The sequence below is a fragment of the Arachis stenosperma genome, chromosome 5 (genome assembly GCF_014773155.1).
Source record: "Arachis stenosperma cultivar V10309 chromosome 5, arast.V10309.gnm1.PFL2, whole genome shotgun sequence".
Taxonomy (NCBI): Eukaryota; Viridiplantae; Streptophyta; class Magnoliopsida; order Fabales; family Fabaceae; genus Arachis; species Arachis stenosperma.
In genome coordinates, this window is record NC_080381.1 from 133,112,947 (window position 1) to 133,185,035 (window position 72,089).

Sequence of the window (72,089 nt, forward strand, 5' to 3'; positions counted from 1 at the left end):
TAACTTTCTTGTCCCCTTATTTGCAAACCTCCCTTGGATATCATAACTAATAATGTGCATACCTCACTGCAATTCCTTTGAGAAACGACCCTAGATCTAATACTCTCGGTATTTTTATTGGTTTGCACTTGTGACAAACAAAATTAAACTTTGACTTGAGGATCGATTGTCGGTTTGGGCTATGCTCACAACGAAATTATTTTGTTAAATTCTAAACCGGTATAAATCATCATTTCAAGTTTTTGGTGTAACACCCTAACTATCAAAAGTCACACTTCCGGCTGCGTCACTATGATAGCTCTGATATTACGATGACTCTTATACTATTTAATACTAATTATATGAGTCTGTTTAAAACTTTAAACCGCAATACTGCTCCAAAAATACTTTTGTTAGGTAACGTACATCCATACATACCATACAACTTACAAAACTCACATAAGAGTGCATATATATATAATACTTTTACAAGCATTAACTAATACAATGCTTATCCCTCTTACAGAAAGTATAAAGATAAAGGCGAGGGAACAATAAATAATAACTAAAGCAATACAAAACATCACAACAACAACTAGATAAACTCTTCATGACTTCTGCGCCCATATCCTAAAAAGAGAAATTTGTAGGGAGGTGAGAACATCATCCTCGAAAGGGTTCTTAGTAGAGGGTTTTTGGAAATTACTATAATAGGATACGTGAAGGTAGAACCGTTACAGTGATTAATAACCGCCTGATGCACTACTAATTCGTGGTACATCTTGTGCTTAATTGAGTGAATTTTATCCACTATTCTCACACTTATTCATGTAAATTGTATGTTTTACATTTTCCTTCCTGATTTTGTGCTATGATTGAAAACATGTTTCTTTGGTCTTAATTTAGCTAATTTTAATCCTCTCTCATTATCATTCGATGCCTTGATATGTGTGTTACGTATTTTCAGAGATCACAGGGCAGGAATGGCTTAGAGGATGGAAAGGAAGCATGCAAAAGTGGAAGGAATACAAGAAGCTGAAGGAACTGCATAGCTGTCAACCTGACCTCTTCGCACTCAATCGACCATAACTTGAGCTGCAGAGGTTTAAATGAGACGGTTCTAGTTGCGTTGGAAAGCTAACATCTGGGGCTTCGCAACGATATACAATTTGCCATAGTGGCCATGCAGCTAGGCGACGCGCACGTGCACTTGACACGCACGCACACATTGGCGAAAAGTCCATCGGCGCGCACGCGCACCTGGCGCGTACGCGCGACATGCGCGACGTACTGCAAATGCAAAAATCGATGGGAGCAATTTCTGGGCTGTTTTTTTACCCAATTCTCGGCACAAAAAACACAGATTAGAGGCTACATCAGATCTCATAATTCACAATTTAGGTTTTAGATGTAGTTTTTTCTAGAGAGAGATGCTCTCTCCTCTCTCTAGATTTTAGGATTTCTAGTTTTATGCTTTTGAGTTGGATATTACAAGAGTTACTACCTCTATTGAAGTCTTTATCATTCTAGTTTGTTTCCTATTTCTTTACTCTTTTGATTACTTATTAACCCTGTTCAGATAAGGATGTTGCATTTTGGGATTTATTAATGCGAAGAATCACTTTTACCTTTAATTAATTTTCCTTTCCTATTTTATTTAATTTATCATGTCTTCTTCTTATATGTTTGTGAGCGTTACATTCATGTCAATGGAGTAGGCTCTAACTTTGCTTTGAAGTTGATTAATATTTGGAGACCCTTGAGTTGAAAGACTCAAGAGTTAAATTGTAATTGGGTTTATTGTTGGCTAGCTCTCTAGTCACTAACGCTAATCCTTCCCAAGGGAGAGGATTAGGACTTGTGAATAGAAGTTGGCTCTCAACTTATTTGACTTCCCTTCATTCGTTGGGAGTCAACTAAGTAGAAACAACAACCTATTACTATTAATCTTGGAAAATCCAACAAGGACAGAACTTTCGATTAATCTTCTCCTTGCCAAGAGCTTTTATAGTCATTCAATTTTCATTACCATTTACTATTCTTGCTTTTTATCTTAAAAACCCCAAAAAAATATACTTTTCCGTAACCAATTATAAGCACACTTCCCTGCAATTTCTTTGAGAGACGTCGCGAGGTTTAAATACTTCGGTTATCAATTTTATTAGGGGTTTGTTACTTGTGACAACTAAAACTTTTGCACGAAAGGATTCTTTGTTGGTTTAGAAGTTATACTTTCAATGAGAATATAATTGTGAATTTTTTACCACACAAGGAATCCGTTCGTCATCGACCTTATAGAAGGAAGCGGCCGATTTTGATAAAAAGTGTCTACCCCGCTAAATGCATGCCAATTTTCATGTGGCGCTACCAGAAGAGCTCATCAATGTCACCTCACCATGGTCTTTTGTAAAATGGGATTTGGACCTGCTCGAACCGTTTTCTCGAGAACCCAGATAGGTCAAATATCTTATAGTTGGGATTGATTATTTCACTAAGTGGATTGAGGCAGAACCTTTGGCAACCATTATAGCCCAAAGATGTCGGAGATTCCCCTACAAAAACACTGTTACCCGATTTAGGGTCCCATACTCCATTACTACGGACAATAATACTCAGTTTATCGACTTGACTTTTAGAAACTTGGTGGCAAGCCTCAAGATTAAGCACCAATTCACAACAGTAGAGCACCCTCAAGCCAATGAACAAGTAGAAGCTGCGAATAAAGTCATGTTGGATAGGCTCAAAAGAGGAGTACAACATGCAAAATGAGCATGGGCTGAAGAGCTCGCCCAAATTTTATGGGCGCATCGAACAACTCCCCACTCTACAATGGGAGAATCTCCGATCCGAATTGCTTATGGCATAGAAGTCATGATCTCTATTGAAGTAACTGGAGAAAGCCCAAGGGTAAGGTTCTATAATGAAATAGAAAATATCCAAACTCAAAAAGAAAAACTTGACTTCCTCCCAGAAGTCCGAGAACAAGCTCGGATAAGAGAGGAAGTGTTGAAATAAAGGATGTTCAGAACGTACAACAAGAAAGTCATAAAAAAAACTTCGCCATGAATGACCTCATACTGATCAGGTGACATTAGAGTACAGAAGTCGGGCGAAAGAAAGTTGGCTGCGAATTTGAAAGGACCTTACGAGATCATTGAAGTCTTGGAAAAAGGTTACTACAAAGTGTCTGACCTACAAAGAAATGAGCTCCCTAGATCGTGGAATGCATGCAATATGAAGAGATACTACAGCTAGAAAAATGCACGTCTCTCCCTGATGTACTCTTTTTTTCCGACTTCATAGTTTTTTTTTCTAAAAAAGAGTTTTCCTGAAAGGGGGTTTTAACGAGGCATCATAGCAAGGGTTAGGAGTTAAAAATAGAAAAACTCTTAGTAACAAAATAGCATTTGTAAATCATTATTCATCAATGTTAATTTATTATCTCATTTTCTACCAATTAATTGTTTTTCTGATCTATACGCACCAATTTAAGCTCAACAAAGTGCAAAAATCATTGCTCAACCTAAATGGTTGGAAAGATAAAGCGACGATGTCAAAATCGGTGTAAGAAGTTATATAAGCAGATCGTGACCCGACGTTATAAAACTACTTGTACAAGAACAAGTTAGCAAAAGAGACAAGACTAAAACAAATCGCAAAAGTAACTTGATAAAAACAACACCGACTTATTAAGGTTGGATCTAGTTCTTGGCATCATGAAAGTGAAATATTACCCGACTTTATAATATTTCGTTCAAATAGGGTATCCAACGTGATAAAACAACTTAACCAATTGAGTTGTAAAAGAAAGTCCTCACCAACTCTTAAAAAAGCTAGCATTCTCATATGATAAAAAGTTTGTTAAGTGATATTTAAATAATCACAAAAAGGCAAACAAAAGCACAAACATGCAAGTCAATTAATTCTACAAAAAACACTTTTCCAGCTCAAAATAAATGTGATATGCAACAGCTAAAGTACTTCAAAAAGCCCCTAAAAGGGCAAAACTCTATAACCAGGAATATTCTTCAAACATTCAATCTAACCTATTACAATGAAAAGTGTTAAAAAAGACCCACAGATCAAGCCATCGAATATAAAAGAGTTTTGAAATAAAAACTAAAAAAGTGGAGGATCTTGCTCATCAGTAACCATAGGGCCTACCCCATCTGCTTGAATATAAGGAGGAGTCTCAGAAGTCGGGATGAAAGAATCTACAGGTGTCTCCTCAGCTCAGATGCCTTCGGAGGTCTTCGGGTCCTCGGCAGGAGTGGACTCGACCTTAGGGTAAATAATCCTTCCATCAATCACGACTTTGTCAGGGTCAATGGGAGAAAGGTCGACCTCAGGAGCTAAAACTTGGAATTGAGCCTTTAGGTTCTCTATCAACTCGTCCATTTCCACAGTCACTGACTCCTCCAGAACAACATACTGCTCTCTCACCTTAGCCATTTCCTCCTTCATATCCAGCTTCTCTCCAAAGACACTTTCAGCAATCCCTCGGCTAAGCCACAAGCAGCCTCGGATTGCTTCACCTTCTCACGGAGTCTCTTGATTCTCAGCCTCCAACTCTGAATTGATCTTCCAAAGGGAAGTAACCTCAGCTTGGAGATCGGTCACTTCCCTCTTAATAGAGCTAAGTGGAGTTGCCTCCAATTGTTTTAGGAGGGCGGAGCACACCCCTGCAGTCTGGATACCTCCTCGGGCAAGCACCTCTAAATATTTTTTAAGAGAAACATCTCAATACTTATATGATTATAAGAAAAGATGTGCTCCCCACAAAAAGCAACGATTTTAAAGTCTTTGTTGTGGACACTGCTGAGATCGGAAGAAGGAGATTTTCACTTCTGAAAACCCTGATCGAAAAAGAAAGGCACGTGCAGAACTGTTCGGGGTAGGGGTGTCAAAATTTCTCGAAGCGCGGGGATCCCTGCGGGGACTGTCCCGAATAGGGACCCGAAGACGGGAAATTTTCCCCGTGGAGATGGGAATGAGGACTAAAATCCCCCCGAGACAGGCACGGGGACCCGAGCGAGGATCCTCGCCCCGTCCGCGATAATTCCCTGAATTCTTGAGTTTATTTAAATACCCTGAATTTATTTCTAATACAAGGACTTTTTAGTAATTTCACCTATTGAAAACCCTAACCCTACCTTATTGAATGTCTTCCATTCTCTCTTACTACTCCACTTAGCGCCGTTTCGAAGATCTAAAACTCCAGAAAAGTTTAAAACTTCCAATCTCCCATAGTTGTGTCCACAGGCACAGCCATAGCAGCATACCCCCTCCCCAGTCATTGTCGGCCACTCTTCCTGCTCAGTGCTTACCCCCTTATAGACTATAATTTGTTATGTTGTATTTCTAGACTTATAATCTTGGATAAGATATGTTTGTAATAATATTTTGTAGTTTTTTTCACTATAATTTTCATATAAATATTTAATATAGGGAGATGGGGAATGTGGCCCACAGAGAATACAGGAAATGCGGGAATGGGGATGGGGACGATTATCCCCCATGGCGGGAATCGGAGCGGCGATGGAGATCAATTCTAGGGGCGGGGACGGGGAGTAGGAAGGCATCCCCCGCCCCCGCCCACCCCTGCCCGCCCCATTGACATCGCTAGTTCGGGGAAAAGATTCCGCATTCAAATGTAGAGGAGACGAAAGGACAAATCTTACTAATTGAGAAGCGGTGGAATCTAACTTAGAAGGAGAAGAGGTATCACCCAACTTGCCGGCTCCTTCAGCTGGATGGCCTGAGCAGCAACGTTCTTCTTGGCCTGCTAAACTCTTTGTAAGGCTTCTCAACCACTTGTCGTTTTTCTACAAAAGGCAAAACCAGAAAGATCCAGGTTAGATAATCCAATAACACATAAAGGAAGTATCTACAAAAAGAATAGCTAACTACCTAATTCGATACGGATATAGCTCAGCTTATCTATCAAGAACTTCTTTGTGTCAAGGTTCGGAGCTTGACCCTAACACTCCTGGAAAAAAAGCCATTATAGCCTCCTTTATCTCATCCAAATCCTCGATATTATATTTAGTAACGGTGGAGGTCTCTTCCCAGTACAACCTAAAGGCGGGTTTGTCCTTATCATTAAGAAACAAAGGACGGACATCCTCAACAGCCCTAACCTTAAATTAGTAGTTCTTAAAGTCAAGAAAAGATTCATCAAAGACAAAAAAACTTTCCGACCTTGAATAGTCCGAAAAGAGAGCCATTATTGTTTTTTTCAAGCTAAAAGGCTTGGTGAGTTGAAACAAATAAAAGAAAATTTTTGAAGACAAAGAAAAGTCAAGCTCCTGACTTATGAGTTGGTAAACTTCATAAAACCCCATGAGTTAGGGTGGAGTTGAAAGGGAGCTACTTTACATATATCAAAGCTCTTGGTCTCAAAATCAGAAAAAGAAAGTGTAACCCCTAGCCTAGTAAACAGGCAGTCGTACATGAAAAAAAATGACTTTTCAAGTTACTAAGTCGGGGAAAGCAAATCCTATCTTCTGGGTCGGGGTAATTCATACTTTCTCTCATCCTCTAAGGTCTTACAAAGTCTATGCTGTCTATGGAATATTTCTACATATTCATTATCAACCACAGGGACAACAGAAAGGATGAAAATATCTATCCAATTTAAACCTGGAGAAACCTTAGACGATATACTGAGAATAACCGAATGAAACATAAAGGATTATACTTACAAAAGCGAAATAGAGCTTTGTCACTATCAGTAAACTACAAGCCGGATATCATATCACAACCAAACGACATACAAAAGAGGTCAGACCATTCCTAACTTTGGGACCTTCAACTTGCTCCATTAGAACGGAAAATGGTGCCATCACTCTAAACAAAAATGGCACCATTTGGGGACAAGATAAAATCCCTAGAAAATTTAGCATCAAAGTCACAAATTTATATTGAAACAAATTCTACAAATTTCTTTCTACCAAATTTCACAAAATTCTTGCAAACAGTAATAAAGGTTCACGAAGAAGGGTTCAGGATAAAAGCAGAAAGGAAAAAGGATAGGAATTCCTATGAACAAGCCACGAAAACCCATATTCGCAAGAAAACAATCTTTTACAAGCTAAGAATACTAAAGAAAGCTACATCAACCAAGTAAAAAGCAATAAAGAAGAAGAAAAAATCAACCTTGTTAAAGAGAAGGAGGAAGTCACTGCGACAGTGGTGATGAACAATCTCCAGACATTTGTTCGAACAAAAACTTAAAGTTAGAGAAAACTTGGAAGAGGATCAAACAAAAATATAATCACAGTGAAGAAGATCAAAAATTGAGAAAGAGGAAGCAGAAGAATGAATACGAAGCAAAAAAGGAAGAAAGAGAAAATGACAATGTTTATATATATTCACTAAGGACAAACGGTATATTTACCCTCATTTAATGACATGCACGGTTACCAATGTGACTGAAAAGATGCGCAAACGGTTACGAAAAGACGTAATATTTAGATTGTTCGAACTCAATTTATTAAAAAATCTGCTTAAACCCTTGCTAATTTAAGCATTGGAATTTTTTGGAGACTTGTCCCTACCTTTAATTTGCTCACAAACAATTCAGACAGATTCATCTTCATTGGAGAAAACGTCGAACAAATCATTCGACGGTATTTAAATCTCACGTTCAAGTTCAAAACAATTCAATTTTAAGTAACCCACGAAACAAAACTCAAAATCTTTTTGTTTGAATTTAGATTATTTAATCTCTAAACTAACCTATCTTATACAGAAGTAATGACATTTATCAAAAATGTCATTAAGTACTCCAAATAATTAATAGATATATCATATTTATAAATTATTTAAAGATTATATTTTTGAAAGATGTGAATCTGTAATAACCATATCATTTCTTTTGTTCTAATTTTGCTAATGAGTTCTAACGACAATTATTAAATTTGTAAGTAACGTGTGTATTGAATATAATTTTTTTATTATCAAAAAATCATTTTTATCCTTTATTTAAAGTTATAACGCATAGTAATATTGTCCATTATAATATTATTACATTTGCATATAAGTTTCCTCTTTCTTCCTTTTATCAGAACTAATTAACAAAATAAATTAGAGCAAAGAAAAATGATATGATTATTACAAATCTTAGATGTTTCAAGAATATAATCTCTAAATAATTTATAAGAGTAATACATCTTTCATTTTTGAGTTATCTATTTGAATAAACTAGTTCGTTGCCTTCAATTTCGAGAAAAATGATTGAGACAAAGGAAATTGACGGTTTAGAATATGATAAAAAGTGAAGAAGCTAAGAGAGTTAAAAAAAGCAATAGTAGGTCTCAATAGTCAATTTCTAAATCTGGGCCTGCATGCATGGTAGTATATATCCATCTACAATGGTGATCGAGAATTGAACTCAACCGAGTGATGTGTACTCTACACCGAAAGAAAGAAGCCACATTGATTTTGCTGAAATGAAGGGTCGTTTTCGTCTTGAATTTCGTTTAAACACACGGACATGTTTCCATTGGTCGGTTTGGATCTGCCCCTCTTGTCCCGTTCTTTTTTCTTATGCATTTGGGTGCATGCAATTCTATTTCTTCTTTTGTCTTCTCTTTTAGACCATGCTTCATATCCTCCCATCACTCACTTTGAGCACTTACAAATTCAATAAATAACTTCGATACTCATATATATCTACCTCTACCCATCATTCAATACAAAAGATGCTCTACATAAGACATCACAATTGTTAACATTTAATGATATATTTTATATCATTTAAAGTGTTTCAACAATATATATGGGAGCCACTCAAATAATAAAATGTTTTTTTTTAAATATTTTTTAATAATTAAAATTTAATATATATAATTGATTAAATTATGTTATTTTTGTTAAAATTAGATCAAACAAATTAATTTGACAAAAAAATGATGAATCAAATTTTGAACTGGTCTAAATGAATATTATTTTTTTAAAAAAATGATAACAATATCTTTATTACAAATAATGACTAATATACTCCTATTATATATATTAATTTTCAGAATTTATATATATATATATATATATATATATATATATATATATAATAAGAGTATTTTAGTCATTTTCTATAATAAGAATATTGTAGAAAATAACACGATTTTGACAAATTTATATATATATCACTGTTTGGAACCTTCAATCACAATGAATAAGTTGGGCCAACTCCTTTTTCGGCCATATCACACTAACAAGCCTAGAATGAAATGATGAGCTCATTAATTCGTTGGTCAATGGAGTTCCGACTCGCGATGGATTAATCTTTTGTCTATCGGATTGAAAGATACTGTGGGTAACAAAAAAAAAAAGAAGGAAGATGTTAATTAAGTTGGGTTGATTTAGTGGTTAGCTCATTAGTCTGTTTAAACAAGTATTAAGTATTCAAATCTCGCCTTATGCATGTAACAACATATTGACATACGACAAACTCTTAATAAAACTCCAATATCAGACAAGTTAGTCATTGACTTGTCGGGTTCAAGGATATCGTAAGAAAAAAGAAGATACTTTGATATATATATATATATATATATATATATATATATATTTGTGGATTTTTTTTTCTATTTTTTTCTTTTTTTTTTAAATAATACCACAAAAAAATCTATGTATCATATGGACATGTATGTGAGCACCCATCTATTAAAAATGGATTTGATAAAGTTTATATTTTTTTAATTTGTTTATCTTTTTTTTATAAAGATAGTTTTTTAAATATTGTAATAATAAACTGCAAGGCTTACTCTAGCGGTATCTATGTATACTTAACTTAAGAAGTGTACCAAATTTAAATCTTACATATGACTAGAAAATAGTTATACAGAACTCATAGACAGATAGAGGAGGGGAGGGAAGGAGAGAGGTGTATGTGTATATTAAGGTGTAACTTGACAAAAAAAATTATTCTTAATAGTTATATTCGGTACAATAAAATAAAATAGTTTATATTAAGTAAAAGTTACAAAAGAGGAGATTTTCCAAGGCCTTCAACAGATGCATCCTATAAAAGCACTGGGCCCGGATGGCTTACCGGCAATTTTCTATCAAAGAATGTGAAAAACGGTGGGAGATCAAGTGGCAAATGCAGTGCTTAAGATTTTGAATGAAGGAGCAGATCCGACACCTTTTAACCAAACCCACATCTGTATGATTCCAAAAGTTGAGAAGCCGAAGCATACAAGGGAATATAGACCAATATCCCTGTGTAACGTCATCTTTAAATTAGCAACTAAAACTTTGGCAAACAGGCTGAAGTCAATCCTTTCACAAATAGTTGGAGAAAATCAAAGTGCTTTTGTCTCGGGTAGACTCATAACAGATAATGGTCTGATTGCGTTTGAAGCTTTCCATTACATGAAGAAAAGTTCAAAAGGAAGAAGAGGCTTTGTGGGAATGAAACTCGATATGGAGAAAGCATATGATCGAGTGGAATGGAGCTTTCTAAGAGAGGTCCTGATCTCAATGGGATTTCCAAATAAGTGGGTGCAAATAGTGTGAAATTGCATTAGCACTACGTCCTTTTCAATACTACTAAATGGTACCCTTTCCAAAAGCTTCAAACCATCAAGAGGATTGAGGCAAGGGGACCCCCTATCCCCTTATCTCTTTATCCTCTGTGCCGAAGCCCTATCGGGAACCCTCATTAAGGCACAAAACAGCAGGCTGATCCACGGAATTAGAATCTCAAGGAAGGGACCTGAAATAAACCATCTATTCTTTGCCGACGATAGTATACTCTTCACTAGAGCCACTGACCAAGACATTCAAACCACCAAGGAAGCCCTGATTGCATACCAGAGGGCCTCGGGACAGCGAATAAACTTAGAAAAATCGGAGTTGTCTTTTAGCCGAAACGTACCAACTAACAGACAGAAGCTTATCCAAGAATGTTTGGAGATAAAGGCTGTACAAAGACATTCCAAGTACCTAGGGCTTCCTACTTTTGTTGGGAGATCTAAGAAACAGGTTTTTGAGCATGTCAAAGATAGAGTGTGGAAGAAGTTGAAGGGGTGGAAGGAGAAGTGTCTATCGAGGGTGGGAAAAGAGGTGCTTATCAAGTCCGTCGCGCAATCAATCCCAACATACATAATGGGATGCTTCAAACTCCCAAGCGGCCTATGCCAGCACATTGTGTCTATGACCAACAGATTCTATTGGGGCTCAAAAAAGGGAGAAAGGAAGATTCATGGGATAAAATGGGACAAGATGTGCCTACCAAAACAGTACGGAGGACTGGGATTCAGAGATATCGAAGCTTTCAATATGGCTCTTCTTGCAAAACAAGGATGAAGATTGATCAGGAACCCAGATCATTAGTAGCCAAAATCATAGGATGCAAGCACTTTAATAGAAAGAGTTTTCTAAGCTCGAAGATTGGTTTCACACCAAGCTATACTTGGAGGAGCATTTGGCATGTTGGAAAGGGGAGATTGTTGGAAAGTTGGAAATGGAAACAACATCAAGATATGGAAGGACCCCTGGTTGCCAAAACAAAATGGATCAAAAATCTGGTCCCCTCCAAAGATTCTTGAAGCAGATGCAACAATTGCAGAGATGATGACAACAGATGACAAAGAATGGAATAGAAGGCTAATAAACCAGATTTTCCTAAATTTTGAAGTAAAGCAGATTATCGAAATTCCTATTCCCAGATCAGATCAACCAGACAGGTTTATTTGGAAGAAAGCTAGAGATGGAAATTTCAGAGTCAAACTGGCCTATCATGAAATAAAAATCCAAAACAGGAACCAACCATACAATTCAAGCATAGACCAAGAGGAAGAAAATACCTGGAAGCAACTATGGAAAATTAAAGCTCACCCAAGAATACTGAACTTCATGTGGAGACTCTTACACTACTCCTTGCCAACAAAGAAGAGTCTGAATAGAAGAGGAATTAATTGTTCACCGATCTGCTCCAGATGTTGGAATGAGGAAGAGACTGAGGAGCACATCTTCAGGGATTGCGAATTTACGAAAAGATTCTGGTTTGCCTCCCCGTTCACCCTTAGAACTGAAGCTGGAAGGGACACAAACATGAAAAAATGAATAATGAGTACAATAGAGATTCTCCAGAAAAAAGAAAAGGGAATGTTTTGTACCATGCTGAATCAATTGTGGAAGGTGAGAAATTCCATGGTGTTTGAGGAAAGGGTGCTGCAGATCGAAGAAGAATTGGAAAAAGCCAGATCCCTCTTTGAGGAATTTTGGCAAACCCAGATCAGAGAGGAAACGAGGACACGAGCAAATGAACAACAGTGTTCATCAATGCAAACTTGGGAATGCCTACCAAACTCTGTCTTGAAAGTTAATGTTGACGCTGCAATCTTCAGAAATTTTAATGGTGGTGTGGGAGTGGTAGTTAGAGACAATTGGGGCTAAATAATGGCAACAGCTTCATGGGTCATACCATACCCACTTGAACCACGAGAGGCAGAGGCTTATGCAGCCTTTATTGGTATAAAATTAGCAATGGAGTGTTGTTTTACTGATATTATACTAGAGAGTGACAATATAGAGGTAGTGAATGCTCTAAAAAAAGGGAAAAATTTGGACTCTTATTTTGGAACGTTCATTATTGATACCCTAAATTTAGTAAGTAATTTTAGATCAGTTAGTTTCAATCATGTAAAGAGAGGGAAAAACAAAATTGCTCATGAATTAGCACAATTAGCACCTACCAATCTAAATTCTGTGTGGATGGAGGATGCTCCTGTTCATGTACTCAATTTGGCGTTGTTGGACCTTTTGGTTCCCGTTGAATGAACTTCCTCCCTTTCCGGTCAAAAAAAAAATGGGAGAAGGAGAAGGTAGCAAGAAAGCTGTTTTGATATGTGTTGTAGTGTGGATATTTGAATTTGATAATTACGGCGTGATTTGATGCGGCGAATTACTTAACTAGTAGTAAAGCTAAGCGGAAGAAGCAGTGTGAATGAATGGAGACAGAAAAGACAAGAATGAGAGAGAAGAAAAGAAGGAACAGAGAGATATCCTTTGAGTAGTTGCATGAGAATTGACTTCGCCTTTGAGGGGGGAGGGGGAGGGACACACACAAACACAAGAACTAAGCTTCAGTGAAATGCAGATGCAATGGAAGCGGTAGGGCCATGCATCCGACAGGCAGTGAAACTCCGTGATATTAGGATCAATAGCATTGCCTGTGGGGGCTTAGCTTCTATCGGATACCCTTTTTTTCTGTTTAAGGTAACTTGGACAACATGGTCCACCCTTCTATCTGCATGCATATGCCATTGCAACTAACTCTTATTATATATGGGCTATTGAGTTACAAAATGAACATCTCTTATACTATTTAAAATAACTATTCGAATACTAGAGATAATAAACATCTTCCCAAAAGTTTAAATTAATTTTGGGTTCACCAAAAATCGAACTCTTGACTTTTCGGATCTCGCGCTCTAATACCATGTCATGATACCACTCATCCCAAAAGTTTTAACTGATAGAAAAAGATAACACTAATGATTATATCTCTAATACTCCATAAACCTCCATTCTTCCATTGGCTCATCCTACTTTTCCTATATATAATTATTGTTGCTGCTGCTGCTCAATGCCCAGAGAGGGAAAGTGATGGCTACTCACTCATCACTCACTCATCTATCTTCACCTTCACGTTCCAACCGGCCGGCCCAACCTTTCAACCCTGCCGCGTGTCTCTCTCAATTATTTCCATCACCTTTTCCTTCCCTTTCCTTAATTGTCTTCCATTAACTACTCTTCACCCGTTAATATGCAACAAACTCTATTCAACTTCATTGGGTTTAAGTAAAACTACAAAATTAAGTATAATATTTTCTGAAACAACATTATATATTTTATCTACTGTGTGCTCATGTATTCTTTCAATGGATTCATCAATATACATCAGCAAGAGCTGTTTCATATACTATGCACACTGATAGTTCTGTTTGAAGGAGGTTGATGAAATTGTTGCATGAATTGAAAAGATGACTGACGTAACTTAGAGTCTTTGGTACCAACAACTTATAGTGCATGCTGCACTTACACCCACATTATTTCTTAAAAAAACCGAAAAAAAAAATCCTAAAGTCTTCACCACCTAGCTACTACACCTTAGACAGTTCCTGTATATATATCAGTAGATGTTTTTTCTTTTTCTTTTTTTTTTTAAAAAAAAAACCTTCTCACATAATTAACGAAAACTAAATTAAACATTATATTATATGCATGGTTAAAGTATAAAAATTTAATCTTTAATTAATTCATAATTTTTTAAAATTATTTTTTTAACTTTTACTTTTTACAAAGTATAAAATTTAGAGTTAGAATTTATAATTTAAAATTTAAAATAAAAAATTTGGCTCTCTATAGTTGAATTTTTGTTTAATATTAAAAAGATATTAAATATTTTTGTATTTGGTAAAAATGCAAAAACATAATGAAAAACGGTTTAATTAATACGTGTCTTTAAATTCTTTTAATAAATACATTAAAACTTTAAATTTTTATATAAATTGTCTAATTAATAACTTTAATATATGTGTTTATTAGAACAAGTGTATATTAAAAACATATAATATAGAACAAGGACATGACACGCGATCCTAATAATTCATACTGAATAGTGTAAGTATTATTTGTTAATGCATATTGAATGATCTTAAATGTGAGCATACCACCATTACTAACTCTGGTGCAGTCAGCTGTCTCTTTTTAAGGCACCCAAACTTCAAATGCAGGTTATATTCTAAAATTTATAAGACAAATGATGAGATAGTGACGAAGGATTTTAGGTTTCTTTACAGATTCGGGTGAATATGTTTCCTCTTCATTTCTCCTATTGCATAATGTTCATCGTGGACAACACACTGACGGAACCTGAAAGCTCTCTCTCTCTTTCTCTCTAATATTGCATGTCTATTATCCTCACTTTCAACATCTACATCACTTCTGCATGTAGCTACTAATGACTTTATTAATTAATTAATACACTTCTCGAATGAAATCAGTTTTCTGCTTCAATTAGGTGACTAATATTTTTTTAATTAATACTAAAAAATAATAATCTCCTAACTTGCATTTCCTTTATTAGTGTACAAAATTTTAATTGTGTGCCATCTCATTTTAAAAAAAAAAAATATAATCACCTATTATAGTTTTTTTAACCTATGCGACAAAAATATAATTGGTGTTATTAGTATAAATTAAATTTTTTAATGTAACAACCAATGAATTATAGTTCAAATAACATAGTCTTTTCATATTTATTTAAAAAATTATGGGTTCCAATTTTTTTATTTTCGGTAAAAGAAAAAATTAATACAAGAATAATCCATGTATTATAAATAAGTCAAGCTTTTATTTATATTTCTACTAACTATATATATATATATATATATATATATATAAAAGATTCTTTTTTACAATATTTATATAAAAACATCTATCTATCTATCTATTAGATTTAGAACTTCACTTATTATTTTGTTTATAAATAATTTACAATGGTAAAAAAAAAAAGAAACTAGAAATAGGCTACAGTAACCGGGGATTTAATAAGTTTAGGACATTATGAATTCAAAATTGATTGGCAGCGATAATTAATTAATGTTAAAAGCAAATTATAGTGAGACGAGTTGTGGCATATTGAAGAAAAGCAAGACACATTATTGTTTGTTTGAAAGGGCAGAGAGTAGAGAGATATAAACGAAAGAAATAATAATTGTGACACAGCAGCAAGACAAAGCACGGCGTAAGTGACGGAGAAAATTACTGTGAAAGCTGCAAGAAAGAGAGGATAAGCTAGCATCTCATGATTTCTTCTACCTTTTTTCTTTTTAATTCACGAGTTCTTGAACGATGGAAACAACTAAAAAAAGAGTATAGCAGGCTGCCCTTTCTTTTTAAAGAAGGGTTGATAGATTGAAGAAGATGAAAGATTAATTAAAGTAGCACTTAATTTGCACAGATAGATCTCATCACTCACCACTTTAAACATTCTCTCATTCATTTATTTATGTCATGTACGGTTTCATAATTATTATTAACAGTCAGTGACATCCAAAACTACTGCTTCTGTCTCTTCATCAACTTTTATAATGTCAAACCTCTTCTAAATTCTTTTATTCAAATTATTATTCTTTGCCTCTTATTATTATGCACACTAACAATGCTAAACAAAACTTTTTTTTACATTTAATTAGGGGTATTTTAATATATTAAAAAATCAAAACCTTTTTCTCAAATTTTTTCCGCTTTACTGCATTTAAGATTAAGATATAACTAAGGCCCTGCATTGCTCTCTTTCTCAAGCTGTTTCAGTTTTGTGGCCCTATATTATACTCATCAATCACCAAGATCCAACAGCATCTCAAAGCCCTTTCTCTCTCTCTCATCCCGAGAGGCATTAAAGTCTGAAGAGTACATTAGACTGACTAGGATGATTACATGCATTAAAGTGTGTAGTGAATTGCAACCATAAAAATTTCGTAACGGAGACAAATATGTATCCATATGTACATAGCAAGATTAATTATTGTGTTGAAGCAAGCTAGGTGGTGAAATAAAAAATATAAAATAGTGGTAACGATGAAGAAACGATGTTTGGATTCTCTGTTGAAAAAGGAATGTGAGGTATAACGAAGGTAGTTTTACTGGGGATCAGTGTTTCAGGAATCAGGATCAAAGAAAAATTTGATCTCATATGTACTGTCTTTTTTATCAGTGTTGTGAATATCTTCTGTCAAAGACTATAGATTATGCGTTTGCAATTTGATAATGTCTTTTGATCAGTGTACGTTTGTTTGTGCAAATACAAAAGTACTGAAATGAAAAAGTAGGGGACCCGGAGAGACTCAGTGACTTGTGAGCCAAAGCCTGTATCCTCTGTACCATTTCCCATTTTTCCTTTTCCATTTTTGTCTGTGTTTTTTGTGGGGCTTAATGCTCTTTAAAGCTCCAATGCCTTCTTTTATAAACTGCTTTTAGCATTAAATAAGTGAACTTTCAATCTTGTCTCTTTATCAAATATATATATGGTAAAAAAATATACAGTAAAACCATAATATATATATATATATATATATATATATATGGAAAAAAAATGAGAATTTTTAATTATTACAAGAATTATCAATTTTCACTAATATTTATCGAACAAGTTAATAATTATTATTTAATTTTAAAAATAGACAATGGATTTATTAACATTTAAAGTTTACATTTTCTTATCACCAAAAATATTTGTGATCATAAAAAAGATCCGCGGGTTATTTTCTTTCAGTGAAAATTTGTATTTTACTTGAACATTTTAAAAAATAAATATGTTAAATCAGTTCTCAACGAATTTTTAGTTGAACAATTTAACTCTAGAAATTTTAATTACTAAATCAATTTCTAACCTTTTATTTTGTTTGATAAGTCAATTTTTTGATAAAAAAATTAGACAAATCAATCATTCTCGTTTATTTAATAAAGACATGTAAGTTTCTAAAATCTTTTAAAATTTTAAGATGAGTTTTTTTATTTAAGTGGATACTTTGACATTGAGACTAATAAAATAAAAATTCAGAGACTGATTGATGATTAAAATTTGTTGAGAATTAGAATGTCTAACTAAAATTTCTTTATAGATTGATTTAGTATATTACTAAAAAAATCAATTGTTTTTAAGTATTATTCAAGGAAATATATTATTTTATATTTGTTTGAAATTTTAAAATTTGATTCTCAAAAATAATTTCTTACCTAAAATATAATTTTTTTCTCAGTAAATATTTGATATTCCCATGTCAAGTAAACAAAAATTAAGATATAAAATTATTATTATATCTTAATTATTATATTTTTGTCTAAGAACTTATTTTGAGAATATTTAAAACAATTTTCAACTATTTGTAACGCTAAATAAACAAAGTATTTTATAATACTCAATTATAATATTTTAAAATAAATGCTCACTAAAATATAAGAGTGATAAATTTGCAAATATTCAAAAGAAGTCATATATTTGCATTATGTTTTCTAAGTTTTGAATAAGGAGACACACATGCAAATATATATCAAGTAAAAAAAAAAACTTATAGATCTTGGAATACATTTTTTTTTCTTTTGTCAAACACCACAGAATTGGGTTGCTCAAGTTAAGAGTACAATATTATTAATCTAGTACACTTAGAACATTTCATATTGAAAAGTAATTGCTTCTAGCTTTTCTTCAATATGCATTTTGTCATAATGGAATCCATTTTTATAATTCACGTTTGTCTCTACTGACGTACATACGCCATCCATCATTGGAAGAGTTGATTATTCAACTAGCAAGGATTCTTTTATCTCATGTATTATTTATAGTTGAGAAAGCATTGGTTCAACAATCGTTTATATCTCTATATATATAAACTTGTATATATAAGTGTGTGAGTTTGATTATGGATTCATAGATAATTTTTCTTACAAGGTTGACCCTATAAGATCAGTACCACATGAAATGGTATAGAGAGGCGAAAAGCAACCATGAATATAAAAACATTTGAGACATCAATCACTGTAAAATAATAATTAAAACTAAAAAATAGAATGTAAGAAGAATGTGCCTAAGATGTGACTCGATTAGTGGAGAGAGTCAAAGTATGAATTTTTTTGAAATAAATTAAACAACTTTTTATTTCTCAAAATAAATAAAAATATCTTTATATATAAAATTTATTTTTTTTCTTAGAAAGTGTGGTCTGCATGCGTGGTAAAAAACAATTTTTTTTGTATTTCTGTGTATTCTTATGTATTTTTTATGTATTTCAGAATACATAAGAGTACACAGGAATAAGTCGTATTTTATTTTTTGTAAATAATTATTTTTTTAAATTTATAATTAAAAAAATTCTTATTAAATATGATTTATTCTGCTCTATCCATATATTTTTGAAGACGATAATAATTGTTGTCATTGTTAAATATGGCTTATTTTTTTAATTTATAATTAAAAAAATCCGTAAAAAAGTCATACTTGTTGTTTGTGTATTTTTTTGTATTCTTATATATTGTTCGTATATCTATATACTATTTTGGAGACGATGATATAGATTAAAAATATGTGATTTAAAAATTTTAAAGGGAGAGTTTGGGAGAGAGTAAGACGAACTCTATAATTTTTATAGAGTTTATCGGGGGTGAAGACAAACTTGCTCATTTTTATAGAATTCAACTTGCCTAAATACAAAAAAAAATCATAGGAGAATTAAAGTCCAACAATCAACAATCCGCATGTGAGCACTTGGTAAAAGACAATTTTTTATTTTTTTATAATATATTTCACTTTATTTTTGTATATCATATTTAAATATTTTAATCTAATTTAAATATCTTAATTTATTGTAATTTAAGTTTGTATTCATAATTTTATATTTAGGATATTTTAAAGTCTACTTTAATTAATATAATTTAAATTTAACTAAAATTATTATGAATACAATTGTTCTGTAAAGTAAGAGTTGAACAAATAATCTAGAACTTATTACAAGAAATAAAAATAAAATGAATGCTAAAACATGCCTATTCACACATTATTTTATAAATATTCTATTTATTTAAATTATATTAAAATATTTAAATATGGTATAGAAGAGAAGAATAAAGATAAATATAATGTAGAAGGAATGAATAAAAAAAATTATTTTGTATGTCCACACACACACACATTTTTATTTGTTTTGGGAAATAAAAAAAATTTATTTCAAAAAGAATTTCCAAGTGTTGAAGGTGAGAAGCCAATGCAAGTGGTGGTGCATCTGATAAGCCGAATGAACCGAAGCTAGTGGCTAGATAAGGAGCCAGATAGGCATGAATGAAGAAGATGAAGCTAAGATTGCAATTACAATGAGATGGTGAGTTAATAAGTAGTAGCTTTGATTGTTAGGACTTAGGGCTAATTGCTATAGCTGTTAACTGCTCTTGGTTGGCTTAGCAATTGGCATCACCAATATCAATTTGTCTGTATCTTTTTGTCTTGTAGCTCCATCCTAAGCTCTATAGCTTAATGCATAGAGCTATTATATTATTGATTCATACTCACCACCAATCCTTGAGATTTTTGCACTTTTAAGCACCTGGAACCCTAATATCTGTCCCCACAAACATGCATTCTCATGGTTTGCCCAAAAATGGGTTTGGTCTAAAAATTCAACCCTATGTATCTTAGGCTGCCTGGAAGTGTCTTAGTAATCTTTGGTCTCTATTTAATCACCTCACCAGCTACCTATTAGCTACTACCTCCTCTTTATAGGCATATAAGGCCTTTTAAAAGGTTAGATTATTAGATTGCTATTACCCTACTATACTATACTGCTCTCAAATTAATAATTTCTAGTCTCAAGATACGGAGAACCCAAACTAAACTAAACAGTAGTACTATTATCTTCTTAGTTCTTATTAAGGTTTTTTAAATAGTACTATCTTTTATTTATGAGCTTGAAATGTGAGATTACCAGATCAGCCAGTGGTACTTTTTGAGTTTATTTTTACCATTAATAATTATTTTTACACAACTATCCAATGTCAGTTTCAATTTGCTAGACACGTTTTTTCCTTCAATTGGACTCAAGCAGTGATATAGCCCAAATTCGTAATTAATAATATAAAATTATTTAAAACTAAAGCATTAAGTAGTGATTGAATCTTTGATTCCCTTTCATCAACTATCGTTATCTGACCAAGAAATAAATGAACTTTCGTTGGATATCTCATCAGTTTCGTTTCTTTGGATCGATGGGATCCATCTATGCACTATATATTTGATTTCTCGTTTAGAAATCTAAATAAACTTTGGATAGAAAATCAATTATAAAATAGTAATAAGTATAAAATATATTTTTTTATTATCAAAACAAGGCTTTTAATTTTATAATGGTTGATAAGTACTTTTTTTTATAATGGTTGATAAATACTTAGCAGCAAGTCTTATCCAAATAATTAAAGCATGGCTATTGAGCCCCAAACCAAAATTAAAAACGCAGGCTTTTGTTAAGTTCAAATAATAAAAGTTCATACTTGTACTAACTAAGCTCTATTTACAACAATGTGTTTGCAAGATTCGGTTTAGAAAAGTTAACCTTATTTAAGAATTTATTGTTTGAGGGAGAATATTTTTTATTAGATGGTTAAGACTTTTATATATTTATATTTTAGTTCTCGCATTTATATATATAATAAAGTTTAATAAAGAATATTAATTAGGAAAAGAAAAACTTATCATATGTTTTTATTTTTTTATCTTAGAAATTGTATTCATTCTCCCTCTTTATATCAACAAAACACAAATATATAAGCAGTAATATGTTAAGAAAATAAAAAATAATCTGCTTAAACAGTCTAAATTTATTTTATTTAGTATTTATTTATTATATAATATATTAAATAAAATTAAAAATAATAAATTTTAACAATTTTTTATCAATATATATTTTTTAATCAAAACATTTTTAATATATAAAATTTTTAACCATCTATCTCATGGAAATTTAATTTACATAAGGTCATTACTCAAGATATGGATAATGAAAATTTGTGTATCTATACTATACGTTAGCACCAAAGATGACGGTGACAAAACTGTTTGATTCCTTAGATGGTAGTTTTGGTTGGTTTCATTCACGAATGTTGAAAACAAATATTAGAGGTTGATTTTATTACTATATGTTGTGTGCAAGTAGAAAGTTTGAGAGATAAAAGGTTTGTGGTTTAAGAAGAAAATGAGATATTTGGCAGGTTTGATTGTTATAAGCATGGATCCCAATTAGCAAGATGGGTCTAAATTAAAGAGGAGTTGGAGTTGTGTGTATGTCATTACCCTAATTGTGCAGACATGTGTGACACTGATAGCCCAATTTTGGTTGGGATAGAATGAGAGCAAGAGAGAAGAAGAGAAAGCGGCAAAGATTCAGGTAGTGAAAGTGAAACTGCGAAAGCCACCACCAATTAGAGTAAGAAAAGGGCAACACACACATTCAATGAATATAATAATAAGGCTATACATACAATGGTTGGGAAGTTAGTTTGAGTTGATATGTAACTTAGTAACTAGTATTTGTTATGGTAACAAATTAACAATAGAAATAGAATAGGGCGGCCGTTAGTTAGTTGTTAAAGTTGGAAAGAAGGAGAAGGAGAAGGAGAAGGAGAAGAGGAAAACGAAGAAGCCAAAGTAGCTGAGCGTGTACATGAGCTCAAAAGCTGCAGCCAAGTCACTGTTGAGATAAACAAAACAAAAGAAAAGAAACGAAACCAAGACCCAAAATAACAAAGTAGTGATAACTTTCTCTCTCTTCTCACTCATGAGTCATGACCCCATCTGTCTTGTTATGTCTCTCTCTCATTCTCATTCGGATGGCGTGTCTTTATGATACATACTGCATAGCATACTACAACTCTATTTCATAATCATCACTTACTCAAATATATATAATAAACAAAGAATCTCATATATATTATGTTAGAACCCATCTTGAAACCGATTGATCGCTGAAGGAGGATCCAAACGATGATGAGGCTGTGATCCCGATGTTGATGATGATCTTCCCCAATTCAACGACCCTTCCTGCTCCCTCTCCTTCCCTGCTTGTCCCACCACCGCTGCACCTATGCACGTGTAACTGCCTCCTCCTGCTCCTGCTGATGACTCTGCCGCACCGCCATAGTTGGTGCTGAGGACATGGCCCACGTAGTAATCGTGAGGAGGAGGAGCGAAGGAGACCGGCGGTGGCCTGGATGGTGAAGCGTATAGATAGGGCTGATGATGAGATGCTGAAGCGGTTGATGACGTGGATGACGCAGAGAAGTATCTTGGGAATCTGAGAGCTGCGGCTGTTGGGTCTTGACAGCATCTGAATTCAAAAGATGAATTAAGGAGAGGAAGAAGGAAATAATGGAAATGACAAACATACCCTAAGTGAGGTGGAGGTTGATGAGCAGCAAACACCAGCTGACGGGCATGATTCAGCGTCTCTGTTTCCCTCTCTGATGAAAATCAAATAATCTAAATAAATAAAAACAAAAAAGAAAAAGAAGCAAATAGCAGCTAGCAGGGTCCTCTCTCTTTAACAATCTATCAATCTGTGTCCCCCGTATATAATAATATAAAGAAAAAAGAGATAGAGTAGAGAGTAGAGAGTAGCCTTGGCGGTGGCGGTTCATGTGTCCCCCAAGAGCCTGGGACTTGCAGAACTTGAGGGAACAAAATCTACACTCATACACCTTCCTACACTCCTCTTTTCCATCCTTACCGCCGCCGCTTTTCTTTTTCCTGCAACCTGCACCCAATTAAACCAATTTCACCTACCTAGCTAGTATAACAAAAATAAGACTAGGACAAGTATTTACCGGGAGAGAAGGTGTCTTGGAGGAGTTGTTTGCCATGATCTCTATTGTAGTCATCAGGCAAATTGTTAAGGTCTAATGGATTTCCTTCTGGTCTCCTGTGAAGGAAACAAGTCATCACATGAATAGAAGAAAGAACCAGAGATAGAGGAGAAAGACCTACATGGTACCGACACGCAGAGTGAGACAGAAAATATATATAAATATGAGGGGCAAGCCAGCCAGCACTCCTCTTTTCTTTCTTTCTTTCTTTCAGATGAAGGGAAGATAGAACTAAAAGCTTTTTATAAAATTTGCGAGACACACTTTCAGTTTGGAACTGCGATATAGAGGCTAGTTGAGTGATGGTAGAAGATAAAGAGCTTTGAAAGTTCTCTATCAGTTCCTCTGCCACGCCACACACACAATTGAATGAACAATGGGACAGTGGGTCTCGTGACTTTAAAAAGAGAGTGTGAGAGAGTGGGTGAGTGTGGGAATTGAAGGCTCGCTTAATCACAAGTTTGGTCTAGTAGTTTCGTTGGAAACTTAGGGAAGTAAGCCCAACGAATTATATATATTGATTTTAATTATATAGTTTCTTTTGCCCTAGAGCTGAGGTTGATATTGGCAACAAAGGGTGGCAAAGAGATGGTGCAGTACACATGTTTGAGCATTAAAGTTTGCCCTAAGAATGAGAAAGAGGCATAAGGGTACGTGAACAATTTGCTAAAAGGAGGGGGGCATGTTTAGAGAAACAGGTAATGTATGGTCCACATACAATAGCTCAATGCCTCCTTTCTGGGGTGTTAAATTCTATCCAGGGGACTTAGACTTGCTTCAACGAACGGTTGCTATCAGTATCTATCATTAGGGTTTTGAGATAGACTCAACCCCACATCTATTGTTTTATTCTTTGAAACTTATGCTATATCTCTTAGATCACATATACATAGTCCTTTTCACTGCTCCTCTCTATGTATATATATGCATACACATCCTAGCTAGTGCATTTCAATTTTTCTTCTCTATCCCATTATTCATCATCAGGACAATTCTAAATAAAACATCAATTTCTAACTTATAATGCTTTGCATTTTGGTAGATAATTATCTACGTTTTTTTTATTTATTTATCAGAAAAAAAAGTGTGAAATTGGTAAAATTCTATATAAGCAAATAAAAGCCAAAAGCAGTAGCTTAACTGTTTGAAATAAAATAATGGGGTTGGGACCATTGACAGTACAGAACCACTTAAATAATGGTTTAAGTTAAAGCAAGCTTTGAAAGCAAGCAAGTTGTAGGTATTAGTATTATGTATTTGTAAATGGCAAAAGCAGAAGAATAGATGCCAGTGGTGATGAACTGAATAGTGGTTTGTTCGCTCTTCACACTACTACACCTGAAATGGATATAAAGGAAAAAGAAGACACTACCTAATAAGAGGGGTAAGCATTAAAATCAGGTGATATTCATGGACCACACTAGCCTCATTGACTAGCTGCTAATTTGTACTATGAATGAAGGCCGTGAATTCAATTCATCATTTGTTTATTTAATTTATGTGACACACATATACATATATACATACACATACACAAATAACAATAATTATTTGACTTGATTTGATTTTATAAATATGATATTTTGAAAACCCTGGACCGAAGAATCATGCAATGACCGCGCCCTATCTATCTGAATTCTGAAGATCTCTTGCAAGTGTATGTGTATTTGTGTGTATATATATGATTACTTTTCATGTGGTCCTTCACAGTTTTAAGCAGTAAATCCAACAAACATCTCTTGTGTGTTCAGAAAGTCTAACAATGCAACTTACAAACCTGTAGAGGAAATTGTCTTCATCATGTTGGCTCCACTACCTTTAGTCCTCGACTTCAAGCAGTCAAAATTTTAATTGAAAAGTTCTTTCACTTATGATGACTCAACGTAACGTAACTCATATTATTATTAATACTATATAATCATACCTGCTTAATTAATTATTTTATGTAAACGGGTACCAAACCCCTTCATTATTTGTACTACAATAAGCATTCATTGTACTGCAAGGGAGACAAGGAAATATTCAAGATAAACGACACAAAATCAGAACCTCTTTTTAGGCCAATGCAATACCTCTAGGGAGATAATGGACTATTTGTATAATGTGTAAAATGAGCTATTGAGTTACAAAATGAACATCTCCCATACTATCTAGAATAATCATCTGAGTATTAGGGATAATAAACATCTTCCCGAAAAATTAAACTGATTTTGGAGTTCACTACGATGTCATGATACCACTCATCCCAAAAGTTTTAGCTGATAAGAAAAGGTAACACTAATGATTATATCTCTAATACTCCATAAACCTCCATTGTACACATTGTATAAATATTCTATTGGCTCCTCATACTTTCCCTAACAAAATATATCAAAAGTGCACGTTTTCATTGTTCAAGAACCTTCACAATTCGCTTCATTCTATTAAATTGTAGTATGTTTTGAAACAAGGTAACAAAAATTACAAAGACATGGAATCTTGCTAAATTAAATTTTGAGCTGAGGGGTGTACATACGTAAGACTTTGATCAGATTTTGAATCTAATTAAAACTACATGAAAAATAAATCATCATCAACAGCATCAAACAATTTGAATAGCTTTAGTTTAAAACTTAATATCCCAAATATAACTGACCATATAGTTTTATATTGCGAAACCGATATATAGTTTGGAAAGGAAAAACCCCTGTATGCAAGAAGTATTCAAAATTTTCTTCTATAGGTCAAACTTGACCTCAAGCACACTTCCACATGCATGCTTAATTAAAGTAGCCACAATTTGGACTATAATTCTTTAGCTGATTAAAAGTAACAAACAAAATTGCTGCCTTAAGCTTTTTAGTAGAATATTTCTAGTGTTAAAGAATTAAAATGAAGCTCTCTATCTTCTCTCTTTACTTCAAGCAGTACAGTGTCCACTATTAATAAGAATATTTACATTCCAACTACCAAGGCATAAATATATATTTATCTGAGACAGGTTTGCAAAAGATAGAGATAAAATACTTAATTTTAATCAATTTAGTGATTAATTTATTAATATGTAATAATTTATTAATTAATTGTAAATTTTTAAATATAATTTTAATTTACGATAGATTAATTTCTATCTTACCGAATTCGATAATACCGTAAAATAAATAAATAGACATAGAATTTAAACGAATCGCATATAATTAGAGATTCAATTAATTATTGATGATATTGATGATAAATTTATTTGTTTAAACAATATCTTTTATTATATTTATATATTAAGTTTATTGCTTTTTGAGTCATGGTAGTTGAGTTTGGTTTGAATGTTCTGATACCAATTATTGAAGAAAATAAGTATCCATTTCCAATCTTAATTCAACCAAATTTAAACTTATATTCATATGTACGGTTAATCTTGGTACCTGATTAAATAGTAACATTGAGTAATAACTTCTAAGCAATAATAATTGCTGAAATAATAATAGACAACGATGTGTATTTATTTGCAAATAACTCCGATTCTTTTAGTTACGAGTTCAGGAACAAGACTATTTGATAAACATCTTTTTGCAAATTAAGTTAAAAGAATAAATGAATCATTGAAACAATGAATGAAATTTTAAAGAAAAGGACCTCACATATTAATAACAAACAAGCCTCTTTTGTTTTGGTATGCAAATGGCACTGTAGCCTACCACCTAGTAAAACCAGCTAACAATAGGAGCTGTGCAGGTGAAAATTTTTATATGTATTAATGGAATTTCAACCATGTTCCATATAATTATATACTCTCTAACTCTTTGACTAGTTAAAAGACAATTTCAAGTTACCACTCATTATCTATTTTCGAAAAGCATCTATAGATGGATGTTGATGCTTTTCTTCAAACATAATTTATTTTCCTAATCACATTGTTCTAGGTTTACTTTCTCTTTAATGTTAAATGATACAATAACCATTGGAACCTAAAATTTTGAATTCAAGCTAATAAAGTTTTATTTTATCTAAGCATCAATATTTATACAAAATATATATAAAAAATAAGTTAAACAACGTGTATGATGACAGATTTTTTTATGTGCATTATGTAACATTTTTGTTTAATAATTCATCTCGTAAATATATGTTGGTGTTCACTTTTAACACATACAAAAAAATTAGTTATCATTATTGAAGAAGTAGTTAGTATTTATGTTTCTGGGTATTTGTTGGTACGAAAAAGCGGTTCTAAGTGTAGGATTATTTGGGTCAATAGTAATAGCAAGAAATATAATTAAAAAAAGTTCCAAATTACAACTAGCATTCTCAAAGAAGAAAACTTAAAAGTCACCAAAAAAAAAGAAGAAAACTTAAAAAAATAAATTAGTACTAGAAATAAAATTAGTCCTATACCTGGAATAAAAAGTTTGGGTTTAACTATTATTATTGTATATATGTACATTTTGTTTTGTTATGTATGTCCATATTAATCTTTTCGAAGGCAGTAATTTAATGTTGTAATTTAAAGTTATTCGATAATAATAACTTAAATTCCAAGGGAAATTAAAGTATGCTTTTACAAATAGAAGAATATTATGTACAATATTTTTAATTTTTAAAGAATAATAGTAATTTTTCCAAAATTTGATGTCTAAGCATTAAGGATATTATTTTTAGAAGAACGTTGACTAGTAAAATTTATTATTTTTTATTAGTAATTAACCAACCATATTTAAAAGTATAAATTAAAAATATGTTATTAGACTGTTAAACAAAAAGTATTACCGATAGTTAAAAATATTGATAAAAAATAATAAATTTTGTTTTTTTTATTTGATTAATATTTTGCCAACTTAAATAATTTTAAATTTTAAATCCTATTAGTATAAAAATAAACTAATGATGCAATTAATAAAAAGTATTAGTTTTTAATATTTTTTATTTTTATTTTGGTAAAATGCCGATAATAGCTAAGATGTATATATATAATTAGGTGTAGTCTATGGTGGCCACAAGTTTTGGTGTTTATGGTGGCTATGAACTCTATAAAATGATATTTTTAACCAAATAAAATAAAAAATTAAAGCCTGTTTCAGTTCTATTAATAAATAATGACATGTTTATGAGTGTAAATAAAAGGAAAAAATTAGACTATTTATCATATTTCTTGACAAAAAAAATAATCTATCGTTTTCTCTCGTCGTCGGAAATGAAATCCCTACCAATGCCCAAAATTTAAAAAATGATAGTATCTAAAAATACTTACATTGCATTAATATTTTTATTATCTACTTATACTTTTCTTTTTTGTAATTAATAATTTTAAATTTCACTTTACTAATATTAAAATTTAATTAATAACAATAACTTTAGACTTCAAAATTTTTATTGCAGAATAAAATGATTATTTTAATTAAAAATAAAATATATAAATAATTATTTATTAACGTGAGAAAAAAAATTAATGCAATGTAAGTATTTTTAGATACTATCATTTTTTAAATTTTGGGCATTGATAGCGATTTCATTTTCGACGACGAGAAAAAACGATAGATCATTTTTTTTGTTAAAAAATATGATAAATGTTCTAATTTTTTTCTTTTATATTTACACTCATAAACATGTCATTATTTATTAATAAAACTAAAACGTGCTTCAATTTTTCATTTTATTTGGTTGAAAATATTATTTTGTGAAGTTCATAGACACCATAGGTACCAAAACTTGTGTCCATAAACTACACCATATAATTATATATTAAACAGTTTAATAAAACATGTCGAATCATTTAATAACTAGTAGTTATTAGTTATTATTTTCACATGAATGAATATGGAGTGATTCGATCTGGTGTGACTTTGGTTGGGAGTTGGGACTAACATAAAGAAAAGAACACAAGAAGGAATGGGATGTTTGGAGGAAAAGGTGAAGAGAGAAGAGTATTATGGTAAGAAAATAATTGATGAGCTTGGAAGTAATTAGTTACGAGACGAAACCAAATGGTGAGAAGAAGAATCAGATAATTGTCTTTATCCGCTATGTGCCCATTACCATTATTGACTGGATGGATCAATAGTAGTGATTGATTGGTCTTATTAAAAATGGAGGTCAAAGAGTTAGGTTATTATATTGTTCACTACTCAATAGTCTTCCGCAATGAGTACTACTGTGCCTCCCTCATTGCCACTTCATTGGGGGCTCAGCCTCCATCTAACTTTCTGTGATCGAATAGCTGTTTAGTTATTACTTCGAAATTTCGGTTGCAGTTTCCCTTTGCATATACCCATTTTTTCATTCTTATAAAAGTAGCTTCTCCTCCTAATATATATCTAGCTCCATAGTTTTCACCATAATGTTACCACTTCCTATCTCTTCTTCTCTATCGTAGCTTGCCTTCATTCCCAACCGGGAACAAATATAATTAAACCCCCCTATATAAAATCATTTTCAACTTTTTCGGCATCCATATCAGAACAATCATAGGACTCGGATATGATCTTCAATAATCATTTTTTTAAATAATTTCTATTGTCTTCGGTTCCACTAAATTATAATAATATAAGAATACTAAGTTAATACTCAAATTCGTCTCGAAAAAATTACTCATTCTTTAAATTAGTTCTCAAATAATTTTTTTAGTCATATTAGTCCCTAAAAGATAAAATGTAAGTCAAATTAGTCCTTTCGTCAGTTGGATGATGACGTGTCACGTTAAGTACCATGTGTTATAAGATGATTGGTTGACCTGTCAGGTCAGTGACACATGGCACGCCACGTTGCAGGTCAATCACACTTGACATGTAAAAAAGTTTTTTATTATTAAAATAGTATTTAAAAGTTTAGACGTGAGTCATTTTCATCAAACTAGTCCTTATATGAGCAACCACTAGACTAATTAGTTAATTTAGTAATTTAAAGCATTGATTTTTTATTTTATATTTTATTAATATGTATGAAATTTGGAATGATTGAATTTTATATTTGTTTTAAAAAAATTGATATTTCAGCCAGTAAGATAGAGTAGGGTAAGATTTAGAACTTTAGGATGCAAGTAGGATTAGTGTTGAGAGATTTTTAACCTACAAATAGAGTAAAATAGAGTTTTAATAAAATTTTTAACCCGCAAGTAGAGTTAAACCCTATTCTATCTTACCAATTAGCAGCCCTAGTTTACACGTATTTATAATCTATAATAAAAAAATTTCAGCCATACAAATATCTGAATATAAGAATATGAATGCAAAAACAAGAAAATAAGAAAAAGGTGACATACATCAACAAAATTTATAGGAAATCTATCTACTTACAATATAAGTTGAGAAATCCAGAATAGCAAAGTGGTTAATTTTGTTGGGTGGTGGTTGTGAATGAAGTTAGAAATGGACTCCAAGCTAAGAATTGCAACTACAGTAACCTCAATTTGCTGAAACAAAGAACTACAGTGGGCTAAACAAGCATAGTGTGTAGCTCTTAAGAGAACGCATATGTCATGATGGTGTTGGGTGACATTTAATTTACCACCCCCTACGATGCGAAGCTAAGTAAAAATGACATGATATATTTGGGGTGGATTAACTAGTATGATGAACTTGGAAAAATATCCTGAAATGGTATGCTCTAAGTAAGCTAGGTATGGACATAGGATAATCACACTCGGGCCCCGAGGGCACACTCACCAACACCAACCTAATAAGAGGTGTCATTCTTCTCCTATTCTATATTTATAGTTTTATACCCAATTTATGATGCCAGTACCTATTAACTACTAAGAGCTCTCGCTTAAGTATGCTAGTTTGTTACCTCCCTCATCTCATCTCCCAGATTTTATCTATGTGCTATTCTTGCCTGCTAACACGTATTTTCTAAGCCAATATATATGCTTAAACTCTTAAATAATACCTTAATAACTAGTGCTCTCTACGGTAGTCAAATAGACAAATAGTGCTTTCAGAAACATAATACAACAAAGATTGGGATGGATGGCGTTAAATACATTCAAATCCAATTAGTGATTAACATGACTTATTTAAAAATATTATATAGATACAAAATATCAGTCATTATATATTTATATAAATATATGAGTTATTTAATTTATTTTATTTTTATTATATATTTTTAAAAATAACTGATTGTTTTCGTATGATTTTGTTTTTCTTGCGTCCAATACATGTTTGATCTTTTTGTTTTTCTTTTAGTTTAACTCTTTCTTTCTTTACGTTGAATGATTTCTCTTACGTTTAAAAGCCCAATATATTAGGGCCAACTACTGGATCTTATTAAAAAATAAAATAGCAGGAATTGACCCAAGAACATCAGAAGCCCAAATCACTGCACGAGTGTTGAGATTCAGGAATAAAACAACTGCAAGTGAGAATACGATACTGTGCGCAGCCCAAAAACAAATAAACCGACCTGGAGAAAAGAAAAAGGGAGAATAAATTAAGAGTAATTACCTAAATCAATCTTCAAAGATTTTAAAAGTGGACATTTTAGTCCTTAAGAAAAATTAATACACAAATCAATCCCTAAGATTTTACTCCAACAGACAAAGTAATTATCCGGATCACTCTCCAAGAATTTTAAAAATGGACATTTTAGTTTCCCAAAAAAATAATATACCGATCAATCCTCAACGTTTTTCTCCATCCAAAAAAATTATTATTACTATTATTATTAATTACACAATAATATTATACCATAATTTTTTTTGTATTTTTTGGACAAAAATAATGATAAATTTATTCATTAGATTCTTATATATGTATTATATATATATATATATATATATATATATATAGTGACTCAATAATAATAATAATAATAATAATAATAATAATAAGTTCTACTAATTTTGAAATTTAAATTAAAATATTTTCTTTTAATACAAATATATTTTTTAAAGTAGGATATCTTTTGATTATATTAAATACAAAAATATCAAATAGTTTTAATCTTAAATTTTTTGTAAAATAATCTCTAATAATTTTATTATTATTATTATTATTATTATTATTATTATTATTATTGAGTGACTATATATATATATATATACATAAAAATCTAATGAATAAATTTATTATTATTTTTGTCTAAAAAATACAAAAAAAATCATGATATATAGGAGTGTTCGCGGTGCGGTTTGGTTCGGTTTTTGAAGAAAAAGTCATCCGATCCGATCGTGTAATTAAACTGCGGTTCGGTTTGGTTCGATTTTTTTATCGAAGCCATCCGAACCAAACCAAACCAATTAAAATCGGTTTGGTTTGGTTCGGTTTGTTCGGTTTTTTCAATCAATTAAAAAAAATACATCACGATTAGCAACGCTTTGAGCAAGGCTGATGGCCCTTTCACTATAATCCGTGCCAGTCAAATCAGAGAACTTGGAAAGGTAGCAAGAGTAATATATCTTAGAAGTGTACCTTCCCTCCAAAAAAGCATATAATAGTATTAGTATATACATTTTCATGCCACCTTTATGTAGCAACTTTCTTTGTTTACTTGAATATATCTTTGTTTTTCATGATTTTCACATATTCACACCTTGGTTTTGATGCTATGGAATTCTCATTTAATTAGCAATTAAATATATTTGTGTATGAACAAATTTATATGGCACAAGATTCACATGCCTTCCGATTTCCAACAATACACATTTTGTTATAACAAATAGTAATTCAGAAATTTGCTAACTTTTACAAAGTCTTTCTTTTCTCTTTTTTTATATAAAAGAATTATACATCATATATTACTAAAAGTGCAGAACATCACAAGAAATACCATACCCTGTTTAGCTAATTCTTGGAGAAGGAAACCATTGCCTGTCCTAATGTGAAGTACACTCCAATTAGATAAAACTTTATTTCCTAAGTCACTAGCTTCAGCTTTGACATCATCAACATGATTTGGTATGCGGCCTTGAGAGATGTCAACGCACAAGACTTTTGTCCAAGATGCAACTACTTCCATCACATCAGCCCCAAACCTGCACATGCAAAATAAAGGCAGAAAACATAAATGAAAGTTAAACAAGTCATAATGTTCATCATTATAGATAGCGCAACAATGTATCACTACCAAAAATTGCCTATAACAATAATGTTCATCACTGCCTAGAAGTTCTCTTAACCAAATTAACCAAGTCACAACAATGAATCAATAACCAGCAATGAATCAATAACCAACAAGGCAACAACAGTACCAAATTACCAAGTCAGCAATAAATCAATAAACAGCAATGATCAAGAATAAAGTGAACAAAACCTGAATAATAAACTGATAACCCTAAGCTGAACAAGAAATCAATAACAAGCAAGACCAAATTACCAACATAAACTGAACAATAAACCATTAACCAGCATTCCAGCAATACCAAATTATCAAGAATAAAGTGAACAAAACCTGAACAATAAACTGATAACCCTAAACTGAACAAGAAATCAATAACAAGCAAGACCAAATTACCAACATAAACTGAACAATAAATCAATAACCATTATCCAGCATTCCAGCAATAACAAATTATCAAGAATAAACTGAACAAAACCTTAACAATAAACTGAACAAGAATGGTAAACAGCTAAACATTACCTGAATAGATGGCTCAGGCTCCATATTCACTTGAATCGGCTGCTGGGTGGAAGTGGCAAGGTGCTGTGTTGATCGTGGGTGCTGTCTGTTGTGCTGCCCTATGCAAGTTTAATATAATTTGAAGATGAAAACATGTAAAATTACCAGAAATTCAAACAAAAATACACTGAACATAGAACAAAAATTATTCAAAGAAAAGCATAAATTCAAACAAAATTACACTGAACAAAGAACAGAAATTATTCAAACAAAAGCATAAATTCAAACAAAATAAAATTATTTAACAATGACCAGAAATTCAAACGAAAATTCACTGAACATGAAACAAAAATAATTCAAATTAATACCTGACTTGGATGAGTTGGATCCTCCATATCTGGTGTTCGGTGTTGGGAGGTGCTGCATGCTGGAAGGAGCTGGTCCGGCGCTACTGGGTGGCTGGTCCGACGCTTCTGGGAGGCGTTGCTGCGAGGCGCGGCTGGGAGGCGTTGCTGCGAGGCACTGGTTCGCGGGACTGGGAGGCGCTTGTTCGCGGGACTGGGAGGGGCTGGGAGGGGCTGGGAGGCGGGGCTAGGAGGCGCTGCTGGGAGGGGGCTGGGAAGGGTTGGGGTAATGAGGTTTCTTGGCTGCGCTAGGGTAGGAGAATAGGAGTTAGTGAGTTAGTGGTTTAGGGTTATCTGATGGGTTGGGGTCATGTTAGGTTATCTGATGGGTTGGGCTTGGGCCGTTTGGGGGTGGGGGGTGAATGGTTTTTTATGGTTTTTAGTTGACCGGTTCGGTTCGGTTCGGTTAAGGTTTTTAGTATCAAAACCGAAAACCGAACCGAACCGCATAAAAAACAGCAAAATATAATTTTTTCGGTTTTTTCGGTTTTCGGTTTATTCGGTTCTCGGTTTTTTTAGTTCGGTTGGCCGGTTTTGTTCGGTCTGGTTCGGTTTTGAACACCCCTAATGATATAGTATTATTGTGTAAATAATAATAATAATTATTATTATTATTATTATTTTTGGACAGAGAACTGATGTTTGATAGAGAAAAATGTTGGGGATTGATTTGTATATTAATTTTTTAGAGATTAAAATGTCTGTTTTAAAATTCTTGAGGACTGATTTGGGTAATTACTCTGCCGAAAAATGAACTGGGTTGGCTGATTTGTCTGCCGGAGTAAAACCTTAAAAATTGATCTGTGTATTAATTTTTCTTAGAAACTAAAATGTCCGTTTTTAAAATTCTTAGAGACTGATTTGAGTAATTACTCATAAATTAATAAATGGCCAACCAATTTAAGTTAGTCGAGTAGTCAACTCACTCGTTCTTGACCTGTCGGTTGGGAGATACCTGGTAAACTTAAAAAAAAAATAGCCAATACACATAATAAATAAACAAAAGTAATTAGGAGTAAGAAAACAATATAGCACATAGGAGTTGGAGAAAGCACAAATGTTGAGTAATCTTATAATTTTGATGGTAGTATAAATATCAATGTTCTAAAAACTGGATTGGATCGGTCAGTTGAATTGGTCTAACTATGAAGACAATATTAACGGTCCAGTCAGATATGTGAAATCACTGAAATAAAAATCGGTAAGAAACCGATGAACTGGACAAGAACCGGCCGGTTGGGCCGGATCAAAAATCAGCCGGTTTGAAGGAAACGGCGTCGTTTGCAACCTTGGCCTACTGATTACTGAACTGAACCACTTCACTTCTCACTCCTCTCAGCCTATGCTCTGCTTGCCCGAATCATTCACTGTCCCTTATCCAACCCTAGCTACTCTTTTCGAGCCACTGCCGCCTCTCCGTCGAGCCACTGCCGCGTCTGTCCGTCGAGCTCTGCCGCCGTCCGTCCGGGTAGCCACCGCCCCCAAGTCTCCAACTCCCCTGCTCTCTTCTTTCGCGAGCTCGCCCCATCCCATACTCTTTGCATCTTCTTGCCGTCGGCTTCATCTTCTTGCCGTCGTCTGGGCGGCGTCGTCCATCAATCAAGGGTCTGTTGGCGTCTTCTTCGAAGGTCAGTGAATGTCTTGCTTGCTTGTTCTTCAATTGTTCAGTTGTTGTTCGTTTTTTTTCCCTACTTTTTTATGCTCTGTTTTTGTGATTAGCTCTGGTTTTATGTGTTGCGATTTTATTGATTAATGAATATTTTGTGATTAGCTCAGGTTCTCTACTGATTATTGGTTCTTTACTGATGTGATTAAACACCATGGCAGTTAGATTACCTCCAGAAACGGTGCCAAGAATTGGGAATCCGCAATATTATTTTTTATTTAAGATTTAGGATTCAATAAAAAATTGGCTTTGTTTACATTTGTTATAGCTGGCTTAGTTAGTTAGCACACTGTGCCAAGAATTTTGCTCTTTGTGCGTATATCTGAGTTCAAGCACCTTTGGTTACTTTGTGCAACTTGAGTTACGACGTGCTGTTGCATTAGTTGGGTTCAAGAATTTTATTTTATTTTAAAACAATTTGTTTGTAGTGTGCCAATGAAGTTCATTATTTCTGCTGAATTTTTTGTTCTGGTGTTTGTATTCTGCTGATGGCTTCTAATTATTTTGTTCAAATTCGCTGGTGTTTGTATTCTGCTAATGGCTTTGTTTTGTAGATGCTGTATTCTGCTAATGACTTTTAGTGTTTTGTATGCTCCTAATTATTTTTGTTCTGGTGTTTTGTATTCTGCTAATTGCTGGGTGAAGGTCTAGGGTTTTGTGATTGTTGCTGAATGTTGTAGGGTTAATTCAGATATGGTCTTGTTGATGGTTTTTTTTTTATTTTTCATTGTGCTGTGGCTGTTTTTAATTTCGTATCTGTTTTATTAATTTTAATTATGGATAATAATATTAATCAAGAAGCAATTGCTGATGACAAGTTCTTGCTGATTTTGATGATTGATAAATCATGATGTTGGGATTTAATATTTAGATGTTTATTTTACTATTTAACGGTTGAATTTGTATTTTGATAAGATCATGTAGATTTAGTTGATGATATTTTATGTAGTGTTTTAAATTTCGAAAATATTTTAAGATTATATTAGACCATAGTTGTCAGAACCGAACCGGTGATCGAACCGGTCAGGTCACTGAGTCACTAGTTCAACCGTTGGGTTACTGGTTGAACCGGTTGACTCGGTCCTATGTAAATAAAAAATAAAAAATAGTCAAAAGTTTAAAATTAAAATTTAAAATACATATTTTTACTTAACATTTTAAAATATCAAGTTATTTTAAAACAATATTGAACATGAACAATAAATATTTTATTATTTTTACTCTATCATCAATATTTTTATTTTGTTTTTATATTAAAATAACTATTATTTTTAAATTTTAATAATTTATTAATTATTTTATATCTTTTATACTATTATATACTACAAGTATTTATTAAAAAATAATATTAATAGATATTATATAATTATAAAAAAATAAATGAGTTTATAATTATTGTTAAACAAAAATATAATTAATTTAAGAATGAGTGAGTTTATAATTAAAATTAAAATAAATTAAATAAAAGTAAACTATTTGATGAAAAATATCTATATGTATTATAATTCGCATAAATTTTAATAGAAAACATAGTGGTTTAATGGTTGTAGAACCTTTTGGTTTCCTTGAGGACAGGGGTTCGAACCCTACCTCAAGTATTTTAGAAATATTTTCTCCCAAACGGTTCGGTCAAACCACTTCACCGGTTTTGACCGAGTCAATTCCTTGTTCGGTTCAATCACTGGACTGGACTGATATAGGGTCTGGTTCACCGGTTTTCCGGTCGAATCGGCCGATCCGGTCCGATTTTTACAACTATGTATTAGACTATAATTATATTTTAGGATGTTTATTTATAATTTATTTATTATTTTATTTTAAAACGATTTTTTCGGTTGAACCACTGGTTAAACCGGTTAGACTAATAAGCCAGTAAATCAGTAATTAGAATGGTTTGATGACCGGTTCGGTTCTCAGAACCTTGATAAATATAAATATAAATTATAAAAGAAATAATTAAATAAAGAAAGAAAAAAGTGGGAAAAGAAAACTTATCCTATCTATCGATGAAATTATTGTGCAGCTTGTGGAGTGAGTGATAGACATGGCAGTTTCAGCTTCTCTAATTCCGGTATCATCCACCACCACGACTTCGCTCACATTCGGCACCAGAAAGCCACCCGCATTTCCGTCTCTTGCTTGTCCATTCAAGGGATCCCTCAAGAAGTTGAACTCGACACCATGCGGCTACACGGCAACGCTCAGGGTGCAGCTCAGAAGACCCCTCTCGGTGGTAGTGAACAAGGCGGCTTCTGCCCCTGCCCCTGCGGCGGGGGCTTCGAGCGTGCGGTTCAGGCTTGACAACCTGGGCCCGCAACCGGGTTCGAGGAAGAAGGCGAAGAGAAAGGGAAGAGGCATATCGGCAGGGCAAGGCGCAAGCTGTGGTTTTGGGATGAGGGGTCAGAAGTCACGGTCTGGCCCCGGCGTCAGGAAGGGTTTCGAGGGTGGTCAGATGCCCCTTTACCGTCGAATCCCCAAACTTCGAGGAATTGCTGGCGGTATGCTATTATGTTTAAAATATAGAAGCTTTATGTTTTATTTCTACAGAATAGGGGCTTCTAGATTGGATTTCATTAGATTATGACCTGAACCTCAGAGAGATGTTCAAGGCAATTTTGTCATTTCTGCAATGCAATTATTGCAACTAAGATGAGGGCTACAAGAAACAGTAAATTATGATTGCCATGTATAGCTTAATCGGTTTTTTTCATTGCATCTATTGCATGGTGAGCTTTGATCCAACATGGTAACTAAACAATAGAGAAAAGTATTAATGTATCACTACTAGATAGAGTGTAATGCTAGATTGTTCACTTCTGTTGGTAGACCAATAATCTGGTGGTTGGTCTTCGCCTAACAAGGAAGGTTATTTCCGGTGATGTGCTGCATGGAGTTTTTCTTTCTAGCTGAAAATAAAATCCCAGTTAAGACTTAAGAGAACTGCTATATACTGGTTTCATATGCACTGTTTATGTCTAGCTGTGTGGTTCTACCTTCATGGCTCATAACCTTTTGTGGAGTTGGCCATACTGCGCCTGGTTCCTACAACCGGATCATGATTTAATCAGCGCTATCATGATGTTATCGTATCTAATAAGGGAAGCAAGTATTCTTGCAAAAGATAATTTGCATGTGTTAATGTGCATGTATCTCTTCCGAACCATTTTTTGATGCCCCTTTTCTCCCTTATCTTCTCTTTTGATAAGGTATGCGTGCTGGGCTACCAAAATATGTCCATGTAAATCTGAGGGACATAGAGGATGCTAGATTTAAGGATGGTGAAGAGGTGTCTCTTGAAACTCTAAAGGAGAAGGGTGTGATTAATCCATCAGGAAGAGAAAGGAAACTTCCTTTGAAGGTACAGATCATGTATTGATTCAATTGCATATAAATCATGTGGCATATTTTTCTCTTACTTTCCCTTCTTGATGATTATTTTTGTAATGAGTTAGGGTATTAGGATATATGATCTTGAACAGCAAATGAGGATGCCACATTTTCTTAGCACAATCTACCATAAAAGAACTATACCATTTTCATGCTTAGAGTAAATTTCCTTGAAATTCCCAGATGTTCTTGGATCAGACTCATGTTTAATGGATTTGTCTATAAAGTCAAATTTTAAATGACATTTTAGTGGACATGTCAATGACCTGAAACTCTAAATATGAAATATCCTTCCCCTATCCAAATCTATCTTTGATAGGAGACCAAACACTTGAAAAAGATTGATATTGAAATAATGAGATCTAATGACATTTCTGTCACTGCACAGTGAATTATTAAAGGATCATTTTCTACAGAAGGCAACAAAATTTGGGTGAACCAACTGTATTTTCACATTGACATTGCTGTCAATAATATTTTGAAGAAGCCATTTGAAATAACTCTAGTAATTAACTTCTATTCTTCTGAAAGCATATTGGCTAGTGTTTAGGGACTGAAACTATAGCACATGGAGCACCATGCATTTGTTGATTAAATTCTAGCGTATTCATATCTGTAATATGCAAATGCTTTTCTGGTTTCCCAAGAAGCACACCTTTGCAACAAGTGTATTTAAGAAAGCCTTTGCTTCGAGTTAATGATGCAGTGAATTTAACTTCTTATGGTCCAGAATCTTGTTTTGACTTTTGATAGATCAACAACCTGTACAAAGTATCTGAGATAGAGATTACGAAAGAAGAAAGAAAATAATGTGTTGCAAACTTGTGCTTTTGTTTCAGATTTTAGGTGAAGGAGAGCTTAGTAAGAAGTTGACATTTAAAGCCCGTGCTTTTTCAACATCCGCAAAGGAGAAACTAGAGAGTGCTGGTTGTTCCCTCACTGTGCTTCCTGGCCGTAAGAAATGGGTTAAGCCATCTGTTGCTAAAAACCTTGCGCGTGCTGAAGAATACTTCGCCAAGAAGCGAGCTGCTGCAGCTGCATCTGAACCAGCTTCCGCATGAAGTTGAAACATTCATGTGCATCACATGTAGAAATCTTGTACGGTGAAAAGTAGTTTCATAGGAATCACCACATGTTTCACGTTCTTTGGTATCTATGTGCTGCTTCATTTAGTTATTTTTCTACATAAAGGCAGTAATTCTTTGTTCATTTTGCATTGTAATGTATTGTTATGCAAATTCAGTAATTCAACGTTGTATACCTCATTAAATTTTGTCCAGCCATCACCGATTTAGTTTTGAAAAGTATAAAGCATTTTTTAAAAAGAAAATGTAAGTTTTTTTTTTTAAATCATTGATTCAAGGTTAACGGTTGGGGGTTGTAGCCTGTTTAGTTCCATAATAATATAAATGAAACCATTGCGTCTGTGACAACTAGCCGTAATGGATTAAGATAACAAGATATTTTGCTGTTTCTACTTTCTTGTTGAAGGTGGATGTTGATTACTGAAAGTTCCTCTTAGGTGCAAGTTTCCCTGTTCAGTGATTGATGTACCACTATTTCGTGGCAAATCTTGTACTTAATTGAGTGGATTTTATCTACTATTCTCACACTTATTCATGTAAATTGTATGTTTTATATTTTCCTTTTTGATTTTGTGCTATGATTGAAAACATGGTTCTTTGGTTTTAATTTAGTTAATTTTAATTCTCCCTTATTACCATTCGATGCCTTGATATGTGTGTTAAGTGTTTTCAGAGATCACAGGGCAGGAATGACTTAGAGAATGGAAAGGAAGCATGCAAAAGTGGAAGAAATATAAGAAGCTGAAAGAACTGCAAAGCTGTCAGCCCTGACCTCTTCGCATTCAATCGATCATAACTTGAGCTACAGAGGTTCAAATGAGGCGGTTTCAGTTGCGTTGAAAAGCTAACATCTGGGGCTTCGCAACGATATACAATTTGCTATAGTGGCATGCAGCTAGGCGACGCGCACGCGCACATTGGCGAAAAGTCCATTGGCGCGCACGCGCATTTAGCGCGTACGTGCGACATGCGCGACATACTGCAATTGCAGAAATCGTTGGGGGCGATTTCTAGGCTGTTTTTGACCCAGTTTTTGGCCCAGAAAACACAGATTAGAGGCTATAGAGTGGGGGAATCCATTCATTCAACAACTTTCATTATTCACAATTTTATGTTTTGAATGTAGTTTCTAGAGACTCTAGGTTTTAGGATTTAGGATTTCTATTAATTTTAGGCGTATTTCTTTCCAATTCCAGGTTCAATGTTCCTTTACTTTAATTTCTTTTCTATTTTTATTTATTCTATTACTTTAATTTATGAATTCTCATGTTAGATTTGATTTTATATTTAATGCAAATTGAGGTATTTCAGATTTTTGATTGCTTTCTTCAATTTATATTATTGATGCTTTCAATTTAATTTAGATTTCTCTCCAACTTGCTTTGGATTTGATTAATATTTGGAGTCTTTTGAGTTGGAAGACTCAAGAGTTAATAGGTAATTAGAAGTTGTTGGCTGGCTTTTAAGTCTCTAATCCTTTCGAAGGGAAATGATTAGGACTTGTGAATAGAAGTTGGCTCTCAACTTGACTTTTCTTTATTCGGTAAAGGATAACCAAGTAGAAACAACAACCTATTATTATTAATCTTGAAAAATTCAATAAGGATAGAACTTCCGATTAATCTTCTCCTTGTCAAGAGCTTTTCTAGTCATTTAATTTTCATTACCATTTACTATTTTGCTTCTTATCTTAAAAACCCCAAAAATATACTTTTCCATAACCAATTATAAGCACACTTTCCTGCAATTCCTTGAGAGACGAACCGAGGTTTAAATACTTCGGTTATCAATTTTATTAAGGGGTTTGTTACTTGTGACAACCAAAACTTTTGTACAAAATGATTCTTTATTGGTTTAGAAGCTATACTTTCAACGAGAACTTATTTGTAAAATTCTAGACCACGCAAAAATCCGTTCGTCAAAATGGCGCCATTGCCGGGGAATGGCAAACGTGTGCCTTATTATTGGTTATTGTAAATAATTTTGCTTTTTCGTTTCTTTATTAGTGTTTCTAGTTTTAGGAGTTTATTTTCATTAATTTTTATTAGTTTTTATTTTTATTTACTACTATGAATTCTCACCCCTTTGCCTATGATTTTGGTTACAATCATGTTGTAGGGAGAGGAGATTACAATGAGAGCTTGGATCAAGGATGGAACAATCAAAGATGGGAGGAGGCACAATGATTTGATCAACCCTCTTGGCAACAACCACCTCCAATGGACTATCAACAACCATTCTGTGATGCATATCAAGGCAATGGTTATGGTGGACCTTTCTGTGACAATAAACATCAACCACCACCATACGCCTATGAACCCCCTCCTCAACATAACTTTGAACTACCATACTCACAAGCACCTTACCACCAAACACCCCCATATGACCCTAATCCTTACCCACCATACCAAGAGCCTTATGAGCCATACTTAGAACCACCACCTCAATATACACCATCTCCATATCCTTATCAAAAGGAACCACCTCCGTGTTATGAGCCATTTTTCCCAACAAATGAACCTTCCTATCCACTCCAAACCTTCATGGAGAATACACTTACCACTCTCATTGGTCTCACCTCTAAATTCCAAAATCTTATATCCCGTATGGACCAACCCTTTACCTCCAATATTCAACCCTCAAGCTTCACTGCACCACCACCCTCTGTGCAAGAGCACCCACATCCATCAATCCAAGAGTAGCATGATCCTAATTATGCTACTGACCCAGAACAAGAGAGAAGGAATCGGTTTCGCGAATTCATACTTTACAAGAAGCTAGAGGAGGCCCTAAAGGTGGCGGTAGGAGAGACCCTTGAAGGAAGTTGTCAAGAGGTAGAAGTCATCAATGAGGAGTCTGATTTTGTATTAGAGCAAGTGGAGAAAGCCAAAACTATAGAAGAAGAAGAAGTTGTTGAAGACTTAGGAGATGCGAAACCTCCATGGGAAAGCCCAGTCATAGAGCCTCCTTCCAAGGTGTTTGATGTTGATGTTGAGGAGGGTGTACAACTTCCAAGGCATATCATGGTTGAAGACTTGGAAGAGGCTAATCAAGAGATGTAGATTCAAGAAGAAGAAGCACAACCTCCCATGCCTTTAGTAAGCAATGAAGAAGAGATTGAATTGGAAGAAAGCTACCAAGAGGAATCGGTTGAAATTGAAGAAGCTTGCAAGGAGGTGGAAGAATTCAAAGAAGAGCTCAAGGACATAGAGCTGGAAATCACCTTGCCAAAGTTGTTGGAGACCTCTCTCCCAAAGCCATCACCATCCATTTCTTCATTCAAGTGGGTAAATCTTTCATCTGTAAGCTTAATTAGCCCACTTGAATATGCTTTGCTTGAGACGGATGGGCAACTTAGAGCTCTTTGTGGCGTTAAGAGTAAGAGGAAGCTGGTTAGTGGTTGGAGTTGTCATGCAAGGTTCAATATGGTTGTATGCTCCAAGTTACAATACAAAGGTTGGTATAATTCTCAATTAATTGGGTCTAGGAGGATGTTTAGGTGCCTAAATGAGAATTTTAAGGCTGAACCACCCGGATGGAATTATCATGATCCACTTGAAGACGGGTGTAGAAACAAGATTTGAGATCCGGGAATGTATGAGGATCAATTTTGGGAGCTCAAAGCTTGTGAAGAACTCCATCAAAGCTTGAGGAATTTACTTGATATTGATAGAGCTTATTGAAAGTCCAACCATTGGTGGAAGTTTCAAGACGAGTTCAAGCACAAGCCACCATGACAAGGAGCTCCCCAAATGTCCAACTTAAGGACTTTAAATAAAAGTGCTAAGTAGGAGACAACCCACCATGGTATGATCATCCTTTTTTCTTCCTAGAATTTCTTTATTTTATTTTATTTTTATCAGTATTTATGCATACATTCTGCATCATCACTTGCATTTTGCATAAAAAAACGCATTCGACGCGCAAGCGCCTAGTACGCGTCCGGGTCTTTCGTGAATGCGGATTGGGTTGGATTGACTAGTGAGTTGCGCGGGAGCTGGGCGAGAACCGTGCCTTAGGCACAATCGAGACCATAACTACAGAAGTCCAATTGGCGCGTTCTCAATTGGGCTGGAAAGCTAACATCTTGGGCTTTCCAGTAATGTATAATAGTTCATACTTTGCCCGAGATTTGATGGCCCAAACTGGCATTCAACGCCAGCCAGAGACCCTTTTCTGACGTAAATCGCTGAAACTGGCACCAGAACTGGAGTTAAACGCCCAAACTAGAACGGATTCCTTGCGTGGTAAAGAATTCACAACTATATTTTTGTTGAAAATCTCAAGTTTGGCACCACTTCAATCGTATGCAATACCACTTTTTCTTCATCTTGGCGTCAAACTTGGAAAATACCAAGTTTGGCGCCTCCAAGGCAGCAAGCAAGTAAGGCGTTGTGATGATCATGGTGCCAAACTTTTTTCCCAAATTTGGCGCCACCAGGGCAGTAATTCCATATGAAAGGTGTAGACTATATATCATTGGAAAGTTCTAGAAGTTAGCTTTCCAATGCTACTGAAGTCACATCAATTGAATCTCTATAGCTTAAGTTATGTCCGTTAGAGTGCAGGGAAGTCAGGATTGACAACATCATCCACTTTCTGCCTCTTCTTCTATAAAACTCCGTCAAATCCATCTAAATTCTATCTGAAATAAACAGACATTGCCCACGATTCAAAGTAGCATCCATAGTGGCTAAAAGATATTTAAATCTTGATTAAACTCAATAATTTGAATGCAAATTTACTAGGAAAAAGATAGTTAAGATGCTCACGCATCAGTACGCCTCGCCCACGCGTACGCGTAACCACCAGAATTTTCAGGGTCCAGTACAAAAATCAGAGAGTTGCGCATGTAGTGTGCTGAAATTGTGCCTCTGGCACAATTTTGACCCACGCGTACGTGCCACCCACGCGTACATGTCACCTAATTCTCTATTTACTCACGCATACGCGTCGCCGATGCGCACGCATCGCACGGCACTTCTGCCACTCACGCGTACGTGTGACCTGAAGCATACGCGTGACCCCTGCCCTGTTCCATCTACCTCCAATTCTTCTCTTCTTTCCATTTCTTTTCGTCTTCTCTCTTCTCTTCTTTTCTTTTCCTCATTCAACTATTATCCAACACTACCAATCACCATCTATCACCATTCCCTTTAGTTAGTTAGTTTGATTTATGTTTATTTTTCTATTTTTCATTATAAGTGTTGGATTATTAATATTATTTGCTGTTTATTGCTGCTGATTACTGATAAAATGTTATTTTAACATCATTGTTGTTAATTGTCATTGTTGGAGTCCCTTATTAAGGTTATATTTTGTCACTTGGTTTTGAGTGTTTGATGCTTAATGTTTTTGAATACCAGTACATGTGACATTGCCTTCAAACTTTCTAAATCTGTTAAATTGCATGTTTTGGCCACCATGTGACTTAAAGCATTTCATTATGATTAGGCAATAGCGCATTATCAATGCATTTTTTTATTAGGTAATGCTTGTTATGATTAACCCTTATTCACATCACCTATTTCATGCATTGAGGTAGTGAAATTGGATTGTAAGCTTACCTAATTGCATATTTTCGAGCTTTCTAAACTTTGTGGATCATGCTTGCTATGTGATTTATTTTCGCTTCTATCTTCTTTTTTCTAAGTTCTATAGCACCCATGTATTCCACTTTTATGTCACTTAGGTGTTGCAAACAAACTTCAATATGTGTCATTGTTTGATGTGTGAGTTTTATATTTCATTTGGTTCACTAAGTTTACTTGCACATCAATCAATGTCCAATCATTATCCATCTCACAATTGCTTGATTATTTGCTTGAATGCCTTCATGCTTCTTTATTGCTTGCTTGGTTGTCTTAACCTACAAGTTTGCTTTAAAGTATTTCAAGCATACTAGAATGAATGAAGTATACCCTTCTTTTGTATAATTGTGACATGGCCTTTAAATACTAGGGTGTGAGTTCTAAACCGCGAGCAATCTTAGAATTCACACACCTATTTTTCATCAATGTCACACTAATTCACTCACTCGATTCTAGTAATTTATCTCATCCCAACAATTTATGCTTCCTTGCTTTTGTATTTTCTCATCTTATTATGCTATTTTCTATCTTTCATGTGTGAGTCATCATAAGCTAAAATGGAAGTGGAAGAAAGAACACGCAGCAGCTGGTTTATCCACCAGCTGAAGGTGGCAATCCGGAAAGTCGCTGTACCCCCTTGCTCATCTTTGAATGCCCCGAGGACGGTGCAAACTTTTAAGTGTGGGGAGGTCGTCCGACCGAAATGGTCGTTTTTGGGTGAGAAATTTCTAATCCTAACACGTCTATATTTTATTTTTCTTTTATTATTAAGTCTTTTAGAATTTTTAGATGCATTTTCTAGGTTTGCATATATGTATAATAAGCTTAGTTAAAATAATGAAATTCTCCAAGAAAGACATTCTTAATAGGGTATTGACATCCCAATTGATTTGAGTAGAAATTTTTTATTAAACTTGCTTGAATTATACATTGTGAAACATATTTTTGAGCTAAAAACACACAACATTGTGAGTTTTGAGTCTAATTGTGTGGTTACATCATATAACCATTATGTTCCTTCTTGTGTGTGATTACTCTCTTTTTATGATTGTAATATTTGATTTGTTTGATTCTTTATGTCAATTATTCTATGTATACATGCATTTATATAATTAAGGCCATCATTTCATTTAACCCACTTACCCAAATAGCCTACCTTTCATCAACCATTGTTAGCCAATTTTGAGCTTATTTTAATCCCTTCTTGTTTTTAATTTTAGCACATTACAAGCCTTAAAGTGAAAAATAATAAATGTCTTTAATTTAGATCTTGATTAGCTTAGGCTAGTGAGTGTGTGTATCATTCAAGTGTGGAAAAACTTGGGACATTGGTTAAGGTAAAAGTATATTTTGTATTTTCATTGAAGATCTTGGGAATTGGGTACATAATCATGCATTAAATATTAAACCATATGCATTGATGCTCTTGTATATATTTTTAGTTTGAAAAGAAAAAAATAAAAAAAGAAAAAAATATACATATATAAAAAAATGAATAAAAAAGAAAAGAAAAGAAAAAGAAAGCAATAAAAAAGGGGATAAAAAGACCCCAAAGTAAAGTTCAATAAAAAAATAAATGCATATGAGTTGTGATAAAAAAGAGAATGTATGAGTGTGTGAAAAAGTAAAGAATGGATAGTTAGGTTTGCTCTAAATAGTATAGGTTGTCATAGGTTAGGTGGAAAGTTTAAGTTAATCAAAGATTCAAATTTTAAGCTCACTTAACCATATACAATCCTATCTTGATCCTAACCCCATTACAACACATGGATAAGTCCTCATGATATTTGTATGCATACATTGAATAATTATTGATTGTTAGATGAAAAACAAATATTAGAAAGCATGATTAGGGGAGAATTGAGTGGATCACGGGGGTTGGGTTGATAAAACAAGAAATTAAAAACAAGAATTTAAATGACAATAAAGTAAAGAAAACAATTAAAGATAACAAATACTAAAAAGAAGCATTCATGACAAAGATTGAGAATCTAGGTTTTCTGTCCTAGTCATTAATCATAACACAATAATTATCAAGAGCTAATCCTATTTCGTCATCTCCAACATCGAAAGAAGGTATAATGTTATTTCACACTGAGAGAATATCAAATAGGACTAGTTAATCCCAATCCATAGGTAATGTTAATGGAAATAAGATTAACTAATCACTCTAAATCACCAATTTAAATTGGGTATTAATGACTCAAGATTGCCTAATTTCTCTTTCTAAGCTAATAATGCACAAAATCTACTCTAAAGCCCAACAAAGCATTTTGTCAAAAACTTGGAAGGTATAAAAAGAAAGCATAGTAAAATTGCAAGGAATAATAAATTCTACCACTACCCAATGTAAGAAATTAACAATAACAGCTCAAACAAGAAAGAAAAGAACATAAAACCTCAAATTGCATTAAAGGAAATCAAAACTAACAAGAGTTTATAAAACTAAAGAGTGGCATAAAAAGGAAAATTAACAAGAAGAACTAAGAGAGTAAAGATGTAATAACAAGAAATTGCAAGAAAAACTAATTGAAAACAAGAATCAAAACTTAAATCTAGAAGGAAATTAAACTAAGAACCCTAATTTCTAGAGAGAAGAGGGAGCTTCTCTCTCTAGAACTAACCTAAAGCATGATTCCTATACTATCTAATTGCTCCCCCTTTCTCCTTCTTGAATTCTGCATCAAATAGTCTAAAAAATGAGTTGGATTTGGGCCTGGATGGCTCAGAACTCGTCCCCAGTGTATTCATTTAATGAGGTCATGTGACCATCGTCACGCGTGTGCGTGAGTGACCCGTACGCGTCGCTGGCAGATTTCCTCCTCACGCGTGCGCGTGGGTCACGCGTGCGCGTGGCTTTGAATCCTCCAAATGCTCATTTCTTCATGAATTCTCCACTTTGCATGCTTTTCTCTTCACCTCTTCCATCCAATCTTTGCTTTATAAGCCTAAAACACTCAACAAACATATCAAGGTATCGCCTGGAATTAAATTGAATTAAATTTATCAATTTTAAATCCTAAATAGTATGTTTTCGCTCTTAAGCATAAATTAGGAGAAATTTACAAAGTCATGCTATTTCATTGAATAAATGTGAGATAAATTGATAAAATCCCTTAAATTCAGACAAGATAAACCACAAAATTGGGGTTTATCGGTCCTTAGAGAATATAAAGAAATTTATTAAACTAACACACCCAAAGAATAATATAACAAAGCCCCAAGGTGCTTATGACCGCTTGGGTGAGCAAATAATTATTCTGCTTGACCAGTGTCGAATGAGTGGGGACGCCCACTGTATGATAAAGCTATCTCTCATTTGAGATGTATATAGTGGTATTAAGCTTTTCGACAATTGCCCAGTGTTCTGACTAACATGGTTTCGACCATGATGACCATATACTTGACTAACTCGGTTGTGAGACTATATTTGGGCTTAGTCTCGGGTGATGTCGGGTGAGACTAGTCAATAGACGCATGAGTTCATGTCCTATGCAAGAGCTAGGCATACATCATACTTGTTTGCTGCAATTTTTGTGACTGTGATTGGATGTGATTATGTTTCTGCTGTTTGTTCTATCTTCTTCCATTATACTGTATATATCTGTTTAAGAGTAAGAGAATCTGAACACCATTACCTCTAGTGTTAGCTAACCGAAACCCGACTGTCTATCACTTTACCGTGCTGGAAACCTTAGGTGCTCAGCCCCTACTTTCCATTGTTTTTTAGATGGGGACGGGAGTCATATTCTTTGAGATTCCTGTCACGCTGTGTTACGAGGACCTCGTATGGGTTAACATAGTCATACGGGAAGCACCTCAGGCTCGTCTGCACATACTCTACGATCGACCTTTTGCGCATCTTCTGCTTATTCTGAATTTGACCCTGACAGACCGATGAGTTTCCTCTGTCATAGCTGCACCCTGGCGGCGATCACTTTTCGTCCCCACCTCAGCCTCTGAATCAAGTGGTCCTAGAGCGTGAGATACCACCACCAACTGTGCCGGAGTTCCCTCACTAGGTCAAGTCCAAGCCTGGACTTGACATACCTCTAGATCCATAGCCTGATCAGCAGCCTCTTGATCCTCTAGTTGAGCAGTTTAGACCTCTAGGAGAGGCCTTTGTACCTGTCATGGCTAGCGGCTCATCTTCAGGTTCATCTGTGGAAGAGGATTCCTTTGAAAAGATACCATCTTGGGAGGACTAGATAAGGGCAGACATGGTTTCCAGTTCATCCGGATTTGGAGACATATAGGAGGAGGATCAATGCAGTCTTTCGTGGCACGTCGTGATGTAGCTGCTTATAGATGTTTACATTTTGAGGATCCCAACAGAGATAATGGTTTTTGGATCTCAATTTTGATTAGCATTTTTTGAGAGATAGGCTTTTGTTGTATACACGCTAGCTCGGATTCCAGAACATATATATATATATATATATATATATATATATATATGTTTGAAGTCTTATGTATCTATGATGTGACTTTCTGTGCTGCGATTAACTGGGTCTTAGAGGCATTATCTGTATATTATCTATTTTTTGTTTATATTCCGTTTTATTAACCCATGATTGCTTTACATCCTGTGTTTACTTTTTTACAACGATATAACGATTCATGGCACATGTTACGCGCGGCAAGCTTACTATTACACTATTACATGCATAATACAATGTCTAGAGTGTTAGGATTCAACTAAATAGTAATTGTTTGGCTGCTAGCGTTGATCATGAGGTGCTGAAAGTTGAGTCGTTACAACAGGAGAGCCTAGCCCGCAAGCATCCATCTAAAAACCATTTTAACATGTTTGCCTACTTTTATTGAGCTAAGAATTGGAGTCTTTGTGTCAGACGTGTTTAGTATGCTTGGCTAGCTTAAAGCTTCTCTTCATCTCCTGTGAACTTTACTCCCTCTCTAAGGTGCTAGAATGATGGTGATGATGGCTAATGGATCTGAGCTAGTTTTTCTCCTCTTCTTTCTTAGTTCGGTGTTGGCTTCCTCAAGTTCCACGAGCTGCTGTTGTTGCCGTTATTGCTTCCCTCGTTTCTTCAGTTCAATGGTGGCTTATGGTGTTAGAAAATGATGGTTAAATTTTCTCTTTCTCTAGCTTAATCTTTCTCATTCAAGGTGTTCATGATTTTGATGCAAGATAGGAAAACTACAAAAATCATATTACAAAGTTTATTTTATTGACAAAATTAACCTCATAAGATTTTAAATATATATTCATAAAAAGACTTTGAAAGTCAAATTCGAAGTGTTTTTTTTTTTTAAATTATTAGTAAAATAAGATTTTTTTTTAAATTTAATAATTTTATGTCAAGTAAATTTTAAAAAAAATTATTCTAAATGACTATTTTTTTAAATAAAAAATTCAGATATCAAGTTTTATTTTTTATATATCTTTAAATAATTATTTTTATTACAAAAAATATTATATTTTTTATTATTTTTATCATATTTTAAAATTATTCAAAATTTATTTGTCAATTATATCTTGAAGGGTGAATTTCGTCTGGATACAACAAACTAAGGAACCACTCTTTAATTACCGTGGTCTTCAACGTTGACGAGCCGAATTTCGAGTTGACCACGTAAGAAAACGGAAGAAAAGCCTCGGAGAAAAAGCAGAATTCACCACCACCGTGATGTTTGAGTCATAGTTCGACATGTGGCACATTCACGTTCATATGTCATCACGTTACGAAACACGAATGTACATAACAAGCGGTTCACAGTGGCAACGAACTCTCAAAAGCTCTCAAGACCATCATCAACCACCATGGCCACGCTTCACTGCAATTCACTCACTCTTAATAAACCGTGTTATCAACAATCCTCAAGAACAAGACCACCCTTCTTGTACCCCGTTTTCTCATCCACTCGTTTTGTACCAAATATTGGATCCTCTACCTCTAGGTCATTCAAGACCTCAACTTCTTTCAGGTAATTATAGTTTTGCATTAGAAAGTTGTAAACAGCATTTTTCCATGATTTCAATGTTTCTGTTTAGTTCAGATTAGGAATTATAAATTTGGTTTATTTAGCAGGTGGAGTGGGACTGTTTCTGCTGTTGTTTCAGAGGGGAGCGCCGTTGGGGCGAGTTTTTCTGCGACTGAGGTCTTCAAACTGACATATTTGGAGGTTGGTTTTATGGTTCTTTCCCTTCAATTGCCTTAAGTTTTATTTATTTATTTATTATTTTTTCACTTTCGTTTGAATGCTATTTTTTTAGCATAGCTTTCCCAAAAATCCTATTTGATGATGTTTGGCATACAGATTTATATTAAAAATTGCTGGAATGTTACAAAATATGAGAATCAACATTCCTATGTTAGTTAATTTTTATATGCCCGGGAATATTATAATATTTTTATGGAAACACTACTAATAATTCTAGCTGAAAAAGTTAACAATGTTAACTAAAAAATCAGTGATGTCTACTTTCATGATCCTAGTGCATACAACATAGCATTCTTATTATGTGCTCCAAGAGTATCTACAATCACTTTCACTTTGATTTATTTAGTCTTTACTCTTTTGCTGTAACTTGTATTAAACTTTATAAATTTAAACAAGTGGCTTTGAATATTTTTTTAGAGCATGAATTAGACGTGCTCTAAGTGCAGAAGTGCATTTCAACTCACATCCCATCCAATGGTAGATGGGGGGTGTGAAGGGCATGGCTCTCAAGTGGTGTTATCAAATATGATCTCTTACGATACACTTTAGGTGAGACTAAGAGAAAATATGTGAGAGAAGAATCTTGTATGGTAAGAGATCACACTTGACAACACCATGTAGGAGAAAAAATTGAGAAGATCTATTCCTGGGTGTGAGTTTGCACTCAGCATGGTATTTCGCGCATTATATCTACACTTACATACCCCCCCCCCCCCCCCCCCTTTCTTTTGACATGGGTGATGTTTGGCTCTCAGGGAAATAGTTGGCTGTGGAATGTTGGTGGGGCTAACATATTGGTTGATCCAATTTTGGTTGGTAACTTGGATTTTGGAATTCCTTGGCTATATGATGCTGCTAAGAAAGTGTTAAAGAAGTTCCAGGTATCTTTTGATGGATGATAGTTACTTAATACTTACTGCTTCCCCATTTGTTATGGTGCTTTCTTTTTCTTCCTTCTCACTGGTGTATGTAATTTTGTAGTGCAGCTCAGTGATCTTCCTGAAATCGATTGCCTACTCATTACACAAAGCCTTGATGATCATTGCCATTTGAAGACCTTGAACCCTTTCTCTCAGAAATTCCCAAATGTTAGAGTTATAGCAACTCCTAACGCCAAAACTTTGCTTGATCCTCTGTTCAACAATGTAAGTAAGTATTCCATTCAGTTAAAACTGTACCATGTATGTTTGAATTTAAACCTTTCTGTTGCTTCATCTTGGCATATCTAATCTATATAGATGGGTTGGTTGGAAATAAAACCAGGTTTGAGGCTTTTTATTGATATGATATTACTTGGTAAATTATATGATTATACTGAGGTGGTTTAAATTGGTTTGAAAGAGAACCTTTACTGTTATAGCCATTTGTTATGCTCTGAGGTACTGCAATGTAAAACATCTTTATATCAATGTTGCTTAGCATTCCGTCTTCGGAATGAGGAGGAAGCACTGGAATTTAGAACCTTACACCTTTAAATAAATATCTTTCTGTTTCTATCTTCCTTATTTTCTAAAATCTAAACAATTTCCCTCTTTTATTTCCTTCATGTTGTGAATACCTTCTTCAGCAGAGGAATGCATATCTTTTAAAAGACCTTTTGTACACTTCCATATTATAATTTTGATAGTCAAATTTTCACAAATTTTGTCAATTTTGTCCCAATTTCCGCCCCTTTTCTGTTTAGCTTTGGGACTTCACAAGTACCTGTCTATATTGGTATACTTGGAATGGTGGTCATCTCCTGTGAATTTATAAGTTCCTGAAAATGAGTAGCAACATCTATTGAAACAACAAATGAATATTATTCTGGGTACTCACATGACTAGCAAAAAAGTGCTTCTTTGACCTTTTGGCATCCTGAGACTGTTCAGGATCTTTGGCTTATAGTAGAAAAATATATTTTTTTCCCATTTTTCTCATAGTTCTTTGTAGAACAAGATTGTACTACTCAATAAGAAGCATGATTTTCAAAAATCAAAATTAAAATGAAGAGTAAATGCTATGCTATTCAGTTAAAAATAATTGAAGGGAGGATTAGGAAGTCGTAGTGGCTTTGAGGTAGAGCAGCTACAATGGGTGTAGTGAGTCCTAACATTATTTTTTCGTGGGGTTCGTATGTATATACGTGTTTCCTGAGTAAAATACTTGCATGTATAAGGAGGGAGGGAAGTTCTTTGACAGAGGACATTTCTTAAACTTGTCCAAAAATGTTTGTGTGATGATTAAAGACTGTAAAAAGCAGATGATGACAATGCATGCATCCTTTCTCTAAATAGTCAGTATGGAATGAGGATTTTCCCTTTTTATGTCTCTTTTTTATATGAAACACACCACAAAGTGTGCTGCTCTGGGATCATTCATAGGAAAAAAGGAGCATGTAACATGATAACATTATATCATAAGAATTTGGATCTTCTAAAGTGAGGAAGTTGGTAAAATGTTAAGGTGAATGGTTAATCATCATTGATTTTGTAACTTCCATGAAATGTGTTCCTCACTTTACCACTTTACTAACTTCCTCACTTTAGAGGATCTTGATCCATATCATAAAATGTGCAAACGGCGACAAGAAAGAGGGAAGTAAAGATACAAATTTTATCGTACTGATGCCTAAAGCATGAGTCTCATATTGGATGGCCGGGAAATACCAATTTCCGATTTTATGTGGCAACCCATCTAAAGTATAGGTTTTATCAGTGATTCTTCTCTACATTGTGTGTATTGGGAACATATAGCTCGGCGTCGCAGAACAACAAACCACGAAAATTGTCTTAATCTTTTTCTGCTCTCTAGCATTGTTCTTGACAGGAAAAGATAATCGCAATGCTTAAAATACTTGCTGAATTTGTCGTCCCAAACTTCTATACATGAATATACACTTGTACCCTAATCTAGTTTTAGCATTATGACACAAAGAAAATAGTGTCTTGGTGCATTCAGTTATATATTCTTTTAAACTGTTAAATACATGTAGTTTATTGTAATGTGTTCGATTATGCTTATCGTTGTATCCTTTCAATATTAAGAACGTAATTGTACCCATTAGTATATACAAAGCCTTATGTCATATGTTTAGTTGAGTGTTGACAAGTCATTGCCACTAAACTTTCCATGTAATTTAACTATTTTCAGGTTACATATGTTGAACCTGGAGAGAGCTCTGTTATTGAATCAAAGAATGGTTCCAACATCTGCATTAAGGCTACAGCAGGACCAGTTCTTGGACCTCCTTGGCAACGCCCTGAGAACGGGTAAATACTGTAAATTTTTCGAGCATTTTTTCTTCTTTTACGTTTTTATGTTGTTGCTTTTGCTTTTATGTATTTGGTTGTATATACAAGAAAAATGTGTTGTTGTCCCTACTAATAACGGAATTCGGATAGAATAACTACCTTACAATTTACAATTGCTTTTGTTCCATTGTGCCCCTTCACTGGCATTGAGAGATAACTACTCTAATTTTCTACTTCTCTACTACCAAAGAAGATAGTATAGAATAACTACCAATAGTTTTAACACTAAATTTTAATAATTTATTTTTTCATTTATACTTTTTAATTCAACCATGCTAGCTATACACAAAAAATCAGATACCAAATCAGCCATCCCTATAAAATATATATTGAAATCCAAAATATACATTGAAAATGAGTTAAACAATACATGTATTTATATATGAATACATAGTGGCTGATTGTTGGTGTGCACGTAGTAGTTTTGTATTTCATTAAAGCAAATAAAAAATGTGGATTAATAGGCCTGTTAGAGCCTATTGATCCACTAGTTACCATTAAGCTTATTTTCCCCTTTCTTTTCGTTCAAATTTTAACAGAATTTAACATTTTCTGCTCCATGTGTTATGTAGGTATATTGTTAGATCTCCACAGGGGCAATTGTCTCTTTACTATGAACCTCACTGTGTGTACAATCAAAATCTGGTTGAGAAGGAAAAGGTAGATATCGTGATCACGCCGGTGATAAAGCAGCTTTTGCCGAATTTTACCCTGGTTTCAGGACAAGAAGATGCTGTGAAACTCGCTAAGCTGCTGCAAGCCAGGTAAAATTTTCGTATTTAAAGAGATAACCACGGAGAGGTCAAGAGAACACATCACCAAAATTATAACTTTGGTTAGTAGGAATAGAACCAGAATTTAATAAATAAATAAATTGAATTGAATGTCAATTTGTACAAGTAAGTAATAATCCAAGTGATTAAGTCAATTTGTACTTTTGTAGTTACTCATTAATTAACAATATCATCCAAGAATTCCTTTAGCTGCGTAGTTTGGTTTCTTTTGGAATGATATATTTGAGTTCTGATCAATTTTTGTTCTTGGGAAAGTTCAATTGGATTTTCCTATTTCGATTTACACAACTTCGATTCTTTTCCGTTTGTTTAATAGGTTCATTGTGCCAATGAAAAATGGTGACCTAGATAGCAAAGGAGTACTAGCAAGCTTAGTTCAGTCTGAAGGAACAATAGAATCATTTAAGGTTAGATTTCTTTCAGTTTCTGTTGACAATTTGCTCAATGTATCATTTTTGTTTTGCATGTAAAAGAATTTGCTTCCTTTACGTAAGTAGCAATAACATATTGGAGACCACGGAGGAGGAAACTACTTGGAAAAGAAGTGGCCTTGTGGTTGATCATTATGGTTGGTGTTAAAATCAGGATAGGGACATGGCCCTTTTTTCAAAAAAGAAAAATTCTTTATTTACCAACTTATCTTGGAAAAGGTTTTTGGTGGCTGCCCAGGGAATATGTGAAAGAATTTGCCTCCCCATTTTTGCATGCATAGACAACGAAAATGAAGCACAAAAAATTCCCTCCCATTTCGCAGCCACCAAAAAGAAAATTGAAGGGAATTTTTTGTTCATTTTCGCAGCCATCAAAACCAAAAATGGGAGGGAATTTTTCGATTCATTTTTGCAGGCATCAGAATCGAAAATGAAAAACCGAAAATGGGAGGGAATTTTTTGATTCATTTTCCCTTCTCCATTTTCGTAGACTGAAAAACCGAAAATGGAATGTATCATTTTAGCAGCAAAAATGACACTAAATGCGCGAATTGGTAAATTTCTTATTCTTATTTAAATTCTAAAATAGAGAATTTTTTTATTTAAATAAAAAAGCTAGTGAACATGATAGACCCTATTATAGAGGCTTAAACCTCTTACAATAGTTTGGTGTTTCTTTTGGAGTTAAAATTCAATTCAAAATACCACTTTTTATTACTAAAGGTTACTACCTTTATTTTGGATGTCGCTATTACCTTTTATATATAATTGGATCAACGTATCTTAATACAATCGGTAGCAAATGATGAGTTTAATTTTGATACACTGATAGTGTAAAGTCATGCAATCACGTCTGTTCTTTTGGATGACTTTTCACTCTATTAATGTGAAAGGTGGTTATTTTTATTAATGTGACGTTACGTAATTAGATACATGTGTAAAATTACTTAACATTGAGAGTGTATCAAAATTAAATTCAGCAAATGAAATGAAACAGAAAGATTAGATTTTAAGAATTTCTTTGGTGAAAAGTGAAGATTGTACTAAATTATTAAAGGGAGTGTGCATTGCACATGATGTTTTTATTTTTTAAGTATTTTTTCTATTGTAAAACAAACAATTTTCACTTTTCATCCAATTGTCCTCTTTACCATAGTAATGATTTTCTCATGTACAATGACAATGAAAGTATTGCTGTAAGAACAACGGCATAATGACTCGGTTCATTACAAATGATTTGGGATGGTATTGGTCTTATGTATAGAATGTATCATTAAAGTTTCTCTAGAGGTAGTTGTAATTGGCTAATTACTATGGTTATGTAACACTTGATTTGGCTTTATCTTCTGTGAATGATTTGTCTTGAAATGTTTACCAATGCAGGATCTTTTATCAAGAGAGTTACCAGATGCAAAGTTTATAGAGCCTGCCATTGGCGTTCCACTAGAAATTTCAGCAAACTAAAGATACAATGTAACAACGTAACGTAATGAATTCACTATTTCACAATATAGTCTATGGAGATTTTTATTTACAATGAAACATTAATAAAAAAAATGATTAATTTTCATTCTTGGTCAGAGTATAACAATCCAGATTGGGTATATGGGAAGAGTAGATTTTTATTTAACTTTGAGATGTGTATATCTTTAATGTACAATATTCTTTTTAATAATCGGTTCAAATCAAGTATTGCGGCAATAATAAGAGAAATGTTTTATTTTTGAATCGCCAATTTTTCTTTTCTGTATTTTAATTAGGTGAATTCTACCTAATTTTTTCTAAAATAAAGGATAAGTTATTCCTTTAATTGTCCTATTCTTTTCTTGCTCACCAAGATCTAATAATGCTACTTTGTATGCTTAATTATCTAATTAACACAATAAATTTTCATCATCGCCAAAAAAGAACAATGTTCTGGTAATTTCCATGCTGAGAACTGAACATGCCTAATAAACTACTGTAATTTTGAAAAAATAAAACCTAGCTCGGGACATGATTACAATTTGACATACAAAATACCAACCTTGAAATTGAAGTGGCAAGAAACACACAAAGAATGCTTAGAAACCATGGAAGCACTAATGGAAATGAAGAAAAAGGGGAACCTAGAAGCAAAAGAAGAGAACACGATAGGGTGACGAAAAGGAAGAGCTTCTAATAAATGGGAAGAGGGAAAGTTTTTTGCCAAATGAAACGAAAAGAAAAAAAAAGAAGAAAGAGACCAAATATATATGGGAAGAGGGAAAATTTTTTGCCAAATGAAATGAAATGAAAAAAAAAGAAGAAAGAGACCAAATATATATGTGAGCAAGAAAAAAAAGATAATTTTATCATGTTTTAAATGCTGTGTACAATTACCAAGAAAACTAAAAAGATGCATGAACAGATATGAAAAGATGAAGTAACAGTCCCATCAAATCATGTCAAGTTCTCCGACATTACTCTAATCACGTCGAGCATCCCGACCTATCAGAGTAAGAAGTTTTGCATCTATACAACTTAACAAATAAGAAAAATGGCAACAACAAGACAACCTTTTATGCTAGAAGTACGACTTTCATAAATTCAGTCACACGCAGGAGAACTATTCGTACCATAGCCCAAAAGCATGGTCCAAATAAACATTCACTTCCACAAGGAATCCAAAAAGGCCAAATAGATCCATACAGATTGTACTAGTTAACCACATGGGATGATGATAAATTCATATTTTACGATTTTTTTTGTTTGAAAAGAGTGGATTTTATTAACTTACCTTGCATTTATTCATTGAAATTGCATGTTTTTGTGAATCTCTCTCTAATTGTGCTTAATTGTGAAAAACATATTTTTTATACTTAAAATTACCAATTTTAATTCACTTTTCTCCATTTAATGCCTTGATATATTTGTTTGAGTAATTCAAGGTTTTTAAGGGAAGAATGAATTGAAGAAATGAAGAAAAAACATGCAAAAATAGAGAATTTATGAAAAAAATGAGTTTTGAAAATCTGCCCAGTTGCATGTACGTACCCCATGCACGTACGCATCATCTGCCATGCGTACGCACAATTTCTTGCATGTGATTCACTTAAGTGAACACGTAGATCGCGATTTCAGCCCAATTTTGGGCCCAATCCAACTCTTTTTTTGAAGCATTTGAAGCATAGACCAAGGGAGGATCAAGCAAGGAGTGTTAGAGTAGTGTTAGTTTAGGTTTTTATCATGTTTTAGTATAGAATTTTAGATAGAGAAGCTCCAACTTCTCTCTAGAATTTAGGGTTCTATAGTTTAATTTCTTCTTAGTTTTAGGTTTTGATCATTATTTTAGTTTAGTTTTCTTTATATTTTCATGTTCTAGCATCCGAATTTGTCTAGTTTTACTTTTTAGTTCCTTTATTTTGTCAATTTTAGTTTATAAACTTTCTTGTTTAATTTTCAATTTTCTTTAATGCAATTGATGTTTTTCATATTTATTGTTCCTTATTTTAATTATTGTTATTGATTTCTTGCTTTGGTTAGTTATATTTTTTATTAATTATTACAAATTACCATTTTTTTATGCCTTTCAAATATTTGATAAAATACATCTTTTAGTTATTGAGTAGTTTTTCATACTCTTGGCTTGGGATTGAGGATTTAAGTGACCTTGAGTCATTGATGTCCAATATTGATTGGTGATTTAGGGTTGTTAATTGATTTTGTTTCTATCAATGCTAGTCTTTTATTAAGCTAATTAGTGAGTTAGCTAGGATTTGTGGATTAAGATCAATTATGCCTATTTGACTTACCCTCGATGTTAGGGTTGACTAAGTGGAATTAACTCTTCAAAATTGTCATGTTTGTGGTCAATGACTAGGATAGAAAACCTTACTCCCAACCCTTGCCAAGACCTTTTTTGCCATTTGAATTCCCTTTTCTTACTTTCTTGTCTTTTAAATTCTTGTCAATTGACATCAAAATTCCCTTTTCTCATAGCCAATGATACGCACAACTCACTACGATTTTGTGGAAGAATAACCCAGGATTTAAAACTCCCGATTTTTATTGATTTGAATTGTGACAATCATTTAAACTTTGATTAGGGTCATTTGTTAGTTTGGAACTATACTATTGATGAAGCAATTCTTTTTGAGAAATTCTAAACCGACATTTGGCCCTTATCAAGTTTTTGGTACCATTGTCATGGAATTGAAATGTGTGCTTGTTATTGGCTACTGTGAATACGTAAATAGTTTGCTTTTTGGTCAATTCTTAATTTTTGTTAGTAGTTAGAAGTGTGTTTTTATTTGTTTCTTGATATCTTTTATTTTTATTTTCTCTATTTTCTATAAATTCTCACCCTTTTAACTTGGAGTCTGGTTGTAACTATTGTTGGAAGAAATGGTAACCTCAATGATGGTTCGCATTATAGGATGAAAAACAATTAAGGGAGGACCCACATGCACATGGACACCTTCATAGTAACAACCTCCTCCGTAATACTATAAGCATAATCCTCCCCATAGTACATACTAATCTAATGGATATAGTGGGCCTTACTACGGTAATGAACCTCTACCATCATATGCATATGAACCTTATCCTCAACATTGCCCTTAATCACAATACTCTCAAGTCCTATTATACCACCAAACTCCTCTATATGATCCTAACTCATATCCACCATACCACCAATCTTATGTGCCTTATGAGCCATACTTAGAACCACCACCAATACTCTCATGAACCTCTTGAACAATTACATTCATACACACTACCTTAACACTCTTACCAATATGAACTACCTTCCATATATGAAGGCCTTCTCCCCATTGATGAACCCTCTTTTTCTCCATAACCCTCAACGGAGGAAGCACTCCAAGTGTTCCTCCAAGAGCAAGAAGAAACCCAAAAGAGACAAGAAAATATCATGGCTACCTTAGCCAAAGCTCTATCTCGCTTAGCCTCATTACGCTCTTGCAATAATCCAAGAACTTCCACGAGTGAATCCGAAGAACCAACTTCAATTGAAGCATGTATAGTGGAAGAGAGCTTGGAATCTCAAGAGAAAGAAGAGGAGTTGAAGCATAAGTTGTAATAAGTGGAGGAAGTTGAGATCAATGAATCGGAAGAAGTGGTTGAAGAATTAAGAGAAGTTGAGCATTGAACAAGCTCTATTATTAAAGATGATTCTGCACCAATGATTCGTGAATATCATTAGTGTCTTTTCTATGTAATTTATAGGGTATTTTGTGGATTTGTTAGAGGGTTTTAGTGAATTATATCCTAATAGATACTACTTTGAGTTTTTGTGGCTGTTTGTTGATTTCAGGTAACATTCAGATGAAGATTTGGTGAAAATTCATAAAGAAGCAAAGGAGGCTCATGCGTATAGATCATGCATTCGTACGTATCACTGGCACACCAAGGAACTTCATGTGTACGCATCTATTGCATGTACGCACGACTGCGCAAGCTCAACAAGACGAATTCTTCTCTAAACAAGTAGCATTAAATACCACGACTCATCGTTTAGCATCGAGGACCTTGTAAAGCGTGCAAGATTTCTGGCCTGGTGGCACTAAACACCACCTCAACTGTGTTTAGCATCGGGGCCATTGATTTGCGTGCAAACTATTCTGGAAGGGTGGTGCTAAATGCCAGATCATCGGCATTTAGCACAGAGAGTGTAAATCAGAGTGGGGATCACACGCGTACAACACATCACGGAAGGCCTTCTATTTTATTTTCAAATCAAATAAATCAATATAAAATATTTGTTAGGTTTTAATTTAAGTTTTAAATCAATTTCAATTAAGACTATAAATAGGAAAGAGATTCACCCTTGCAGGAGCTTCTCTTTTTCGATTCCTTATTCCGTAATTTACAGTTTTTTTACTCTTATGTTTTTTTCTGCACCATGAGCTAAACCTCAACTATTAAGGTTAGGAGTTATGTTTACTTTGATGAGTTAATAATTATTTGTCTTTATACTCTTGATTAATGCATTGATTTATATTTAAGAATTGGTTTTGTTCTTTACCTTACGGATTAGTGTGTATTGAGAAATAATTCTGATCTAAATTAAATTCTTTTGAATCCTGGAAAAGTTACATCACTAAAATTAAAGCTTGAAAACCTTTCTCACAACTCCTTAATTATCTGGATTTGATGTGATACGTGATATATAATCGCATCATTTTTGGGTTCTTAGGGTTTGTGTGGCTTATAAATCAGAATTTTAACTCAACCCTCTAATAAAATTGATTGATCAAGGGATTAACGGTTGGTTGGGTTTGAAGAGATTGAATTGCCTAGGAACAGGAATTCAATTACCTAGGGTTTTCCATAAACTCAATCTTTACATAATCAAGGTAGTTGACTTTGAATGTTAATCTAGAAATTTAAACATCTTCAAGCCTTAACTCTATTCTCATACTATTTTCAAACCATTCACTGTTTGCATTTCTTAACTCACAGTATTTTATGCTAATTGATACTCAAAACTCTCATTTCAACTTGTCTAACTAGGATAATTTATCAACCATTGCTTGCTTAGTCCATTAATCGTCATAGGATCGACACTCACTCATCTGAGTTTATTATTTGGTATGACCCAATGCACTTGTCAGTAAGTTGTGGTTTGAAAATTCTACACCAAGTTTTTAGCACTATTCCCAGGAAACTGTTACTAACAACTACCAGTTGATTAATTGTCTAAATTAGACCTTTTCTTTGTTTTATTTTTATTTTTTTCCTTAATTTTTGCCACTTTAGTTCCTATTTATTTTAGTCCTTTTCTTTCATCTGTGAGATTGAGAATCCCAATTTTTCTTACTTTTAGTTGTTTATATAGAGAAACAAGGATAAAGAACCTCTTATGTATGACGTTGAGATTGAGAGAATTCTTTACAGACAAAGAAAACAAGCTAGAGCTTAAGAAGTTCAAGAAATCTTTGGGGACGAGTCTAAAGAGGAACTAATGTGCTATTTGAGATTGTTGAACCTTTCTCATTGCAGTGTAAAATTGATGTTGAGGAGGATCGTGCACAATTTCCAAAACATAAATTGAGCAATGAGGAATGTGTGGAAGAAGTTGGTGAATAAGGAATCGAACTTGAAGAAGCTTGTTAAGAGGAGGAGATTATACAAGAAGAGCAAAAAAGAGTGGAAATCACATTGCCAAAACTGTTGGAAGCTTCTCACCTAAATCATCAGCATCCAACACACAATTTGAGTGGGTAAACATCCTATCCTTTCGCTTTATTAGCCCGCTCGAATATGGTTTGTTTGAAATGGATGATCAACTTAGAGTTTTTCATGGGTTGAAGAGTAAGAAAGAGATGGGTAGTGGTTGGCAACATGAAGCAAGGCTCACTAAGGTTGAAACCTCAAGGTTGGAGTTCCAAGATCGGCACAATGCTCAATTAAATGGATCTAGGAGGAGGTTTGGCATTTAAGGGAGAATTCCAAAGTTTTGTCACCTGGATGGAACCACAGTAATCAACTAAAAGACGGGTACAAAAATAAGGTTTGGGATCCGGAATACAAAGTGAGGGTCAACAATTTTGGGAGCTCTTAGTTTGTTGGCAATTTCATCAAAGCTTGTTGCCTATTGACTATAATTTTAGAGCATACTTGAAATCCAAGCATTGGTGGAAGTACAAGGATGAGTTCAAGCATATGCTGTCATAACAAAGAGCTCACCAAAATGTCCAACTTAAGGACAATAACTAAAAGTATTAGGTGGGTGACACCCCACCATGTGTAACACCCTATATTTTTGAAACTTTAATTATTATCAATTTATTTTAAGTTATGATTTATTTATGAAATTGAACTCATTATTTTTAGATATTATTTTATTAAAAGTAATTAAATTAATTTTATAACTATTTGATTTCAAGTAAATTCAAATTCTTATATATATTTTTGTTATGATGAAATATTTTACATATTTGAAACTATAATTTTAGTAATTTATAAGTAATGAATATATATATATATATATATATATATATATTAATTTGAGTAAATAACATTTTTAATTTAAGAATAAAAATTTAGTTAATGATATTATTATCGAGCTCAATATCCGTCGATATGAGTAAATATCGGTACTTTTCGGTGAACTTAACTTTATTAATGCTTCATCGTATATTTTTTATCATTATGTTACTAATGTTATTTATATTAATAACTCATACATATTTATCCCTATAATATATATATATATATATATATATATATATATATATATATATATTAATTATTACTTGTGAATGTGACACGTGCCCTCCCTTGCTACCACACCACCATCATTAATTAACTAATCCTATCTTCACTCATGAACCACCGAAACCATAAGGAAAACAAGAGAGAAAGACCGTGAGAGAGATGAATACCTCCATGGAACTGTGACCTTCAAGCTTCGATTACTTGCGATCCGTAACTCCAATAAAAAATCTAATCTGATCAAAGCGTTCATATTTTCCTCCTCTTCACATTGACGTCACTTTTTTTAAGAGAAATTGATGGTGGAGCTGCCTTCCCTTCATGCAAAGTTCGGCCGAGGGAGCCCCGGAGGTGGACTAGCCGATATTGTTGTTTTCTTATTCAATTTCTCATTCAGAAATCTTTTTTGAAGCTTCGGTTGTTGTAATTTCTGTACGGAGGTAGGGTTTGGTAATTTTATAATAATTAAATGTGAATTTGATTAGTGAATGTTGGTTTGATTGATTATTGTTTGAGTTCGACTATGTTTATGTTGAATTTTTGTTGAATTATTGTTGTTTGCTTGAGATTTTGGTTCAGCTATGTATGAATAGCTAGTTGGGGTGTTTTGATTATTTTGGGGCTGTTGTGATGTGGTATTTCGAGATAAATTTGATGAGGTTTGATGGCTGGGAGATTAAATTAAAAAGCTGTGAAAAATCAATTACCGAAACCGTTGAAAAACTAGTTAAAAAACAAGTAATTTTGATGAACTTTTGATGAGTTTGATTTGCTTCTTTGAAAAACACAAAACCCTCATATTTTGACTATTTTGTGGCTAAAATAAAATTAAGAAAGAGTTTTGAGGCTCGAAGTTAAATAAAAGAAAGTTTGTGAGTTAAAATAGAATTTTTAGAAGTTTAGTGACTAAAGTATAATTTTTTAAAAGTTTGGGGTCAAAATGAATTTTCAATAGCTTTATATTAAAGAAATGATTATGTTTTTTATTTTTATCGAGAAGAGTATTATGTTTGAATTTGATTTATCAAGAAAAGAGTTTGAGAAACGGTTTGGTTAACCCGAGAAGGGTGGCAAAGTCCGGATTTTAGGGGAGGTGCTGTCGAAATTTTTAGAAGAATTCTGAGGAGTTTTACTTTAGTTAATTTGGATCGAAAGAATTGTTTTATTTGATATTGATTTATTTAAGAAAAGAATGAATTATGTTTAAGTTTAAATGATTTGGTTTTGAAATGATATTGGTTGTCTCTCCCCTAAAGTCTAAAGGCCTTGTCGAGGGGTTTAACTAATAAATAGTTTTCCTTTGTCTTTTTAAAAAGAGTTTAAATTCGAAAACAGTTTTGAAGTTAGCTCGAGGAATATGAGAATGAATGAGACATGATTATGGAAATGATGATTTGTAAATGAATGAGATATGTGACCCAGGGTAAGATGTAGTGGTGTTGTCCACTTGTTTTGGGAAAGAGATGAGGAAGAAAAATGAGTTTAATTATGAAATTGAATGAATATGATAAATGAGACATGGTCGAGGATGATTGATGACAAGTATGTCTGTGTTTTCTCTCTGGTTGTAAGGGTGACAGGGCACCTATTCCCTCTAATGGTGACAGGGCACATAATCTCTCTAATGGTGATAGAGCACATAATCCCTCTAATGGTGATAGAGCACGTATTTTCTCTAATGGTATTAATGTGCAACAGAGAGACAGTGCCCGGGTTAGCTACCGAACATGTCGGGTTTGGTTATATAACTGACAAATGAGCTCATTAGCCATAAGACAGACATGCATCATACTTGTTTGCGCATATTTGTTTATGAGTGTGTTTCCTGTGATTGTGGGTGTGCTATATGATTGTTTGATTTCTGTATTCTTTATTTGTTAAGTCTAAATGTATTCTATTGCTCGTTGTTGGCTATGGTAATAAAATGAACATAACTATATACCCTAACCCTACTAAGAACTTCCAAGTTCTTACCCCTTATTTCTACCCCTTTCAGCTACAGGTGCGAAGGTTTAGTGCGGAGTTATAGGAGTATAGAAGATTATATTTACGAGTTGAGTTGTTAGAATTTATTTTTCCATTGCCTTGTTAGTTAGAGTTTTATTCAGAGGGGTAGATTTTGTAATTGCTTTTTTATGTAATACTATAATGTATTATTAATATTAAGTAAGTGAATATATGCTGTTTATTCTTGTTGAAAAAGTTTTAAATTTTTAGTAAAACCATCGATAGATTTATGCGTAAAAGTTCATACCTTATTATTTAATATATGAGAGTCATTGTAATACCCCCGCTATCAGAGTGGCGCACCTGGAAGCGTGACATTCTGATAGTAAGGGTGTTACATCATACATATCTCATTAAGAAACTATGACCCTACAAAGTGCAACTCAATAGCTGCAGCACTAACCAAGTCTGGAAACAGCTGACTCGAGCTCGTGTATGTCTGCCTCCCCTTACCGTCTATATAACTACTAGACCCTCCAACAAAATAATCCCCACTTCCACCACCATCAGCTCCACCAAAACCATTTCCTCCACCACAATCAGCTCCACCAAAATCATATCCTCTACCACTATTAACTCTTCTTCCACCATTAGCACCACTACCGTCATCTCTGCCTCCACTATTATCTCCACCCCTACCATCATCTCCACTTCCACCATCTCCGCCTCCACCTTGACCTCCACGACAACCTCTACCTTTACCTCTACCTCTACCTCCATGTTGGCCTTGACCCCTACCTCATCTAAGGGGTCAACCCCTCCCCTCTAGCGCAGCAAGCTCATCCTTGACCTACCTCCACTTACGATCACTCGCTCGTATCTCAACACAACATTTTCGCTCAACATGACACATGTCTGGAACATCAGACACCTGCTCCATAGGAGGTGCCTGTCCTGGATCTCTCTATGTCATCTCGGCCGAGATTGCAACTACTCTAGGCTCACCGAGGAAGAGCTTTGGTGACAAGAACCTCCGCCCATGTTCATGCCACCATTCCAATTATAACTATGGTGGTCCTAAATCCAGAATGGCATCAAACTGAAGTACATGCTGGGCCTGTGAGTCCAATGGAGTTGCAAAGACTATAACGTAATATGAAACTAATGATCACCACCCCTACCTTCCTTCAACATAAAAAAATTTATGTCGAGTACTACATGAGGTTGATGTTGTACTCCACCTGGCTGTGGTAGCACCCTATCCACTTGATGCCACTCTATCTCACTAAGTATTGCTAAGATTTCTAATCTAACTTGTTGAAAAAAATTCATTTACTAACCTCTTCATTGATGCTACCAACAATGTGAAAAACTCTATCCAATCGGTAGATACGATTCGGATCGTCCACCATGTCCGTAATTTTGAACCTTGTCATTTGGAAACTTGAGATTTCTCTCTCGTGTGGCGTATGGTGGGAGGAGTGAAATGTGGTTGTAAATCGTATCAAACTAATTTAAATTTTTATATAGAGTATGATAACACTAAATCGAATCAACTGATTTTGATTTATATAGAGAGGTTTCCTACTAATTCGAATCTATTTGATTCGATTTACCTTGCATTTCTTTCTTATAAATCAAATTCAATAGCTTCAATTTACTATGGGTTGTATCAAGGGTAAATCGAGTTTACTTGTTCGATTTACCATGTGCTACCAACCTGTACTAAATCAAATTTAATTTATTCAATTTACCTTGAAAAAGTGTAAATCAAAGTTAATTGATTCGATTTATATAGTAAGTCAAACGAGCATGCATGTAACTAAATTTAGTTTATGATATCTGTGTAATTTTTATCCTCACTCAATTTATCTATGTGATTTATACATATTATTATGAAGTTTATAAATCGCTTTTACTAAAAGAGTAAACTACTAAAATGGTACATGAAAGTTTGCATCGCTAACAAAACAAATACTAAAAGATGCTAACGACAAATAAGCCACCGAAAGATTTAAAAATATGACAAAAAGAACTAGATATTAAATATATATTTTAAAAAATAACTATAGAGGTCAAATTTTTTATGCAACTTTTTGCAATCATTATTACAAAAATAAGATATTTTCATTCTTAAAATTTAGTAATTTTTTGTCAAGTGATTTTTTAAAAAAAAAATATTATTGTGAATTGACCATATTTTTTCAAAAAATAAAAAGAAAATTTTTTGTTTCAAATTCTTTTGTACACTTTTTAAATATTTATTCAAATATTGTCACAAAAATTTAAATCTAATGGATAAGCCGTTTTTTAAATATGAAAGTTTTTTTACTTACAAAAAACATAATATTTGTTAGTTCTATTTCTCATATTTTCAAATCATTTAGCAATTGTTTTGTCAATATCCTCTTTTGTCAACAATTAAATCTTTCGGATACTAAATTAATAGTTAAACCTTACTAAAATGTTTATTTCTCAAGACAACATGATGTGAAGAATGTTACCTTAAAATATATTCTAGGTCATATATGTAGTAGTTATTTAGATGTATTTTTTTATGTCTTTTGTATATTTTGTTTGGTTTTGGGATTTTACTATATGTAGTGGATAATATAGTGTATCTAGACTTATGTTGTTTGAACAAAACATTTTTAGCCTATAATATAAATTTTATTATTTGGTTGAGTTGTATTTATTTATATTGTCTTTTTTTAACTTATTTTGTAATAGATCATGTAAATTATTAAATAAAAAAGTTTAACAAAACTCATAGTAATGAAAGAAAAATTTCATATGTCACCTTTATAATTTTTGGATGTGATTATGTTTAAAAAAAATAAAGAGTAAACATTCACTCTGGTCTCTGACCTTTACCTCGACGGACAAAGTGATTCCTGAAAAATTGAAAATCTCAAATCGGTTCCCATCTTTGCAACTTTTGCATTGGGTCAACGCAATTCTTTCGTTGAGTCCAACGTTAAAGGCTAACAAAGAATGCCTATATGAATTGTTAAGTGAGTGAGTTGTCCGTTTTGTGCTATGCTAGTAACCCCGAATTGGATGGAGACTGATACGAGGTATAGTAAAATTGGATAAGAACTTATTCGTCCAAAGTTGTTAAAAGAATCTGCCAACCCTGCAGCACGTAACCTATAGGTTTTGGCGAGGCGGGTCAACCCATCGGGTCAAAAGTTATTTTATTTATTTTTTATTAAATAAAAAAGTGATTAGTACTATAAAAATTAATAATTATATAATTTTTAAATGCGTGTTTCTCATTTTATTTTTTTATTCTTTTGTTAGTTATTAATTTTATTTATTAGAGTTAACTACCAAATTAGTATTCAAAAGTTTCTGGTACTGACAAAAACACCCTTAAAAGACGCGAAAGACCAATTAACTCTCGAAAGATTTAAAAGTTTGACAAAAATATCCAAACGTTAAGTCAAAGGATTGACCAACGCGGTTCTATTCTATTCCTTGAGACTTCAGGTCGCGGTGAGGTCTTTTAAGGGGTTTGACCAACGTGGACAAAAAATCATCAATGATGGAATTCACATCTTGATCAATCTCCCTCAACTCTCCCTTTCTCTCCTCCGGCTCACTTATCCCACCTTCCTCCTCTTGTTTCAGTTCATGCTCTAACTCTTCCTCTTTCCCTTGTGGCTCTATTCCCTCGTCTTCACTACAATCTTTAGTTGACCCTTCACATTCTTCAAGAGGAATGCCTTGATCGGATGAGCGAAGTAGGACCAAGTGGCTCACCACTTCGGCTATGGTGGCCATGAATTGCCCTTGTGTTCTTCGGAACCCTTCTTGCTCTTTGAAGAATGCTTGAAGGTCTTGATGGTCTTGGGCCAAGGGTAGAAAAACTTCACATTGTGGTGAAAGATGGGTTTCATTGATTGGGAGGAAGGTTGTATATGTGGGAGGTAGTTCATGTTGATGAGTATCTTGAGGTAGTATGTAAGAATATGGTTGTTGGTATTGGTGTGGTGTTTGAAAATGTGGTGATTGAGGATTATGTTGGGGCCTTGGGGGTATGAGTCATAGGTATATGGTGGTGGAGGTGCATAATCAAAGTGAAATCCACCATATCCTTGGTTTGGGTATGCATATTGGGGAGGGTTTTGCTCATTGTAGTATAGAGGAGGTTGCTCCTTCAAAAATTGGTGCTCCAATCCCATGATGCGATCCAAAATTGAAGTTATCAAACCCTACAAAATGATCACAACCATACTCCAAACCAAGAGGGTGATAACTCATAGAGAAAAATAGAAAATAAAAACAAAATACATCAATTAACAAAAGAAACAAAAATCATCTATTCACACTATTCACATATTCACAACAACCAAAATTATGGCATTCAATTGCACTAAGTTCCCCGGCAACGGCGCCAAAAACTTGATAGAAAGGATTTTGCACCGGTTTGGAATTTCTCAAAAACAAGAATCACTTCGTCGGTAGCATAGTCCAAACCGGCAATTAAATCCCATCAATCAAAGTTTAAAATTTCTAATTCAAATTAACCGAGAGTAATTAAACCTCGGATCGTTTTCCCTAGGAACTAATGCCTAAGAGCGCACAATTTTGGTTGTGGAAAGCAAAGGGTTTTTGATGATGAAAGCAAACAATTAAGAGATAAAAGAACGATTCAAAATTGCAATTAATAAACTAATAAAGGAATAAAAAAAACTATGTAATATGGACAAGTAAGACTCAAAATTGAGAAAATTGTGGTTCAAAACATAAATTGAACCTTGACTTGGGATGAGTTATGGAATTTCTTCCTTACCATAACCACAACTATGATAATTATGATAGATTAATCTCACTAAGTCTACCCTTAACATCGAAGAGTAAGTCAAGTGAGTATAATTGTTATTAATCCACAAATCCTAGCTAACTTACTAATTACCTTAGTAAGAAGCTAGCATTAGTGGAAACAATAACAACTAACAACTCAATAATTATCACTAAATGTCGAACATTATGACTCTAGTAATCCATATACTCATTTCCCCAAGCCAAAGGGTGAAAATCTGCCCCATAATTAAAATTGGCATTTCATTAAATACATAGTGGGCATAATCAATAAAACATGGCAAAATTAGGAAAATGATAAAAAAATGAACCACAAATGATCAAAATCAACAAAGGTAACTCAAACAAACATATA

The 72,089-nt window shown here is 33.7% G+C and overlaps 3 protein-coding genes across 5 annotated transcripts; 2 read left to right on the plus strand and 1 right to left on the minus strand.

The window, feature by feature from the left end:
* Window positions 1–22,474: 22,474 nt before the first annotated feature.
* Window positions 22,475–23,578, minus strand: LOC130981444 (zinc finger protein JAGGED-like). Its single transcript, XM_057905040.1, has 5 exons — window positions 23,522–23,578; window positions 23,362–23,456; window positions 23,157–23,291; window positions 22,926–22,998; window positions 22,475–22,865 (listed from the first exon to the last, which is right to left on the minus strand). Coding segments are annotated over exons 1-5 (696 nt in total). The 5' UTR covers window positions 23,524–23,578.
* A 14,392-nt stretch (window positions 23,579–37,970) lies between these two features.
* On the plus strand, window positions 37,971–41,724 carry LOC130982592 (50S ribosomal protein L15, chloroplastic-like). 2 transcript variants are annotated; one of them, XM_057906630.1, is made up of 4 exons: window positions 37,971–38,492; window positions 39,201–39,352; window positions 40,221–40,479; window positions 40,873–41,724. In XM_057906630.1, the coding sequence occupies exons 1-3, from the start codon at window positions 38,039–38,041 to the stop codon at window positions 40,440–40,442; spliced, it is 828 nt and encodes a 275-aa protein (XP_057762613.1). In that variant the 5' UTR covers window positions 37,971–38,038; the 3' UTR covers window positions 40,443–40,479; window positions 40,873–41,724. The 2 variants fall into 2 exon arrangements, with proteins under 2 accessions (XP_057762613.1, XP_057762612.1); XM_057906629.1 differs by lacking the exon at window positions 40,873–41,724 and having other exon boundaries at window positions 40,221–40,651.
* A 9,988-nt stretch (window positions 41,725–51,712) lies between these two features.
* On the plus strand, window positions 51,713–58,489 carry LOC130979276 (uncharacterized). 2 transcript variants are annotated; one of them, XM_057902684.1, is made up of 8 exons: window positions 51,713–52,006; window positions 52,111–52,204; window positions 52,999–53,124; window positions 53,230–53,388; window positions 55,376–55,494; window positions 56,109–56,300; window positions 56,647–56,737; window positions 58,145–58,489. In XM_057902684.1, exons 1-8 carry the CDS (start codon window positions 51,843–51,845, stop codon window positions 58,223–58,225), a joined length of 1,026 nt encoding a protein of 341 aa, XP_057758667.1. In that variant the 5' UTR covers window positions 51,713–51,842; the 3' UTR covers window positions 58,226–58,489. The 2 variants fall into 2 exon arrangements, with proteins under 2 accessions (XP_057758667.1, XP_057758666.1); XM_057902683.1 differs by having other exon boundaries at window positions 51,714–52,006; window positions 52,108–52,204.
* The last annotated feature ends 13,600 nt before the right edge of the window (window positions 58,490–72,089 follow it).

Coding starts and splice junctions, on each gene's coding strand:
- LOC130981444 (XM_057905040.1), bottom strand. Junction 22,999..23,156: donor CATGAACCGCCACCGCCAAG/GCTACTCTCTAC, acceptor GATTTTCATCAG/AGAGGGAAACAGAGACGCTG. Junction 22,866..22,925: donor CAACCTCCACCTCACTTAGG/GTATGTTTGTCA, acceptor TTTTGAATTCAG/ATGCTGTCAAGACCCAACAG.
- LOC130982592 (XM_057906630.1), top strand. CDS start 38,039: ATGGCAGTTTCAGCTTCTCTAATTCCGGTATCATCCACCACCACGACT. Junction 38,493..39,200: donor ACTTCGAGGAATTGCTGGCG/GTATGCTATTAT, acceptor TCTTTTGATAAG/GTATGCGTGCTGGGCTACCA. Junction 39,353..40,220: donor AAAGGAAACTTCCTTTGAAG/GTACAGATCATG, acceptor CTTTTGTTTCAG/ATTTTAGGTGAAGGAGAGCT.
- LOC130979276 (XM_057902683.1), top strand. CDS start 51,843: ATGGCCACGCTTCACTGCAATTCACTCACTCTTAATAAACCGTGTTAT. Junction 52,205..52,998: donor TCAAACTGACATATTTGGAG/GTTGGTTTTATG, acceptor TTTGGCTCTCAG/GGAAATAGTTGGCTGTGGAA. Junction 53,125..53,229: donor AAGTGTTAAAGAAGTTCCAG/GTATCTTTTGAT, acceptor TTTGTAGTGCAG/CTCAGTGATCTTCCTGAAAT.